This window comes from Camellia sinensis, chromosome 5, assembly GCF_055761805.1.
Source record: "Camellia sinensis isolate YWXY chromosome 5, ASM5576180v1, whole genome shotgun sequence".
Lineage (NCBI taxonomy): Eukaryota > Viridiplantae > Streptophyta > Magnoliopsida > Ericales > Theaceae > Camellia > Camellia sinensis.
In genome coordinates, this window is record NC_138965.1 from 135,792,880 (window position 1) to 135,864,968 (window position 72,089).

The 72,089-nt window shown below is 37.3% G+C and overlaps 4 protein-coding genes and 1 long non-coding RNA gene across 5 annotated transcripts; 1 reads left to right on the top strand and 4 right to left on the bottom strand.

The window, feature by feature from the left end:
• Nucleotides 1–5,722: 5,722 nt before the first annotated feature.
• On the top strand, nucleotides 5,723–6,346 carry LOC114323146 (uncharacterized). Its single transcript, XM_028270626.2, has one exon. The coding sequence runs from the start codon at nucleotides 5,723–5,725 to the stop codon at nucleotides 6,344–6,346; it is 624 nt and encodes a 207-aa protein (XP_028126427.2).
• A 1,906-nt stretch (nucleotides 6,347–8,252) lies between these two features.
• On the bottom strand, nucleotides 8,253–14,992 carry LOC114323111 (E3 ubiquitin-protein ligase SINAT5). Its single transcript, XM_028270594.2, has 3 exons — nucleotides 14,505–14,992; nucleotides 9,870–10,256; nucleotides 8,253–8,895 (listed from the first exon to the last, which is right to left on the bottom strand). Exons 1-3 carry the CDS (start codon nucleotides 14,706–14,708, stop codon nucleotides 8,533–8,535), a joined length of 954 nt encoding a protein of 317 aa, XP_028126395.1. The 5' UTR covers nucleotides 14,709–14,992; the 3' UTR covers nucleotides 8,253–8,532.
• A 2,238-nt stretch (nucleotides 14,993–17,230) lies between these two features.
• LOC145790878 (uncharacterized) lies at nucleotides 17,231–19,775 on the bottom strand. Its single transcript, XR_014330179.1, has 2 exons — nucleotides 19,519–19,775; nucleotides 17,231–18,250 (listed from the first exon to the last, which is right to left on the bottom strand). It is a non-coding gene; the product is annotated as an uncharacterized LOC145790878 (long non-coding RNA).
• Nucleotides 19,776–44,414: 24,639 nt separating this feature from the next.
• LOC114323109 (aspartyl protease family protein 2) lies at nucleotides 44,415–46,296 on the bottom strand. Its single transcript, XM_028270593.2, has one exon. It carries the CDS (start codon nucleotides 46,057–46,059, stop codon nucleotides 44,665–44,667), a length of 1,395 nt encoding a protein of 464 aa, XP_028126394.1. The 5' UTR covers nucleotides 46,060–46,296; the 3' UTR covers nucleotides 44,415–44,664.
• A 22,569-nt stretch (nucleotides 46,297–68,865) lies between these two features.
• CYP703A2 (cytochrome P450, family 703, subfamily A, polypeptide 2) lies at nucleotides 68,866–70,960 on the bottom strand. The gene is made up of 2 exons (XM_028270625.2): nucleotides 70,025–70,960; nucleotides 68,866–69,504 (listed from the first exon to the last, which is right to left on the bottom strand). The coding sequence occupies exons 1-2, from the start codon at nucleotides 70,958–70,960 to the stop codon at nucleotides 68,866–68,868; spliced, it is 1,575 nt and encodes a 524-aa protein (XP_028126426.2).
• Nucleotides 70,961–72,089: the final 1,129 nt, after the last annotated feature.

Sequence of the window (72,089 nt, forward strand, 5' to 3'; positions counted from 1 at the left end):
CTTTCAGAGGCTACCTTGGTTCTTTCTTCTTCCAACTCCTTCTGCAACCTCGCCTTCTCCTCCTTTGCTTTCGCCCGCTTATCTTCCAGCTCCTTCTACAGCCCAGCAATCTTTAGGTCTACTTCATCCTTCTCTTTGATCTGCTGGGCGCACAGATCTTCATTACTGGTCATAGCCTCCTCAAACCGCTCGATGGCGACTGCGTAGCTTTTTTCAACATTTTCCATCATTTTCTGCTCGCCATCCAGCTGGAACTTGAGCGACACTACATTACGATGCTCATCTTCTAACTCCAACTGGGCCGCGAGCAACTCAGCACCCACTCGAGTGGCAATATTACGCTGCACAATCGCCAACACTTCCATTTTCTTTGCCTTCTGAGCCTCCTCCACCCCCCTGGTGTAGGCGCTTCGCGCAGCTTTCTTCCAACCTGCACTCTCTTTCTTGAAACTTGCAAGTTGAACCTTCGTTTCCTCCAACTTGGCCTTTGCAGCCGCCGCATTTCTCAGCAGAGCCTCTGCTAGGGTGGTTGCCTCCATTTGGGCAGAGCACAACCCCTTTAGCAGCTCCGCCTCATTGAACCTGGCTGCAGAACGCACGGCTCCTTCGTCCACCACCCCCAAAAGAAGATCCGCCGCTGTCCTGGCTGGGCCTTCTTCTCCCTCCAGTTGCCCAGAAACTTCTGGAGCATGGTAGATGGCATACTTTGGCATACTTTGGCCTCACCCCCCCTCCTTTGGGCGCAGGACCCCCTTGGGGCTGTTCCTCTCCTCTTGCCTCAGGGCCAGTAGCCCCATCTTCTACTTGAATTTCGGGGGCGACCTCTGCGACCTCCGAGGCGATCTCCACCACCACTGGAACGACCTCCATGACCTCCGAGGCGACCACCACCATTTCTGGGGTAACCACCCTTCCTGGGGTCTGCCCCACTCCGTCCTCTTCTGCCTCTTTGGCCATGGGGGTCTCCTCTGCCGTCACATTCCTCCTCATCTTTAAGGCAGGCTCCTCCTCACCCCTCATCACCTTTCTCTTTTTCTTCTTCCCCACACCCTCCATCTCCATCTCCTTGTTGGCCCTCTGCTTCAAAGGATCAATTGGGGGCGGTCGTGGCTCAGATTCACCCAAGTCTTTTTCCCCCAGCGATTTGGGGCGCAGTCAGATCCTCTCCTGCGCGATCGGCTTCGGCGGCCGGTCTGCCTCCGACTCCTTGAATTTGCTGGCCTTGGCGAGAATGGACCTATCCTCCACCTCTTGTGCCTTTCTTCTCGCCTCTAATTCCGCTGGTTCCAAGTCCCCACCGGTCGGCTGAGGGCCGAACCCCGCAATAAACAAGGTCGAAGGTTGAACGAGTTCGCCCCAGCTGACTCCCTCCTTCTCCCTCCATGCCTTCACCTTCTTTACTCTTTCCTCTGCTGCTGCCCCTAGTTTTGGCTCCACAGATTTGGTGGGCACTCTCCACACCGTGCGCACCCCAACCCTTCCATTCACAGAAACGTAGAACCACTGCGGCCTCCACCCCTTAATTGATGACGGCAAACCAGTCACCAGACCCCTCCCTGCCGCCGTCTGCAACGTCACCCACATCTCTTGCTGTCCTGAGGCCTTATAATACGCGAAAAACTCATCCACCATCATAGCTGCCCCTTCGTTTCGCCTTCGGCCACGCGCTTGCACAGGCCAGTATAATCTTCTACGCATTGGGCATTAGTTGGCCCGGCGCCACCTCCAACCGATTCAGGACATCTACCACCACTTGCGGAAGCGATAGCCTTAGTCCTCCCTTCAATGCTTCCTCGTAAAGGGCAAACTCCCCCGGCCGGGCGTCGGATTGCCTCTCCGTTGACGTCGGCAATAGTAGCTCTATTTCGGCGGGAACCTGGTATTTTTCACGCATACCCTCCAATTCCACCACAGTCACCATCGATTTGTCAGCCTTCGTGTGCTAGTGATCTGGTTCTGCCTGACTGATTGGCTTCGGAGCCGCCATCATGGTGGAAGAATGAGATCGTACCGCCGGCTCCCCCACCCTCTCCACTTGCCTCTCCATCCTATACTGCTCTACCAACTCCACCGCGTCGTCATCCCCAAACCCTGGCGGTTTCAGTTTCTTCTTGGGCCATTTCTGTGATGTGTCTATGAATCGCTTCGGATGCAGGCGCAAGGAAATTCCAAAAATGTCGCAAGGGTGTATCACTTGCAATGAAGGAGCCTACACTTAGAATGTTTTGGTTTTTCGAAAAAAGGTAGGTACAATGTATAATACTAAAAGCCCAAGGTTTCTCTATATTCCAAAGGTCGTAATTAATTTTCGCCAGTTTGAAAAATTTTCAACCTTCAGCCAAAACTGTCTTTTCAACACCCATTATGACCTATCGTTTCACTTCTAGCCCAACGCCTAACCAACCCCCACCACGAGATGCTGCCACATGTACGGCCACGATTCACTGCCCCCTTCCCCTATCCTGTCTTTTCCACTTCAAGTCATTACGTGACCCGCCGCCTCTCGAGCCCCGCACCCCTCCACCTCACCCTTCGCGGTCGGCCCTCCTCATGGTTGGTCCCCCCACTCAGTTACCCTTCGCGGTCGGCCCTCCTCATGGTCGGTCCCTCCACTTGACTACCCTTCGCGGTCGACCCTCCTCATGGTTGGTCCCCCCACTCAGTTACCCTTCGCGGTCGGCCCTCCTCATGGTCGGTCCCCCCACTCGGTTACCCTTCGCGATTAGCTCTCCTCACGGCGGGTCCCTTCACTCGGCCACTTCTGATCGGTCGTTCCTTCTACTCCACCTTCAACCCCCATCTTCCTCATTATTCTCTTCGTTGGGCTAAAGCTGCCGTTGGGAATGGGGGACTACTGACATGGGTAGGCCCATAAAGGCCATAACCCACTATGAACAACCCAAGCCTACCACTTAGGGCCCAATACATAACCCAACTGATAAGGCCCAGCACAGTTGGAAGTCAACATGACATGAAGGACTAATGGTATTCAGACACGTGGCAGGTAAAGAGCAAGCCTTCTCAGCAGACAAAAATCTGCAAAGTTATTGCCACTGCACATCACTATTAATGCAACCCCTCACAGCATTTATTACGACAACACCTCTCCGTCGGGACAGCTCGCCCTCACCCTGAACAAGGTAAGCTACAACATAGACTTTTGGCCAAGGTGACAGGTTGGACGGGACAACGAAATGATTACTAAAGGATATAAGCAGACGTTGAATACGAGAAAAAGGTTAAGTTCTCTATTTCTAACTCATATCTCTACATTCCACTTCTCTCTCTAACTTGCTCGTTGAAGGGTTCGTTGGGGGACTCCCCGTTCCCCGTTAAACTCCTGTGCAGGTTCTCAGGTGGGCTTGGCCATTCAGATATCGGTTGGAGAAGTGTGGACCAGTCCAACCCATTCCCTCTGGAACTTGTTGTATCGTAACTGTATCATCATTTATTATTTTTTTAAATTGGAAAATTAATTTTATGCAATGATTTTAGGAGATGAGTTTGAAGAGATTTTATTTATTTAATTTAGAAATGATTATAGTGTAAATCTGATGAAAATGATTAAATTTTAATTGATTCTAAATTATTTTTTATATATATTTTAGACAAATTTTATATTATTATTTAATTTAAAATATTAAATTTTAATTATTTATCTGTACCTGTGCATGGAATGGAAATTATGCTAGTAAAATATATAGTAATACAATTATGCCAAACGTATCTTTTACCCAAAGCCGTTCCCAAAATATCTTAATCCTCCAAACACCCAAAATAAAAGCATCAATTCAACCATCCTTTGCACGCACTCCTGTGGCTGCCCATGTTTCTTTTGAAAAAATTACAGGCTTGACATTTCAAGGTGTGAATTAATAATTCAAATTTTCTATTATTCACTTCATTTGAAGCCACTTCAAATATTTATGCTCCATAATTATACAATATATACGAGATAGGTGATTACTTGGAATTGATTGAGGCGTGAGAACGAACTCGCTTGTGATTTAAAAAAAGTCATTTATACACTTCTTAAAGGGTTGACAAGATGCTCACCAATTTCAGTTGCAATATATTATGCACAAAATTATAATACAATGTTGGTGATGTTATAATTGAAAGACATCATATTGCAATTTCAAATAACTACATTACAAGAGTACATGCACACTTTTAATGATATGCAAATTAAATTTTGACTCTATGCGGGGTTAATTTCTGCACTATGGAGTAGGGTTGAGTTGCGTGGCAAACTGGGTGATCCGAAATGAAAGTTTGCACAGACAACAAACTGTAAGATTACCTGACTTGGGTTAGGTCGGAAAATCCCTCCAATGATAAAGTCAAAAAAAAGAAGGAGATGACTGTAGAGAGAAAGTAATTGCTCAAGAGTCTATAAATTGGGATCCTTATAAAGATTGATCAAGTTACCTTATGTATGGGAGCTAACTTGCTCCCCAAGTATGTCTTTCTCCGCTACCTGTCCCTCTTATTGTTTACTAGGTCACTCGTCATTGGAGAAGGACAACGAGTTTGCTTGTCACTCAAGTATGTAGGTCTAACGTATGTGCACCTTGTCCCCATGTCCATTTGCGGCTCCATGATTTGAGTAGATAGGGAGCGTAGGGACAGAACAACGATTGCAAATATGTTCCCTTTATCTTTGTGGCATTGGGTCATACTTTGTAGTAGGCGAAAGGCTAAAGTTGAATCCATAGCTCAGCCGCACTTCAGAGTGGGCAAAGGGGCTATGGCCGAACCCCTAACTCAGTCCACTTTAGAGTAGGCGAAGGGCCTAGGCCTATATGCTTCTAGCCTTGCTCACTTTAGAGTGGGCAAATGGGTTAGAACCGAACTTCCAGCTCAGTTCACTTTAGAGTAAATGAAGGAATGCGCATAGCCTTGCCCTCTTCAAAGTGGCAAAAGGGCTAGGGCCGAACCCCTAGCTCGTCTCATTTCGAAGTGAGCAAAAGTGCTAGGGCTGTACTCCTAGCCTTGTGCACTTCAGAGTGAGCCTTCTTTCGTTTGTGGTTTGAACTAACATAAATGGGCCATGAGTAATTGTGCCCTCTTCACTCTCTATTAAAAAAAAATAAAAATAAAAAATATAATGCAGTATTACTATAACTAATTATGGGTTAATGTTAAATAAGTTTCAAATAATGTCAAGAAATATTATACTTTCAACACACATTTCATGTCATATATTTCAATATATATTTTCTATATAGAGATAAAATCCCCTCCATACTTTCATCTCTTCATAGTCATTCATATTTTTTTTTATGGGTTCAAATTTAAATTCATATTGATAATCCGAATCTTTTACTTTGTATATTTCGTAATAAAAGTTATCTATATAAAAAATCAATTTCACCAGACAAAACTAAGAATAAATCACATTTTGTTTTATAAAATAATAAATAAAATTATAAACTTAAACCATTCATTTGGTAAAAGAAAACATAATTTGTTTATTTGTTTGTAATTGTTCAATAAATTTAATTTTTTGTATAAATTATTTTTACAATAAAACTTATAAAATAAATGATTTAAATGATTAAAGTGAATTCGAAATGAGATCTACCATAATAGTACGTCTTTATTTTATTTTTTTAAACGACTATGCTTATTTATTCTCTCATGATTTGTCTGTCTCCCCTTTCCCAAATCTTCTCACTCCTTTCACACCACCGTTCAGTGTTATCTTCTCTCTGTAGAAATGTACGAGCCCCAACCCCAACCTCAACCTCAACCTCAACCTCAACCTCATTACCTGAGATCTCGAAGAAGCAGAAGCCGTACAAACGTAGCATCATGTATAGTCGCCAGCGTCTTCCTCCTCTTCCTCGCCGCCGTGGCCGCCGTAGTCTTCTTCCTCCTCTTCAAACCCAAGGACCCCACCATCTCCGTCGACGCCCTCCAATTCCCCTCATTCTCCGTCTCCAACTCAACCTTCAACTTCACTCTCTTCCAGTTCGTCTCCGTCACTAACCCTAACCGCGACGATTTCACTCACTACGACAGCTCTCTCCAGCTCCTCTACTCCGGCTCCCAAGTCGGCGTCGTCTTCATCCCCGCCGGCCAGATCGGCGCCGGCCGCACTCAGCACATGTCCGCCAAATTCGACGTCAAGGAGTATCCTCTCGGGGCGAGGTCCGGCCAAGTGTCGGTGGCGGCGGCCAGTGGTGGAGTGGTGGCGCCGACGATGGAGATAGAGACGAGGATGAAGTTGGTGGGGAGGGTTAGGGTTTTGAAAGTGTTTACGCATAGGGTGGAGAGTAGAGTGAGGTGTGGGGTTGTTATCGAAGTCAGCGATGGATCTGTGTTGGGGTTTCATTGTTGAGCAAGGAAGTGTGTTGGCTTTGTTTTCTGGCTTCAATTCAACTCCTCCAATTATCCTCTTCTTCTGTGAACTTGTGTAATTGTAAGGTGGTGGTGATGATGGGTTTTTGATTTTTGGACATTTGAATCAGAGTCTTAATTGTGGTATTATTTTATTTATAATTTTTGTATTGGAAAATTTTCCATCTGGATCTCGAGAAAAACAGAGAGCCAGTTTCTAATTACATTCCATTTACAGCCAGCCAGTCTGGATTGTGGATTAGATTGAGGAATTTTAGTGGGAAATGAATGAGGGAACAAAAACACAAGCCCACAATTTGGATGGAGTGATTACACTTTTTAGATGGAATTTTACTATTTTTCACTCAATCATTAGTTGCATTTTGTTCGGGATTTTTTTAGTGCAATCACATAATTAGACATAAATTTTTATGTTTTAATTTTTTTTTCTAGTTCACTTTAAAAATTAGCTTATGTTTAAATTAGACAGAAAATGACATAAAAATATTTTATTATATTTAATTTATATTCTTTTTATACAAATTCTAATTCTAATAGAATAATATATATATATATATATTATATTATTTGGCAATTAACGTGGTATTTTCTATCTAATTGTGAATGAGTAAATTACAAATATATCTTCTGAAGTTTGCTTAAAATACGAATTGTCTCCTGTGATTTGGAAAATTACAAATACTTTCTTGTCAGAATTTTTTATTTAACAAAATTAATCGAAAAAGTGAAATTTCTAACTGTTCACCTATACGATAATAAAATTATTTAAATTATTAACTGAAATAAAATTTTTAACATTATTAAAAACTGTTACTTAACTTGATGATTTATTAATAAAATGATCTATTTGTTATGAAATTAAAAACATTAAGGGGGCATATTGTAATTTCTAGAATTACAGGGAGTAATTTATAATTTAAATAAATCTCAGAAGGCGTGTTTATAATTTATCTTAAATTTAGAAAAATAGCCAAACATAAAAAGGTAAAGTGCCGTTCGCTCTATTTTGATTTAGGGGTGTTTGGCATGTGCTATCTTAGCATATTATTTTATTTGAATCACAATTATTTTATTTGGATCACATCACTTTAAACCCAAACTTATATTTCACATTTTTCATAAAAAATAAAAAAAATATACTTATTTAGATCATCTCAATTACCTCTTTAATCTTAAGTTGTGTTTTGTTTGAAAATTTTCAACTGCATAAATCAGACACAACATTTCGTATGGGATGAGTCTTATTAAATGTATAGATGGCATTTTATGTGTGAGGATTGTTTAATTCTTGTGTACATGGAAGAACTAGTTTTGCTCACATATTTTGATAAAATGTGAGAATAATTCTCACTTGTTTGGATCATTCAAAAGGTGAAAAATTGTGAGAAAAAAAAATTAGAGGAATAGAGAAAAAGAAAAGTCTGTTAAAACCTATTATCAAAATTAATGTGATTTAGTGAGACATGAGCCATGTGGAGTATAAACTTTTATAGTACTTAAAAATTTCTTTTAAATACAAAATAAAAAAAAATAAAGAAAAGTCATTTATGTCATCTTTTATTCTTTGTTTATCTAAATTTTATGGAAAAAAATTACAAATTTTTTTGCCTATTATATCGACAGACTGTTACTGTAGAGTGAATTTCATTGAGAGGAAAAAAATTATTAAAAACAAATAAATAAATAAAGAAGACTTCCGACCTCAGTTGGCAAGGCAAGATAAATTTCTTTTAACTGGGCAAATTTCATGTTACGTAGAGATATGCCCATGTCATAAAATGCAAGAACAATGCATAAATTTCCCCTTCCCAATTTCTAATGGACTAACCGTACAATTTGATAAGAATCTCAAAATACAAGATATTCAAAGCGCAATGACATGTTGGTTTGTCATCAAATGCAAATTTCATGTCACATTGAGATGCATCTTTCATTTATCTGCTTCAAGTTGAATTGATAATTTGAGAAAAGCTAAACCCTTTCCGTTAACCTATCCGTGCCTTCTAAGAAATGGCATTCAACCATGAGAAAGAGAACATTCTTAAACAAAGCGTGAATGCCAAAACTTCCATCCAGTATTCATACATGTCTCAACATATCTCAAAAACCCCTAATCAACTTATAACATTGCCAGAAAATTCAGATCGATAGAGAGAGAACTGGTCGTTAACTACAGAGGTTAGGTATGCAAACCCCACCATCCAGGTTCTGTTGTTCCTTCCATATTCGCCCTGTAACACGCAGTTTCAGTTCATTCCTATCCCCACCGGAGAAAAAAAGGGCCATATTGCGTTGTATAATGAGACCGTCGTGGCTGTCCCTCACCTTCCTGTGACTATCCCTTATACTTCGTGGAGTGCCCTCCCAAATGATTTTCCGGCCATTTCCCCCAACCTCAAGGCTATAACTGTAGCTTCGGGCGTCTGTCTCATCTCCCATGAACCGCAGAAACGCCATATAAACAGGAGCCATCCCAAGCTGAAAAGCTTCAAAATGGAGACAGAAATACTGACCGAAACAATTGAAGACCTAAAAAAATAGGAACAAAATAGCAAATATTTTAGCTGATAGAGTAACTGAAAATGTGCAGCGCTTGAAGATTTAGGCTCTTGAACAGTAATTCAGCAAACAGCATGAATTGTGTTCTTTATTACTATTGTTGTCAAATTTTGAAACAATGAAGCATTGAAAGTGATCTACTTTGTGCATAACCCAAAATTTATGGTATGCTTATTAATCTCTCTCTCTCTCTCTCTCTCTCACACTCAGTGTGTGTGTGTGTGTGTGTGTGTGTGTGAGAGGAATAGGGGAAAGCGAAATTGCATAGTAGCCCTGTTTGGTGTAGCTGTTAAAACATATTATAAATTATGACTTTAATCAGAAACTGTTAATCTATTTGGTGTAACTGTTGGATTATAGATTTAAATTGCTGAGTAGTGTTTGTTAAATAAGCTGTGAAATAATTATTTCAATTATTTTTTATTATTCACTACTTGTATACATTTCTCATAAAAAATAACAACGATATTCTATAGTCCATTTGGGTCTTTTTCTATTTTAAAAAAAAAATAAAAAACAAAAAAAATCTAAGAATATAATCGTAAATTAACATGTTCACAACAAAAACTGATAATCAGAAGTAAAGGGTGAACAACTTCTCAGAATCAGTTTTTTTTTACTTAAAATAAGTTATTAGAATCAGAAACTATTTGAAATAAGTTTAACCAAACAGTCCAAAATAGCTTTTCAAAAGGCAAAGCCATAAGTTGGCTCAAAAAAGCCCAAACAAACACCCCCAGTGCAACAGTAAGACTCAAACCTAAATATCACACCTAATCAAGGGAGCACCTCAACGACCAGGCCAACCCTTGGTCTTCTAGTAAAACATTCATTGGCCATCAATCCATCACATATATAAAAAAACCACTTGAAAAGGAAACATATTGCATATAATGATATACAGATACATATAGGTTTAATTAAGATGAAAGAAACATACTTACAGTTAACATCCATGTGGCATTCTCTACCTCACGTGGATTAGACTTGACATAGCGATGGTTGAATGTGCATCCCAAGTGCATGTCTACTTTGTGATCATCCCGAAGATGGCTAACCAGGTATGGAATATCCCCTACAACTAAGCATTCCGATCCAGCATAAGGGCAGCTGTACGGTCTAAAGTTACATATGGCCTCGTGTTTGAGCTTGCTGTAGTAGGGGAAGATCTCGGGGCATCCAAGAGAGCAATACTTGCAAGGAAGTTCAAGCGATTCTGCTACCTTTTCTAATGCTAGACACCTTATATCACCAAGCTCTTGTCTACAAGTGGGACACCGGTTGTGTACCCGGACTTTACAGGTGGAACAGAGCGTGTGCCCATTGTGACACTGACAATCACAAGCTGTTAGACTAGAATACTAATCAATTCACTTTTTAAGAAAAAAAAGTGACCTGAATTTTTTTAATAAAATACTAATGGAAATACTCAAATATATACACACAAATAATGTATATCATGTTAGGCATATAAACATGTTGTGTACTGTGTAGTAGACATATCTTATTAGTGCTTTAAACTTTTAATGTCAGTATGAAGATGACTAATCGATATGAAAGAACATGCCGGATGGAAGTCCAAGGTAGTGTTTGGTTAATTGGAATGAAGGTAGCCTCCTTGTGGAATCATTCAAGAATCCATTTGCAATACATTTTTCCTCATGTTTTTACTGAACCAAACTTGAGAATGAAATTCTGATGGAATGATGATTCCATTCCATCTTCATTCCAATAAACCAAACACTACTTAAGTATTTCATGCTGAAAATCAATATGAAAAGAACATGCCGGATGGAAGCAAACTTGAGAATGAAATTCTAATGGAATGATGATTCCATTCCATCTTCATTCCAATGAACCAAACACTACTTAAGTATTTCATGCTGAACTATACTCATCTAACTTAAAAGACATCAATGTTGATGTCCTAAAGGTAGCATGTGAGTGACCTTCTCATACTAAAAGCATAGACATTAATGTTGATGTCCTAAAGGTCGCATGTGAGTGACCTTCTCATACTAAAAGCATTCTGTACTCAAATTAAAATAACTTTCTAATTATCTGACAAACCCAGGCAAATTAACTTTCTAAATAAAGTTACCCTGACAATGCTTCAAAAGAAGAAAACCCATGACTACCACTACCCTCTACATTCGAATATGCCACCAACCAACACATTTCATTTTCAAATCATTGCTCCCTGGGACCTTGCTTCTAAAGTTCCCATTACTGTCAGCTCCTATGAAACAACTTTTCTTATGGCTGAGCATCTGAGTCCCCCCTTATAGTCCATTCGTTCAGTATCTAAGAAAGCATGTCTCTCTTTCCTTCCTCCGGCACATTCTATATCTGTGCTTACACAATCATATGCATGTGTACATGAATCTCAATTGGATATTATTTAACTCTGATATTCGAAGTCCAGTCTACCTTGCATAACCTTTAAAAGTTATCGGTTTCTGTTTTCTCCTTCTAAACATTGAACAGTGGGTAACTGTACAGTATGTATGAACTCTAATTCCAATATTTTCAATTTAGGGAAATGTAAATTTACAAGTGATTGTCATTTTAGTTGTTTACAGTTCGGACAAACCCAATCAATGACAACTAAAAGGATTCTAAACACAAATATAGCATCCTAAATAATCAAAAGAGAATATTCTTTGAACATGGACCAGTCTTATAGGTGAAATCTGTGCCTTAGAACATTCTCTCACCAAAGTACCAAACCATCTATCCCATCCCATCAGTCGCAAGAAACAACACAAAATGATTGATTTGCCTAACTCTCATTTTCCGCCACAATACCAACTAATTCCAAATCAAATAAGAGGCTTAACTCTAGTTTCGTGAGAACCTATGAAGCATGGACACCTCTCCGGAAGTCACATACAAGTGTCCGACATGTGTCGGACACGGGCACGTGTCAGACACGCTGGGACACTTGGGACACACTGCGGATGCGCTGTGGACATGTTAGGACAGGCTGGGGACACGTTAAGAATATGCTGAGGGCTTTTTTTTTTACTAAAATAACATATCTAAGATTGATAAATTTGATAAAATTAAATACGACATAAAATACATATTAAATATTTAAAAAAGTAACATATAATAAACATAAAAAAATTATATGTTTTGCACGTGTCCTTATCTTGGTACATGTCCGTGCTTTTTAGGTGAGAACCTTTTACATGACAGATAAACTTTGCACATCTCAAAATCATCTTGATTAGTTCTCTCAGTTTTTGCATAAAGAAGACAGAGATAATAAATTAGGAGAAACCGTCCCCAGCCTATTATTCTAGGTCTAGTGTACACTATACAGACATGCCATGTTATCTCCCCAAGCACCACATATGATAGTATTCAACTGTTAAGTACCTTCTTGTTAACAAAATTAACAAAAATTAAAATTAAAAGAAATAGGGGAGAAAGATCCACTTCAAGGGGGAAGACCTCCTGTTGGTTCACATGGACAAGAACTTGGCGTCTTGTTTTTCACAAATGAAGACTGGTAATATTCTTCTTTTATTATTTCATTAATAGAGATGGTTTATATACAAGAAAACTACAACCCACTAAACCCATGATCCTCTAAGGTAGGAAAATTACCCACTAAACCACTATCCCATGACCACCACCACTAACTAATATCTAATAAATAATAAAATAAAATAAATAATATTTTTAATAAAATGACATACATAACATCAACATCTAGCATGATCACTATGCAAACCATGAATCTTAAGTTATTCATGGATACAACTGAGGGCACTTTCACAGTTGATTTTTCTAGGACCTCTGTGAGGAAAAGAATCAATATCCTCAACCAAATAAGAAAAGGGAAATTTGGTTAAAAGTCCTTGGTATAAAGCGTGTATTGCTTGAAGTCCAACATAAATTTCTTCATCCATAAAGTCCCTTAGTTCTATTTGATTGGGGCGTTAACGACATGCATTGATTTTTATGGGCATTTTTTACCTTTGTTTATATAAAAGGCCTAATTAGAGATAGATTATGTTTATTGAAACTCGCAAACATGACATTTGGCTCAAATTTGCTTTGCAATCGACAGATTATACATATATATATATATATATATGTATGTGTGTGTGAGTTTAACTATATATATATATGAATGTATCCGCCATGAACCTAATCGCAATGGAACAAAAAATAAAATTAAGCAAAACTAAAATCAATGAAAAACTCCATATTTTCTTTCTAAAATCCAACCGATGAAAAGTTAGAAGACGAGTTTGAGCTCTTCCGTGGACGCGTGGAAGGTTTTGTGTGTGTATATATATTGTTGTTTATTTATTAGTTTGTAAATATGAAAGTAAAATTTCATCTCTACTTGTTGTGGTTACTCTTTAATCTGTACGCTGTTGTCTAAAAAAAAAAAAAATGTACTATGCTGTTGTTGTTTTTTTTTTTGCTGATTTTCTGTTCAATAGTGACAGTAAAGTTTTACTCTGGTAGTGTTTTACTCTGGTAGTGTTTTTTTGAGTTATTTTTTCTTTTATACAAACTTTATTGTCAATCAAAGTAACATTTTACTATAAACCAGAGTAACATGTTACTTTGAGATAAAGTAACATATAATCAAACAAGAGTAACATGTTACTGTTTACATCAATTTCGACGGTAATATTATTATTTTTTACAAACAAATTTCATTATCAACATGGATCTTATTTGATAAATCCTGATAAAAGGATTCTAAAAATACTAATTTTATTAAAAATCGCCATCTAGATCAAAAGTTATATTATTTTAAAATTTAATATTTTGATAATGGTGGTATGCGTTGGACTTTTCTAGAAAAACTTTTTATGTTTGTCTGCATTAAAATTTTATAATGAGAGGGCTTTGACCAAATCCCTCATTAAGAAAAACTAGAATGCCATAGTTTCTCTCCAACAAACTTATCCTGCATTCACATAATTTTGAAGTGTTATCCAACTCACGCAAGATCTATTTATGAAAATACATAGTGCCATAATCATAATTTAGCAGAAACACTCAAAACCAAACTCCAAAATAGTAAAAAATCATAAAGAAAAAGATTAAAAGTTACTGCAAAAACGTAAAAATCGATCTTTTTGACCAAAAACCAATCTCCACCCATCCTATTATTTACAACATTCAAATTCCATAATTACACAATAATCAATCTATATGTCTAAATGTCCCCTTCTCCATAATCCAACCCAATTACATAAATCAATCAACCAAAAATACTGAAAAGCAAATTATGCTAAAATATGCAACCAATTCGCCCAACCTAAGCATTTCCCAGAAATTTGAAACCCTAAAGCCACCAAAGTTAGGTTTAACACAGAATGTCAAAACCCTAGAAATCAAAGAGCAAATTACATGCTAGCATCAAATATATAATCAAATTAGGTCCCCAAAACCCAATCTTCCACATCCAATTCAACAATCCAACCGCATCATCAAAGACATAAAACGACCACAAGGGAAAAATCGAAACAACAATTAGTGAATCAAGTCCAGAACAAAAAAAAAAAAAAAAGAACACAATAATTAAAATCAAAGAAAGAACAAACCTGGTGTATAGGAGGGTACATTGAATTGGTACAAACAGGGCATTCGAGAAGCTCCTGGACGCTCGTGGTGGGATGAATCGCAGAAGATACAACATTGTTGTGAGGCTTCGAAGAAGGAAACTGAGAGTGATGAAGATGATGATGGATCTCATCCTCATCCATAATATCGGAGCATGAAATGCATTCAATGCTATCCAATTCCATTCATACAATATATATATATATAATGAGAGTCTTTGGGTGTGTGAGTGTGCGCAGAGAAAGATTAACAATTAGGGTTTGACTGTGGTGGGTTTGGTGATTTTGGATGTAGTTGTCAAACCAAGTGTTCAAGGAAGAACAGGAATCAAAGAAAGAAAGAAAGCCAGAGAGAGAGAGAGAGAGAGAGCGCGTTCTCAGATTGGTGCTTTTCTTGAATTTTTTGTTTTTGTCCTTTTTTTTTTTTTTGGCGTTTATGTATAAGTTCAGTTAACTTTTGAATAACAAACGTACCGTTTGGTTCGCCTCATCGGGGAATATGCTATTTTAAGTAATTTTTTAATTTTTTATAAACAGATGTGTAAAAAAATAGAGAGATAATGTGATAATTTTTAGTAATTTTTTGACTAAAATAGCCGCTTCCTAAACGAGGCAAATTAATTTTTGGATAAAACAAAGCAAAAAAATATAGTATAAATTATATTTGAGATTTGAGTTTAATACATATCATCTTTTGATATTTTGAAAATTATACTAATTTTTTATCATTGTAATTATTTATATGAAATGAAAATATTGAACTTATGCACTCTCTTTTCTTACTTTGTTTTACTCTTTTTTTTTTTTCATTCTTTTGCTTTATTTTTTTTTAATGTAATTTACTCTATTTTCCTATTAAGAGTTGTTGTCTTTTATATAAATAGAGGCTTTTTGAAATAAAACTATTAACTACAAAGGTGAGCACGTAATTTCTAGAACGTCAAATGATAAAATGTAATTGAATCAAATCTTATGGGGTGTCTAATTTATCCAAAAATATATTTGGTTAACTAATTTTTTAAAAATTAAATTGTTGAAAAGTTTAACTTAAGGAGGGTATAAGGTATTAGATTTAGCAGATATTTTTTATTGGTGAGAGGCCTACTCTTTGTGAAATAGTTTGGTGATAAGTATTTTTTTTTTTTGAAGGACATTTTGTTCTTAATTTTACTCTTTAATTTATTTGTTAATTTTTTTTGTATATGTTGACTTCTTTTTTTACTATCTATTTAACTTTTTTTTATCTGTTAAATTTTTTTGTCTATCTGTTTAAATTTTTGTTTAGCTATTCAATTTTTTTTTTATCTGTTCACTTTTTGGTCTACTTATTCAATTTTTTTTTTTATCTGTTCAATTTTTTTTTTTTTTTTTTTTTTTGTATATATATATATATATGAGTTCATTCAAATTGTAGATGAAAGTTTCACTTGGGGAAGATCTATGATCTTTGGGGTACAGAATTGGGTCATAACCATAGGTTTCTAAGGATGTTCAATGACAATTATAAGTTGATGAATCATGAAAAAGACAATAAAGAAAGCGATGATACCAAACCCTAGAATAGCTTTGGGATCAACATTTAGGACACGAATGATGAATTAGATCGACCAAACTGAGAATTGCAGATCTAGAAGTTTAACTCGAGAATCTATTGTTTGTTTTTCGATACAGGGATCAGGAGGCGGAGGAGGAGTGGCGATAGTGGTGGAGGTTGTTAGCAGACAGTGGCGGATTGGGCGACGCGTGCCTAGGTGCGTTTGAGATGATCGTCGTTTGGCTGGTCAGAGATTGGAGGCACGATGACGTCGCGACGGCTGGAATGACACCATGGAAAGCTGCCGTTGTTGGGTGATAAGCTGGAGAGGTTTTCCGCAGTGGTGATAGAAAAGAAAGAAGCAAAGGAGGAGAGAGAGAATGTATTAGATTTGAGAAGAAAGGGAGAGTTGTGTACACACATACACACACATATATATGGGATAGCTTGGTCATTTTATACAAGCATGTGCTTATAGACATACTTGTTTAGCGGCTGAACTTTTGAACAAAAAGAATTTAAATTTGAATTTATGAATTGAGTGTTATTTTTAATTTTTTTTTTCTCTTCTCCATCCTTATCTTTTTTCATTATTAATAAATTAATCAATTATTTTTTCTTTTTCCTCTCTCACCTCTCGTTCTTTCACATTCTACACATTAATAAATCAATTTTTTTCTCACGCCTATCTATTCAACTACAAAATAAATAAATTATAAATCATTCCAAAACTATTTTCAAAACTCATAACCAAACAATTTTTCAATTTTCAAAACTCTTTTCAACAACTTATCTTTCAAAATATAACTCAAAACTCATTTAAAAAATAAACCAAATGGAGCCAATATTTCAATATAAATAAAAAAATAGAATTTTAATTATTAATATTTATAAAGTAATTATTTTCCAAATTTTATACTAAAGGTGAATTTGGTCAAAATCTCTCATAATAAAGCTTTAATACATTAAGAGTAAACCTAAAAAGTTTTCATTGGAAAGTCTAGCATCTTTAATGACTAATTTAATATTTTAAACTTTAAAATTATGTAACTTTTGATTTATATGTCTATTTTTAATAAGATTAATATTTTTATAATTCTCTCATCAAGATCTATCAAATAAGATCTAGATTGATTATGAAAATCTTTAAAAAAAATTATAGTGGAAATTGATGTTCACAATAAAATGTTACTTTTCAATTCTATGAACAGGACATAAAAAAAAAGAAAAAAAAAGAGTACATCTTAAAATAAACCACCACAACAAAAAAAGAGAAGACCAAACGGAAACTAACAAACAAAAAATTAAAAACGATGACCCATCATCTTCGACGAATTTTAATTCTTCTCATTGACTTTGTCATCAGGAACAACCATGAATAATAAGTAGCAGTGTACGAGTACGAGTACGAAATAATCTTCTCGTATAATCCTGTTGATCAAATTTGTACTCCTCCAAACGTCGTCATTTTACTACCTGAAAACACAAACGTGAGCTAACTGGCGGAGGTGTGTCGGAAACCTCTCCAATGCCTAAGTCAGCAAAATAGACAATAGGCACAAAAGCTCAGTGTATTCGAGAGTCAGAATTATCATACCTCTACATAGGTCCTGTCATGAGCTTTTGTAAATTCTGCATGGCACAATCCTAGTAGTACTCTAACTCTTCTTATAAGAGTCACACTCCCAAGGATTATGCCTATCCTGATAACTCCTTACTCACTGCTAACCAAGTGAGATGGTTTTCACCTCCACTAAGTTGGTGCAGTTTAACCGAGCTAGCTTGTTTCTGCGTGCTCTCAACAAAGTAATGATGTAGATAGCGCTCGGCCGAGCTACACTTAGCTCGACTCTCGCCCCTGATGAGTACCTCGGTCGGCTACAAGGCTTCCTTATGGAGAGTTAGGTCGAAGCCTTGGCAACACAGCCGACTGGATTGATGTCAACTTGCCCAAGACCGAGCTACCGAAACCCCTATTACGGCCCATAACCCGGTCCTTAGTGCGGCCCAATTTACCCATATGAATTACCCTCTCAAATAATACCCTCTCAAATAATAAGCAGCAGAATCTTTAAGCCTTCAAAGTGGTTTTCATAATAATTCATTTGTCCCATTCCAATTTCAACGAATATATCCAGAGAACATTTTTCAATAAAGCTCTGTCAATTTGCCCTCCCTCGAGTTCTTGATCAGTCTGGTCCAAAAGAATTGATAATTAATCGCAAATGCTTACAAGTAAAAGAACCATGCTCATGCTTCAGCAGTAAATTTTCCAGTGTGATCACTGTCTTTCTTTTTTGCTATTTAGGGTAAAATTACTTTAAAAACAGAGAGAAAAATATTAATCCGTCCTTTATAAAGAACATGCTTCATACTCAGGAATTTAAGAAGTAAGACATTTTAAACTCTTCTTTACACATTAACATATTGGACAGAAGGAGTTTTAGCTAAAATTTCCAATACTAAATACTCCTTGTACTTGGGCTGTAAGGGGTGACCTTGATTCATTTTTTATGGAAATTTTTTTATATCTTGTTTAAATTTATTTGCCCTATCCCATAGATTTTACTCCCATTTGTTTTTTGGGTGAATAATACTCCCATTTGTTACTACTAGCTTAAAAGTTAATTTTTTTTTTATTTATAAAAAAAATTATTTATTTTTATGTATTTTAATTTAAGAAAACTAGACCATCATTGCATTCAAGAAACAGGAAAAGAAAATAAAAATCATTTTATTTTCTGTACGTATATTTGATTGTTGTAGGAAAAGAAAATAATAATTTTTTTAAAAAACTAAATAACTACCAAACGAAAAAAAAAAAGGAATTTTTTTAGGGTTTCTGTTATTAAGATTTTATAGTATAAAAGACATTTAATATTTTCATAATGTTTAAAATCTCTCAACATCGATCCAGAGAAAATTCAATTTAGAGTCCTAGAGAATTTCTCTGTGTTTTGACTAATTTTCTTTGATTTGCTCATAATTTTCTCTGTATTTTTTATTAAACCAGAGAAAATTGAACAACCATTATTTTTATTTTGAATAATTTTCTCTGGACTGTAAGACATTTAGACAACAACAATTAGAGAAAATTGAATAATCACTATTTTTATTTTGACCAATTTTCTTTGGACTATAAGACATTATTTTCTCTCAACTATGTGCTGGGCAATTGGGATGTGACTCTTATCGGTGCTTAATTTGCTTCAATTTTCTTACGTTTTCTCACCAGCCTAGCAAACAAATCATTTTCTCCAAATAGACATACACAAACACACATCAGAATTACAACTTTTGATGAATCACAGGAAGATAACAAATCTATGCATATATGTACATGTGTACATATGACAGTAAAACCCTAGTTCAAAGTGAAATTGATAACTAAGAACCTAAATTCCAAACAAAACAATCTAAATTAAACTTCAAAACCATAAACAAGAACTAAGAAAAGCTTACTAAGGCTTTCAAACATGAAAGTGACGGTATCACTTCCATCATATCAGCCTTGATGGTGATGATATCGTCATTCACTTCCATCATTGGGTTGTCTTCCATTAGCCAGAACTCTGTTTAGGTTCCATGAAAGTGGGTGTGTATCAAGAATAACTCAGCAATAACCCCTCTATGACCTTGTCAAGTCTCCTTCAAGCAATGGTTTTGCATAAGCAAGGAAAGGTTGTTGCGGAACAGGGACGGTAGAGCGAGAGACAGTGGCCCCGTTTGGTGTAGCTGTTAAAACAGCTTATAGATTATAGCTTAACAGATTATAGATTATGACTTTAATCAGAAGTTGTTAATCTGTTTGGTGTAGCTGTTGGATTATAGATTTAAGTTGCTGAGTAGTGTTTGTTAAATAAGCTGTGAAATAGCTTTTTCAATTAATTTTTATTTTTTGTTTGTCTACATTTCTCATAAAAAATAATAATAATAATCTATAATCCATTTGAGTCTTTTTCTATTTTTAAAAAAATAAAAAATAAAAAAATTTAAGAGTATAACCATAAATTAACATGTCCACAGCAGAAGCTGATAATCAGAAGCAAGGGGTGAGCAGCTTCTCAGAATCAGCTTTTTTGAGTTAAAATAAGCTGTTAGAATCAGAAGCTGTTTGAAATAAGTTTAACCAAACAGTCCAAAATAACTTTTTCAAAGCTAAAAGCCATAAGTTGGCTCTGAAAAGCTTAAACAAACACCCCCAGTGAGGCGATAGAGAAATTGGTCTTGGCCTTGGCTCTACGGAGGCTCCGAGTGGCAGCGGCGTAATATAAGGGTGTCGAGAGAGAAGAGAGAGAAAATTGAGTTTGCAAAACGAGAGATTGATTCGGTGGAGGTGGAGGTGGAGGTGGAGGTGGAGAGAATAGCATACAGAGAGAAAGAGAGGGGGAGATTGGTTTGATTTGAAAAAATCAAATTTGTTTGTGATATACGGCGTTGGGGTTAGGATTGAGGGATTTTAGACATCATAAAATAATATTATGGATCTTATTCATTACTAAAAATAGGGTAGGGACTTTAGACTAATTTTCTCTAAAATTAAACAATTAATGGGAAAATAAATTATTCAATTTTATCTTTTTTACTTTTCTATAAAAAAAAAAAATCAATAAATATTTTTATATAGTATGAGTGCCCTTTATCCTTATGTTTTCTTCGTTGGTTTTTATTTTTTGAAATATTCAATAATAATAATAATTGTCAAACTATTTTTGAGAAAAAAGTTATAGAAATAGTTACTTTAAAAAAAATCAAAATTTTATTTTTGAATATTTTTGCCTTTTATTTAGAAGGTACTCTCAATCCTAAGGCCATGGTTTCAAAGAGTTTCGCTCAAACTCTGTTATCCAGCATGATGTCTTTGAAAAGTGCTATTATGTACCTAAAAGAATTACAGTGGGTTTGATTTATTTTAAGTTTAAATTTAAATTTAAAATAATTTGAAGGACTTATGGGGTTCATGACAGATCTCTTTTCGATAGTTCGAATCGTTCATATTGTAAGGCGATCTGTGTATAGTCATAAAAAAAAAACTCAATCCGATAATCATAACATTTTTATTTTATTATATTTGTCTCGTAAAAAATAAATAGTCTGTTTTAAAAAATATATATTTGTCATGCATTTCTTTGACAAATTTTGTCAATTGTACTGGTTTTTGTCAAATTGATCATTTTGTCATAAAATTCTATCAAATTTCTTAATAGATTTTATTAATGGCATTAAATTTTGAAAGTTCGATTCATTCAGGTTCTAATCTAACAACTAATTACTAACTTTCGCAAATGAAAAAGAAAATTGCACTAATCCAATTTGAGAAATTAAAGGATTACAAGAACTGTGAGTATAATTTGGCCTTGTATAATTGTATTGAAAGAAGAAAGTAGAAATGTTGGAATAATAAAATGACTTGGGTTGAAAGCTACTCAAGGTTTTAAAGGGCCACTCAAAGCATTATTATTCATTACTTTAGTTGCCTTAAAAAAAAGGATGTCGCGATGTTTTATCTATATTTGTGTGTTGTAATTCTTCAAGAGAAACCTGAAACTTTTTTATGGTCATGGCCACAGAGATGGAGAAAAATAAATTAAAATCAAATATTTTTCTTCCCTATCTTATATAGCTAGAGGAGACGAAGAAAAGAAAGAAAAAAAAAAAATTTCTTCTCCATGTTACGGGACAAAAGTGGCAGCTCTTTATTATTATTATTATTATTATTTTTTTTTTGGGGGGGGGGGGGGGGGGGGGGGGGGGGCGGCGGCGGCTAGACTTTGATCATAAAAGCTCAAAATAGTTTTAGGACCTAAGTGAAATGCTTAGAAGTTTAGGAGGCAAGGAAGATTTTCTTTGACTTTAACGGGGGAAAATACTATTTTGTGTATCTAAGAAAGTATGGGACCTAAGTGAAATTCTTATATATTTGAAGGAATCATGTAAAATTTCTTGAATTTTGAGAGGACCAAAACACTATCTTATAATAGGGGCTGGATTCCCTTCGATCCGTGATCGGATTAGAGGGTATTGTTAGACTCTTGAGGCCCATCACGAGTCCTGTTTCGATAACTTAAACCATTCAATGTGAAGAACTCATCGAGCACTATATGCTTGTAAAAAATTATGTTGATCAGATATCGATAGTTAAGTGATCAAATCAGTTTTATATAAAAAAAAATGGACGGTAAAATAATAAACGGTTGACAAAAATCTAATCCGATGAGATAGCTATTGATATTCGATCAACGTGATGTTTTGTAGACATATAATTACTCGACGAGTTTTACACATTGAACGGTTTGGATTATCGAGACGGGACCCTTAATGGACGCCCACGGGTATGGACGGAATTAGGATTTCATCACTTGAGGGGCCAAAAAATAAATTTTCACTATATGTATAACACTACGACAAAATTGGGCTTTAGCGACGATTTTTTACCACCGTTAAAGGATGTAAAACCGTCGTTAAAGCCTTTAACGGCGGTTTCGTTACCGCCATTTATACTCGTGTTGGAAAAGGTACAACCGTCGTAAAAAGGTAAATTACCGTTGTTAAAAGTCGACCAAAAACGGCAGTTCTTTACCGCCGTAAATAGGTTCAAATTTTTTAAAAAATAATTCTCTTTTCTTGCATCCCCCATGTTTTGAACCCTTGACCTTTAATCCATACACACCAACCACTCCACCACAGCCACTCTATGTGATATATATTCTCTAAATAAATATTTAAACATTACTTTTGCTTTATTGTAAATGGTCATGTTCAACCTTTGGCCGCGCGTAGTCACCACTCGCCGGAGCTCCGCCGGCAAAGACCGCCATAAGAGGGCTTTAGCGGCGGTTTCGTTACCGCCGTTAAAAGAGGGCTTTAGTGGCAGTTTTTTTAACGGCGGTTTCATTACCGCCGTTAAAGATACTTTAGCGACAGTTTTTTTTTTACGGCGGTAACGAAACCGCCGTTAATGTATCTTTAACGGCGGTTTCGTTACCGCTGTTAATAGTATCATTAACGGCGGTAATGAAAACCGCCGTTAATGCCCTGTTTTGGCGTAGTGTAAGCACATATGTATGTACAACATGATACATGAATTATAGGATAAATAACATTGACACCCCTCTGAGATTTGGTCAAATTACGTTCCATCCCTTGACATTCTAGAAATTACATCTCACCCCTGTGGTTAATAGTCTCATTTCATAAACCTCTTTATTTATATAAAAGACAACAACTCCCAATAGAAAAATATAAGAAATTACATTGAAAAAAAAAGTGAAACAAAGCAAAGGGAAAAAAAGAAAAGAAAAAAAGATGGAAGTAAAGCAAAACAAGAAAAGAGAGAGTGCATGAGTTAAATATCTTTATTCCATCTAAATAATTATAATGACAAGGGGGTTAGTGTAATTTCTTAAATGTCAGGGGTGATATGTATTAAACCCAAACCTTAAGAGTGTAAGTGTAATTTACTCTAAATTATATATATACACATAAAAAAAAATAATCAAATACTATAGAAGCAATTTCTAATATAATGAAAAAAAAAAATTGGTGCAAAATAAAAAAATAATACAAGATGAGATAAGAATGAGATATGTATTTTTTAAATTACGAGGCCATTTTATGCATAAAATGAGATATATAAACATATATATATATATATATATATATATATTTTTAAAATATCATAACAAATCATATTTTTTACAAAAATATAAAGATTATAGCTCTTCATAAGCTTCTTCTAATTTTATCTCTGTCCACAAATCTAATAGTACCCTTCAGTCGACTGAAGGGAAGCCCAGCCCCTTATACTATAAGTATAGAAAAAATTACAATATCTAAGAGAAATTTCCAAAAGTTGAGGTGATGGCCCTTTGCCGACCTTTTTGTTAGCCAATGAGGCTCTGTTTGGCAAGACAATTAAGATTAATTGAACTTATTAAAAGATAAGACAAGTTAAAAAATAAATAAGATAAAATTTTATATCGAAATTATAATAATTTTACTTTTTTTATTACAAAATTATAAAAAAAAACTCTAAAGTTAATGTCAATAGAAATTTTTTAGTCAAATTAAAATAATCAAAAAAAAAATCAAACGAAAAAATTTCTTTTCAAGCAAAAGCTTAGTCATTTTTTTTTTTCCACTCCACAAATCTTAGATTCAATGGCCTAAATAAAATACTATTTCTTGTTCTTGAGAAAGTCTGCGACATCACTGCCCCCATCATCATGTTTCAATATGTCGTACCGATTAGTGGAAGGACATGTTGAGCAACTGACAAGGCTTATTGGAGGCCGAACAAACTTTTTAGCTCGGTAGAGTGGGGGCGTTCTTAGCTCGGCTGGAGGAAAAATAATCTCAATCATGCTACGTAGATGGAATTAAGGGGCAATTAAGAGAGTAATTTGTAAACAAATTGGGCCGAGCTAAGAAGAGTCTTCTTTGGAAGCTGGGCCGCGTAATGGGCCGAGATAAGGACTGAAGTATGGACGACGGGTAGCTCGGTCCCTTTTTATCTGAGTACCAAACTGGGCAAGGGCATTGACCGAGCTACCTAAATACTAGGCCCAAGGGATGGCCGAGGTGTTTGGTAAGACAGATGACCGAGCTAGGTATAGCTCGGTTGATGCTTCTATTCCATTACTTAGTTGAGCACAGAGCCGAGGTAAAGATGACAGCCGAAGTAAAGAAAGTTCTGTAGCAAACCGAGGTAACATCAATGGCGAGGGTCGAGCTGTGTATAGCTCGATAGGGTGGCATTCGATAGATCGGCTTTCGATCACACGGTCCGAATGGCAGAGGACCGAGATAAGGCAGTTCGGTCAGGAATGTATAACCGAGGTAAAATGGTTCAGCCATCTCACTTGGCTTGCAGTGATGAGACTCCTAGTAGGACTCTGCTAAGGAGAGTTAGAGTCCTACTGTGATTGTGCAAACCATCTCACTTGGTTGGTAGTGAGTAGGAGTATGACTCCTAGGAGGACTCTGCTAAGGAGACTAGAGTCCTACTAGGATTGTGCAAAACCATCTCACTTGGTTGGTAGTGAGTAGGGTGTGTGATTCCTAGGAGGACTCTCATAGGGAGAGTTGGAATCCTACTAAGATGTGCCAAGCAGAGTCTTTAAAAGCTCATAACCAGACCTATGGACAGGTATCCTAATTCTTACTCTAGAATACATAGAGCTTATTGTCTATTGTCTAGTTGCTGACTTAGGCATCGGAGGGGTTTCCGGCACACACCCGCCAGTTAGCTCACGTTTGTGTTTTCAGGTGGCAAAGCAATGTTGTTTAGAGGAGTGCAAACTTGATCAACAGGATCATACGAGAAGAATTATTTCGTGCTCATACAATCATGTTTCAATATGTTGGACCATTTTAGTATCTTATATTTATTTATTGATTTATCTTTTTCATGAATGGAGTTTCATTACTTTGGTAACCTCTTGGTCATAAATGGAGGTTAAATAGAATTCATGAACTTGGTTAATGATCATTATTTTGGTGTAACCATTTTCTCTTTATTATTTGGAGTCTCTCAATTTTCTCATATTTAATGGTTTTTATTTTTGGTGTAATTGTAAGGTCTTAGTGACCTATAAATAGTTCATCTCATCTACTATTTTCTATACCAACACACACCAATTATTTTCTATACAAGAGAGATTACTACCAAAGAAGGGTGTTTTTCTTGGTGGAGCTTTGGATTCACCATCTTGTGCAGAATTGGCCTGAACCATACGACAAGTGGTCGGGCCGTTGTATCCTGGAGGGGACAAGTCATAGTTTCGTGACTGCTGCATTGGTATTGGGGTTCTTCCTATCGCAGTGGGCTTGATCTCCTTAAAGAAAACGAGATATCTGTGCCTCAGCCTGATCTATTTGTATCTCATTTTCTTTGCATTATTTATCAATAAAATATAATTTTTTCTGATATTTTCACCAACAATTTTAAGGAGATCAACCGTGGAACAAGTACCAGAAAAAACCAATGATCGAATTGGTGATCTCAACAAGCCTTTCAAGTTCAAAGGAGTTCATTTTAAGAGGTGGAAAGAAAAAGTTCTTTTTTACCTTAGCCTTTTGAAAGTTGCATATGTTCTTATCGAGAAAAACCCCAACAACATCCCAATCGAGGAGATGAATGATGAAGACTACGAGTCACATGACGCAAAAGTGACTTCCTACAATACAGATAAGTATAAATGTCAATTTTATCTCTTAAATTTCCTTACTGATTAATTTGATGATTATTACTATAACGCCACTTACACGTTGTCTTCTATTAATTTTTGGCATGCTGGCTTGTGTCATATTAATAGTAAATATGTAGGAATCATGAGTAGTTTAGGATTAATTCCTAAATTGACAAAAACTGTTGAGAAATATGAAGTTTGCAGTAAAGCAAAAATTACCAAGAGGCCTCATAAAAATGTTGAAAAAAAATACCGAATTACTAGAATTATTTCATACTGATTTGTGTGAGTTTGAATGAATTTTAACTCGGGGTGGTAATCGATATTTTATCACTTTTATTGATGATTTTTCAAAATACACAAACGTATATTTATTAAAAAAATAAAAGTGATGCTTTTGAGAAATTTAAAGAATTCATTCTTGAAGTGGAAAATCAATTCGGTAAAAAGATTAAAAAAATTAGAAGTGATAGAGGCCGCGAGTATGAATCTCTTAGATTCAACTGTTCTGTTCAGTCTTTAGGAATTATTCATGAGACTACTCCACCATATTCACCTTCATCAAATGGCGTAGCTGAAAGAAAAAATAGAACGTTAATTGACTTGACAAATGCTATGCTTATTGATTCAGGTGCTCCCTCAAATCTTTGGGGCGATGCTATTTTGACAGCTTGCCATGTGATAATTAGAGTGCCATACAAAAAGACTAAAATTGTACCTTATGAGTTGTGGCGGGGGCATAAACCAAATTTAGGTTATTTGAGGGTTTGGGGTTGTTTAGCTTTTGTGAGGCTTGCAGATCCTAAACAACCTAAATTGGGTGAACGAGCTACCACCTGTGCTTTTCTTGGGTATGCGTTGCATAGTATAGCTTATAGATTTTTTGATGTGGAAAATAATATTATTTTTGAATCAGGTGATGCTATTTTTCATAAAAATAAATTTCCTTTCAAATCTAGAAATAGTGGGGGTTAAATAATTTCTGAAAATATTTTATCTATACCTAGCTCTTCTACTCCTTCTAGAGTTTTTCAAGAAAAGGAAAATTTTCAAATCCAACCAAGAAGAAGTAAATGAGCTAGAATTGAAAAATATTTTGGCCCTGACTATTATCTTTACAATATGGAAGAAATTCCTCTTACGGTGCAAGAAGCTTTATCATCACCTGATGCTATTTTCTGGAGAGAGGTTGTAAATAATGAGATAGACTCACTACTTTCAAATAAAACATGGAAGCTAGTGGATTTACCTCCAGGTTGTAAAACTATTTGGTGTAAATGGGTCCTTCGTAAAAAACTTAAACCGGATGGAACTATAGATAAATATAAAGCGAGACTTGTCGCTAAAGGTTTTAAGCAACAAGTTGATCTTGATTTCTTTCTTACTTTTTCTCCTGTTACTAGAGTACATCCATTAAACTGTTGATTGCAGTGGCTGCAATTCATGGTTTAAAAATTCATCAATTGAATGTAAACACAGCATTTTTAAATGGAGATCTAGATGAGGAGATTTACATGGACCAACCCGAAGACTTTGTGGAGCCTGGCCAAGAAAGCAAGATGTGTAAGCTAACTAAATCCCTTTATGGTTTAAAACAAGCTCCTAAACAGTGCCATGAGAAATTTGATTCATGCATGCTTGAGAATGGCTATAAGACTAATGAATGTGATAAGTGCATATATTATAAAACTTGTGAGAATGCACATGTGATTATTAGCTTATATGTAGATGATCTACTTATCTATGGCTCTAATTTGCATATTATAAATGAGACTAAAAATATGCTCAATAGCTACTTTGATATGAAAGATCTTGGTGAAGCCAATTTTATTTTGAGAATTAAAATTACTAAGACTAATGATGGTATTTTTCTTGATTAGTCGCATTATGTTGAGAAAATGTTAAAAAAATATAATTTTCTAGACTGTAAACATGTTGCTACTCCTTTTGATGCAAGCATACATTTATCGGTTGTAACAAATGAAAAGCAAGTGATTAATCAAAAGGAATATGCTAGCATGATTGGTAGTTTGAGATATGCTACTGACTGTACTAGACCTGTCACGACCCAAACCCGCCCGTATGGATTTAGCACCGTAACTGGCCAGTAATCCGAGATTACCGAAAGCTTGCTTAACAGTAAAACAGTAATACAGAGTACAGGGGCTGGCGGAAGCCAAAACAGTAATTAAAATATGTCCAACGAGCTGTGACAGTCTGTATGCAAAAAGACTTTTTAAAACATATTCACATTCAGAACAAAATAGTACTATACATACATATACAAGCATTCGGGTTAGGGACCAAGTCCCTACCATAACAGTACCGTACAGGTCTATACAGTCTATACAAAACAGATACAAAAAGGGGAAAATCTAAAACACCCCGAAGCAGCCTTAGCTTGGCAGCACTTGGAACCTCAAGGTGAGGCACGATGGTTGGCTTGACAAAACAAGAGCTAATCCGACGCTCCTAACTCCGGTCCAGTGCCTGAACACCTATATATATATATATATATAAATAGTAAGCTAAAGCCCAGTGAATAACATATGCGTAAAGAGGTTAAGAATGAATGTCCTTTCAGTATTGAAAACAGTCGTTTATCAGTATATCAGTCATTCAGTTTGTGGCTCATAATTCACGCCATAACAGTCATTCAGAAACTATAATAGTCATATGTGGTACATCCAATAGCAAAACAGTACAGTAGGTCTTAACAGACCGAGCAGCCAATGATGGCCAACATATCAGTAAACAGTAGTGGTCCCAAACATGGGAACTGATAGAGATCTCTGTAACAATAGCAGTAACAGTTCAGTAACAGTAAATTGCTATGGATGCCATGAATACAGTTCACAAATAGGACAAACATTCATTCAGTAAACAGTGTCATTTTATAAAGCAGTACAGTCATTTGTTCAGAAAATAATCTCAATTGAACGTATCTTTACAACATTATTACTCACAGAGTTCTGGGCTACAGATAAGCTAGTATGCGTCCTCGGATGCCAACCTTACAGTTACAGAACGAACACACACTAAGCTACACAGTTGGAAAAATAATAACTTAATCCCTAATTTGCCTCGGTGTGGTTCTACATCAATATCCTCATTAAGATGCCTTAAACTAGGCCTAAGAATGCATAGGATGGAATGAGGATGCAAAGATGCACTTTTAAACACTTTTCAAAATTTTCAGAAAACAGGGGTCTCGCTCGAGCGTGGCTTTCTATGCTCGAGCAGACATGCAGACAAAGGAGCTCCGCTCGAGCTTGACTTCTATCGCTCGAGTGGACTATAAGCTACAGTAAAAGTACTGGATGCACAAAAATCACGCTCGACGGGCGCTCGATCTACGCTCGAGCGTGAGACACAAGTCCTCGCTCGAGCGTGAACTCTCTCGCTCGAGCGGACTGTAAACACATGCAAAGTACTGGATACACACATTTCACGCTCGAGCGCCACTTTCCTCGCTCGAGTGGACTGTATGAACATAAGGAGTACGCTCGAGCGTGGAGTTCCTCGCTCGAGCGTGAGTCCAAAATCTGGAATTTCCAGATTTGAACCTCAAGCTCAAAACTCAACTTTAATGCATCAAATTCGATCCTCTTGGGCTAATTTTCTAGAAAACACTTGCAAACTCATAATATGACATGTTTCAAAGATCAATTTGAGAAATCAAAGCCCAAAGGTAGTTCAATTAAACATAATTTTCAAATAAACTTCAAGAACATGAAGAACAATGCAAATTCAACACATGCATGGGTTCCTTGAAACTCCGATGTTCTAAAACAAGATCAAATGCAAGATTTAACTTCAAAACATGGTGAGTTCATGGACTGTAACAAAAATGTGGGCATGCATGCAAGAATTTCTTTGAAAACAACCTCAAACTTCTAGATATACACATGCATGCATGATATAAGCTTGAATTCAAGAATCTTAAACCAATTTATGACCTTAGGCTCCTATCTATCACGAATCATGCAAGAACCAACTTGATTTCACAATTAAAAGGATGAAATCCTTACCTAGGTTCCTTAATTACAAGAATGGAAGCTCAAATATGCAATTAACCTTCAATTCCTTTAATTTCCAAGCAAAACCTTTAAGTTAAGCTCAATTTCTCTCACTCTCTCTCTCTCTCTTAGTCGGCTCAAGCTCTCAAAATGGCTAAAGAAGTGTTGTATCAAAAGTGTATGAAGTGTGATTAAACAAGTCCTAGAATTGTCCACTAAGTGGCAAAAGGGTAAATAAGTCTAACTTATGTGATTTAACACTATTTAATCCAATTTAATCATACCAAATCACATCTCAATTAAATATACCATAAAATCACATAAATTCTAATTAGCATAAATCACTAATCAATTTCAGATTCGGCCGCCGATAAGGCCTTCAATTTGCAGTTTAAAACATAACATATGAACATATCATTTAACAGTCAAACAGATAGACATATATTTAAACTAATACACTCAATCAATTAACTCAGAATTTCAATCAATTCAATTACTTATCATGATCAGTCTCAGTTTAGCAATAATCAGTGGTGTTATCAGTAAATAGTAGTGAGGGTTGTCACAGTCTCCCCTCCTTACAAAGAGTTTGATCCTCCAATCTCGAATTACCTTCATTTTGGAAGAAAACAGGATTCAGTGGGAACAATTCAGGATATCTCTTCATCATATCATCTTCCCTTTCCCAAGTGGCATACACGCCACCATGGTTTTGTCAATCAACTTTCACTAACGGTGTCTCTTTATTCCTCAACTTCTTGATCCGTCTGTTTACAATCTGAATAGGCCGTTCTTCGTAAGTGTAGTCATCACTTAGCACTACATGGGTAGGCTCAATCACATGGAAGGGATCCCGAAAGTATTCCCTCAACATTGAAATGTGGAACAGGTTATGCATATGCTCCATTTCAGGAGAAAGCGCTACTTGATACGCCACCGGATTGATTTTCTCAATAATCTCATACGGCCCAACATATCTCGGTGCTAACTTGCCTTTGACTCCAAAACGAGTCTGGCCCTTCATCGGTGTCACTTTACAAAAACATGATCACTTACTTCATATTCTCTGTCCCGCCTTCGGACATCCGCATAACTTTTCTATCAGCTTTGTGCGGTTTTCAGTCTCTGTTGAATCAGTTTTACTTTTTCTGTAGTTTCTTGAACAATTTCGGGCCCAAGCAAAGGCCCATCTCCAACTTCTGCCCAGCAGATAGGAGATCGACATTTCCTGCCATATAAAGCCTCGAAAGGCGCCATACCAATGCTTGAATGAAAACTCTTGTTATGGGCGAATTCAGCCAGCGGTAGATGACTTTCCCAATTTCCCTAGAAATCAAGAACACACATTCTTAGTAAATCCTCTAGAGTCTGGATGGTTCTTTCTGACTGACCATCTGTCTGAGGATGGTATGCACTACTCAGTCTCAGTTCAGTACCCAATGCTGTCTGCAAGCTTTGCCAGAATCTCGATGTAAACTTCAAGTTCCTATCAGAAACAATGGACACAGGCACTCCATGTAATCTAACAATCTCATCAATATAGATTACAGCCAATTTTTCCGCATTATAAATTGTTTTGACAGGTAAGAAATGAGCAGATTTAGTCAATCTATCAACAATAACCCAAATTGAATCCATACCTTTACTGGAGCGAGGTAAACCAACAATGAAATCCATAGTGATATGTTCTCATTTCCACTCCGGTATCGGTAAGGGTTGCAGTAAACCTGCGGGTCGTTGATGTTTGGCTTTAACTTGTTGGCAATAAAGGCATTTCGATACAAATCCAGTAATCTCTTTCTTCATTCCCGGCCACCAGAAATTCAGTTTCAAGTCTTGGTACATTTTTGTATTTCCTGGATGGATAGACAGTTTTGAATTGTGGCCCTCTTGCAGAATTCTTCTTTTCAGTTCAGAATCACTTGGTACATACTATCTTCCCTAAAATTTCAACACATTATTCTCAAATTTGAAATCCGGCCTTGGTTTAGACTCTCGTTCTTCGATGATCTTCCTCAAGAAGTCATCCTGTTACTGTTTCTCTTTAATCTCTTCAATCAGTGCCGGTTGAGCAGAAATAGCGGCTATGGTTCCACCTTGTTCACGCAAAACAATCTCAACTTCAAAATTTTCAAGGTCACATAGCAATTCTTTATGCCCAGTGAGTAAACAGGCTAAGTTTCCAATCGATTTCCGACTCAGTGCATCAGCAACGTTGTTAGCTTTCCTTGGATGGTACAAAATTTGCAAATCATAGTCCTTTATCATTTCTAACCATCTCCGCTGCCTCATGTTCAGTTCTTTCTGTGTGAAGAAATACTTTAAACTCTTATGGTCTGTGTATACCTCACATGTAGCCCCATAAAGCTAGTGACGCCAAATTTTCAGTGCAAACACCACTACAGCAAGTTCCAAATCATGGGTCAGGTAGTTCTTTTCATGCGGTCTCAGTTGTCGGGAAGCATACGCAATAACTTTCCCATTCTGCATTAAAACACACCCCAAACCCTTATGAGAAGCATCACTAAATATAGTATAATCATCCGTACCTGAGGGTAAGGTAAGAATTGGTGCAGTCACTAGTCGAGTTTTCGACTCTTGAAAAGCTGATTCCTTCTGGTCGGTCCAGTCAAATGATATCCCCTTCTAAGTCAGCTGTGTCAGTGGTAGGGCAACTTTGGAGAAATCTTTGACAAACCTTCTGTAATACCCGGCTAAGCCTAGAAAACTTCGGACTTTGGTGACATTTGTCGGTCTAGGCCAGCTCACTACTGCTTTAATTTTCTGCGGATCAACTGAAATTCCATCCTTACTGATCACATGTCCCAAAAACATCACACTGTCTAGCCAAAATTCATATTTAGTTAGTTTAGCATACAGTTTCTGTTCTCTTAGGGTCTGTAGGGAAATTCTCAAATGATGTTCATGTTCCTCCGTGCTTTTGGAATAAATTAAAATGTCATCTATGAATACAATAATAAAGTCATCGAGGAAAGGTTTAAAAATTCGGTTCATAAGGTCCATAAATGCAGCTGGTGCATTAGTAACTCCGAAAGGCATAACAAGAAATTCGTAGTGTCCATACCTCGTTCGAAAGGCAGTCTTTTCAATGTCCCCTATCTTGACTTTCAACTGGTAGTATCTAGATCTAAGGTCAATTTTGGAGAAAACTTGGGCACCCTGTAACTAGTCAAACAAATCATCAATACGAGGTAATAGATATTTATTTTTCACTGTTATCTTATTCAGTTCACGGTAGTCAATGCAAAGTCTCAGTGAGCCGTCTTTTTTTTTCACAAATAAGACTGGCGCGCCCCACGGTGAAGTACTGGGCCTGATGAACTTCTTATCTAGCAGTTCTTGTAGCTGAACTTTTAACTCTTTCAATTCAATCGGTGCCATTCTGTAAGGAGCTTTAGATACAGGCTGTGTACCCGGAATCACATCAATGGTGAACTCAATCTCCCTATCAATCAAATCCCCTGGCAGATCATCTGAAAAAATATCTGGGAATTCTCTGACTACAGGAATATTCTCCACATTAGTTTTTCTCAGCAGTAGGTACAGTCAATACGGAACATAAATACCCTTTACACCTCTTTCTAATCAATTTAAAAGCTTTCATGGATGAAATCAGGTATGGGGGAGGTACTACTCCAACTCCGTTAAACACAAATTCAGGCAGTCTAGGTGGACGGAAAACAACTTGTTTTGTTACATACTCTATGGTAGCATGGTATTTTGTTAACCAATCCATTCCCAATATCACATCAAAATGATCTATATTCAATGCAGTAAATCACTATAGAGATGAACATCCCCAACAATAATTTCACATGCAGGGTACATATAAGCACAAGTCATGGATCCCCCAACAGGTGAAGATACAGCTAACAGATAGTTCATGAGTTCCAATGGTCTATTCAATTTTCGCAAAAAAACATGCGATACATATGAATGTGTAGACCCCGAATCAATCAAAACATATGCATTTTGAGCACAAATTGAGAGTATACTTGACACAATGGTCTCGGTATTCTATACATCTCTCGGTACGAGTGCGAACACTCGACCTTGCCTCATAGGCTATTTTCCAGTAGCTTTGGGGTTGGGTTTCGGTGGAGCAGTTGATGCTATGGCACTTGGTGCAGCGTTACTATTGCCCTGAGGAGTGGAAGGGCAATCTTTGACCATATGGCCCACATTGCCACACCTATAACAAGCACTTGAATGTTTATAACAAATCCCCTTATGATTCTTACCGCATTCGGAGCAGGGCGATATAGAACGGTTTCCTTGACTAGAACTGTTAGTTGACCCTATATTCTACTTTTTATTCAATGGACTGTTCCGGCCGTTCTTGAACTTGAAGCCTCGTCTCTTATCACGCCATTCAGTTTCCGGTGTTTCAGTTTGTTTCAATGCTTCGATGTTCGACTCAGCTATTATTGCTCGGTCAAGAACATCCACATACTTCAGTAATTTCAAAACATTAATTCTGTCAAGAATTTCCACATTAAGGCCGCCTTCAAACTTCTTGGCCTTTTTGTAATCGGTATCAACCATGTGCGGTGCATAACGGGCAAGTTCGGTAAACTTTGATTCATAATCTGTTACCGACATGGTGCCTTGTTTCAGTTGTTCAAATTCAGTCACTTTGCGGTCCCTGACACACTGTGGGAAGTATTTCTCAAAGAAGGCTTCCTTAAACTGAGCCCAAGTCATAACAGTGTCGGTGTCACAGACAAGCATCCACCACCGTCTAGCTTCATCTTGCAAAGTAAAGGTAGCCAATAGGACTTTGTGTGTTTCAGAACACGGAAACACTTCAAATAACTTTTCTGTTTCAAGCACCCACGCTTCGGCCTTCAATGGTTCAAGGCCTCCCTGAAAGGATGGCGGTTTCATCTTGCTAAACTTCTGTGTTTGAGCTATTATGTCATCATTTACATTCTATTCCGGTTGTACCGGAGGAGGTGGGGGCTGTTGGTTCTGTTGTTGTAGACTTAGGACCTCAGCCAACATTTCAACTGTTCTCTCTAGCCTTGCCATTCTGGCCTTAGATGATTCAGTTTCATCAGTAGTTTTTGCGTTATCCATTTCACTATAGGCAATTATGACAATCATAAACATAGGCAGTTGTATACTTAAACACATTAGCACATTAGCACAGATATTCATGTTATAGCCACACACTCTTTTAATGCTCATGCAATGCCCTATTTACTTTTCTAGGACATCTTATAGCTCATTTGGACACGTGTGTGCGGTATAACTCGTGGTTTAGTATCGCTCTGATACCACTCTGTCATGACCCAAACCCGTCCCTATGGGTTTAGCACCGTAACCGGCCAGTAATCCGAGATTACCGATGGCCTGCTTAACAGTAAAATAGTAATACAAAGTACAGGGGCTGGCGGAAGCCAAAACAGTAATTAAAAGATGTCCAACGAGCTGTGACAGTCTGTATGCAAAAAGACTTTTTAAAACATATTCACATTCAGAACAAAACAGCACTATACATACATATACAAGCATTCGGGTTAGGGACCAAGTCTCTACCATAACAGTACCGTACGGGTCTATATAGTCTATACAAAACAGATACAGAAAGGGGGAAATCTAAAACACCCCGAAGCAGCCTTAGCTTGGCAGCACTTGGAACTTCAAGGTGAGGCACGATGGTTGGCTTGACAAAACAAGAACTAATCCGACGCTCCTAACTCCGGTCCAGTGCTTGAACACCTATATATATATATATATAAACAGTAAGCTAAAGCCCAGTGAATAACATATGCGTAAAGAGGTTAAGAATGAATGTACTTTCAGTTTTGAAAACAGTCGTTTATCAGTATATCAGTCATTCAGTTTGTGACTCATAATTCATGCCATAACAGTCATTCGGAAACTATAATAGTCATATGTGGTACATCCAATAGCAAAACAGTACAGTAGGTCTTAACAGACCGAGCAGTCAATGATGGCCATCACATCAGTAAACAGTAGTGGTCCCAAACATGGGAACTGACAGAGATCTCTGTAACAGTAGCAGTAACAGTTCAGTAACAGTAAATTGCTATGGATGCCATGAATACAGTTCACAAATAGGACAAACATTCATTCAGTAAACAGTGTCATTTCATAAAGCAGTACAGTCATTTGTTCAGAAAATAATCTCAATTGAACGTATCTTTACAACATTATTACTCACAGAGTTCTGGGCTACAGATAAGCTAGTATGCGTCCTCGGATGCCAACCTTACAGTTACAGAACGAACATACACTAAGCTACACAGTTGGAAAAATAATAACTTAATCCCTAATTTGCCTCGGTGTGGTTCTACATCAATATCCTCATTAAGATGCCTTAAACTAGGCCTAAGAATGCATAGGATGGAATGAGGATGCAAAGATGCACTTTTAAACACTTTTAAACACTTTTCAAAATTTTCAGAAAACAGGGGTCCCGCTCGAGCGTGGCTTTCTACGCTCGAGTAGACATGCAGACAAAGGAGCTCCGCTCGAGTGTGACTTCCATCGTTCGAGTGGACTGTAAGCTACAGTAAAAGTACTGGATGCAAAAAAAAAAAAACGCTCGACGGGCGCTCGATCTACGCTCGAGCGTGAGACACAAGTCCTCGCTCGAGCGTGAACTCTCTCGCTCGAGCGGACTGTAAACACATGCAAAGTACTGGATACACGCATTTCACACTCGAGCGCCACTTTCCTCGCTCGAGTGAACTATATGAACACAAGGAGTACGCTCGAGCGTAGAGTTCCTCGCTCGAGCGTGAGTCCAAAATCTGGAATTTCCAGATTTGAACCTCAAGCTCAAAACTCAACTTTAATGCATCAAATTCGATCCTCTTGGGCTAATTTTCTGGAAAACACTTGCAAACTCATAATATGACATGTTTCAAAGATCAATTTGAGAAATCAAAGCCCAAATGTAGTTCAATTAAACACAATTTTCAAATAAACTTCAAGAACATGAAGAACAATGCAAATTCAACACATGCATGGGTTCCTTGAAACTCCAATGTTCTAAAACAAGATCAAATGCAAGATTTAACTTCAAAACATGGTGAGTTCATGGACTATAAAAAAATGTGGACATACATGCAAGAATTTCTTTGAAAACAACCTCAAACTTCTAGATATACACATGCATGCATGATATAAGCTTTAATTCAACAATCTTAAACCAATTTATGACCTTAGGCTCCTATCTATCATGAATCATGCAAGAAGCAACTTGATTTCACAATTAAAAGGATGAAATCCTTACCTAGGTTCCTCAATTACAAGAATGGAAGCTCAAATATGCAATTAACCTTCAATTCCTTTAATTTCCTAGCAAAACCTTCAAGTTGAACTCAATTTCTCTCACTCTCTCTCTCTTAGTTGGCTCAAGCTCTCAAAATGGCTGAAGAAATGTTGTATCAAAAGTGTATGAAGTGTGATTAAACAAGTCCTAGAATTGTCCACTAAGTGGCAAAAGGGTAAATAAGTCTAACTTATGTGATTTAACACTATTTAATCTAATTTAATCATACCAAATCACATCTCAATTAAATATACCATAAAATCACATAAATTCTAATGAGTATAAATCACTAATTAATTTCAGATTCGGCCGCCGATAAGGCCTTCAATTTGCAGTTTAAAACATAACATATGAACAGATCATTTAACAGTCAAACAGATAGACATGCATTTAAACTAATACACTCAATCAATTAACTCAAAATTTCAATCAATTCAATTACTTATCATGATCAGTCTCAATTTAGCAATAATCAGTGGTGTTATCAGTAAATAGTAGTGAGGGTTGTCACAAGACCTGACATTGCATATGTTGTTGGAGTACTTCACAGGTTTACTAGCAAGCCAAGTCGAGATCATTGGCTAGCAATGGAAAGAATTATGAGATATTTATCTGGAGCCAAAAGTTATGGTTTGCTTTATAACAAGTATCCTGCTGTACTTGAGGGATATAGTGATGTCGATTGGAACACTTTGTCAGCTGATTCTCTCTCTACCTCGGGTTTTATTTTTACCTTGGATGGTGGTTCTATATGTTGGAAGTTGAAAAAACAGACGATAATTGCTATTTCTACAATGGAAGCTGAGCTTATAGCGTTAGCTTCAGTATGTGAGGAAGCGAATTGGTTGAGAGATTTGTTACATGAAATTCCTTTTTGGGAAAAACGAATTCCTCCCGTGTTAATTCGTTGTGATAGCACTGCTGCTATTGGTAGAGTGAACAATCATTTTTATGATGGTAAATCCAGACCTATTCAAAGGAAACACAGTAATGTGAGATCCTACTTGAGTAATGGCATCATAACTGTAAATTTTGTAAGATCTTGTGATAATCTTGCGGATCCGTTAACCAAGGCCTTGGCGAAAAATATGGTCTGGAATACATCGAGGGGGATGGGTTTAAAGCCTATAAAATCATAAACCATGTATGAAGATACCCAACCTAGGGACCAGAGATCCTGTAACTAGTTTCAATGGGAAGAACGAATCATATGGTGGTTGTAAAAAATGCACTCTTTAATATTTTGTTATCCATCCCTATGATGTAAGTGCATTTGTCCTGTAATGTTAGAGGGTTGAGTTTTTATACTCTTAATGAAATTCTGTAGCTCTTGTTGAGTAGGGTGTGTAAATTATAAGAACATCCTTGACAGATTTCACCTATGTGAGCATGAAAGTGGGGCCGCTTTCTATGAGAACAAGGCTTATTCTCAAATATGCTCATGAAAACTGGGATAAACACAAGGCCGTAATGTGCTAGTTATTAAAGCTCATGTCAACACCTGGATTATTATGTGTGAGCAGTAATTCTTTATTTTCCCTAAGCAGTCATAGTTCAAGTCTGAGACCACTACTGACTCTGGAGTAGAGGTTGCTGTTTCACTAATGAAGGTTCAATGCAGAGCACACCTTCATGATACATACTAGTCTACCTTTGTTTGGTAATCTCTCTTATCCTTATTGATATTAAAATGAGTAGGGGATTGTTGGACCATTTTAATATCTTATATTTATTTATTGATTTATCTTTTTCATGAATGAAGTTTCATTACTTTGGTAACCTCTTAGTCATAAATGAAGGTTAAATAGAATTCATAAACTTGGTTAATGGTCATTATTTTGGTATAACCATTTTCTCTTTATTATTTGGAGTCTCTCCATTTTCTCATTTTTAATGATCTTTATTTTTGGTGTAACTGTAAGGTCCTAGTGGCCTATAAGAGCATCTCCAACGGTAGTAGGCATTTTACCTATCTGAATATTACTATAAAGTATATATTTTATTTTGCCTATCAACTGTTTTATGTTTTTACTCCAACCATGCTCTTTATTTTAGCTATTTATCCAAATACTATTAATTTTATAGAATGTCACGTCAACAATAAAGATGGAGGGAAATGATCCTAATGATTGAATACATTTTGCCTAGCGTTGAAGGCTAGCTACATGTAGCTAGTGAATATGAGTTGAGGCAAAATGCCTAATCATATGCCTAGTGCATTGGAATTGAAAAAAGTGAATCACATTAGGCATTTTAACTAACAAGTATTATATGCCTAGTGCATTGGATCTCATCTACTATTTTTTATACCAACACACACCAATTATTTTCTATACAAGAGAGATTACTACTAAAGAAGGGTGTTTTTCTTGGTGGAGCTTTGGATTTACCATCTTGTGCAGAGTTGGCCTGAACCATACGACAAGTGGTCGGGCTGTTGTATCCTGGAGAGGACAAGTCATAGTTTTGTGATTGCTGTATCGGTATTGGGGTTCTTCCTACCGCAGTGGGTTTGATCTCCTTAAAGAAAACGAGATATCCGTGCCTCAGCTTGATCTATTTGTATCTCATTTTCTTTGCATTATTTATCAATAAAATATAATTTTTTCTGGTATTTTCACCAACACAATAAATACAATTGTTATAGGTAGTGGTGTGTGCAATTCGGATGATTTAAGAATAAAATTATAAATTGAATGATGGATTAATGATTTGATAAATTATAGTTTGAATAATTTTTTAATGGATTGACAAATTGAAAAATATTTTAACGCATTAAAAAATATTTTGACCAATTATCAAATCTTTGTATAATATGTAACACTAATTTGTATAATATTTTATATATATATATATATATATATATATATAACATAAATTAATTTTACATAATATTTTTCATATATATAATTACTAATTTATAAAAAATTTCACATTACAAATATTTTTCATACACATTTTTTTTTGATATTTTATTATAGGTTAAAAAATATATATGTATTACAACACAACGAAACGGTTTCAAAAACAGATTATAAATTTTAAAATTTAAATTACGATTAACAAATAAAACGATACGAATTAATACAAATACGATTTTAATAAATTTAACAATATTTTACACCGTCCTAATTATAAGTACAGTATGAAGCCCTCGTATGTATGGGTACGTCTGGAGGCAAAAATAAAACAACTGATGTGAAATAGCATAGTCACTTTCGGTGGGCGAAAATAATATTAGATTTTGTAAAAAAAGTGAATTTGGTCACCAAATAAAGATTAAACTATGCTTAATAGATTACTCAATTATGGTCAATAGATAACCTAATTATGGCTTTGAAAACCTTCCATTATAAATAGAGATGATACCTGAAAAAAGAAGTATTCCTAAACTCAATGAAGGCTTGTTTGAAAATTGATTTTTTTAAAAATAATTTTATAACTTTTTATAAAAAAAAATATATAAAAAATAATATAATAATTTACAATTTAATTTTTTTTTTTAAATTAAAATTCTTACTTTCCAAATCATTTGATTTTCATTATATATAGAATAACATCTAACTTAATCATGAGAGTATCGGCCTGATCACTACTCAAAAGGCATTAACCATTTATTATTTTATAAATCTAAAAGAATGTGGCTTATCTCTCCATTGATTACACCATCAACACACACACACACATGTAAATGCAGGAAAATGCTAATATACACATTCTTAAAAGGGGTGGATGTTACTTGTGTTATTTTTTTTAGTTATGATATTATTTTAATTATAATTAATGAGATTTTTAATTATATTTCATGTTGGATTTAGTTATGAGAATTTTTTTTTAAATTATAACTCAAAAAATTTAAAATTATACTATTTTTTTAATTATAAAATATATATGATAGACATTATTTAAGCAGTGGGTACATAATATTCTCCCCCTTAGCAATATGGATTGCCTCAATTCTCACTGTACGGCCCTATAAAAGAAGGAAATGTAGGGTGTGTTTGGTTTGCTTTGCTTTTGAGAGAGTAATTTTCAAAAAAAAATTTAAGAAGAGAGTCTAGAAATTTTTTTAGTTTGTTTGGTTGTATATTTTGAAAATAGTTTTGAAATATGAGAGTTTGGGATGATTTGATATTTTGTTATAATTGAATAGATGTGCGTGAGAGAGAAAGTGATTGAGAATGAGAGGAGAAAAAAAAAATTGATTAATATATAAGAGAAAAAATAATTTTAAATTTTTTTAAAAAAAAACCTCAAAGCAAACAATTTTTTTAAATTTTTTTTCCGAAACTTCTCTCTCAAAACTAAACCAAACACACCCCTCGTATCTTAGTGGGAAGAATGTCTTAGTGACACCTTGTTTGTTTAAAAGGGATTCCATTCAATGTTTTGGTGGGACAATTGTATATATGCGAAAAATTGTATTGGGTCATAGTGATGCACATTTTATGGGAACATGGTCTTTGCACATGGACCACCATGGCACATGGATAGAGATGGTGTTGTCTCTTGTTCTTCTCATTATTCTTTCATTGACTATACTATTAATTGAATATAAATTAAATGAGTATTCAAGATTACTAGATAACTAGACTAATAATCGAGCTTCAGTCCAACTAAAGTTACAAAACAAATAGAGTTGTTCATAAATAATTTAAATTTGATTGTTAGACAAACAAACTTAATTTTTAAACTTGATTAATAATTGAATTGAATCTAAGTAAACTCAAGCTCAATTCGATTGGACTCATAAATACAAAAAAATATAATTTATTTTTCATTTTGAATAATATATTAAATATAGTTTCATTATTTTATTTTATTTCTCTATTTATGTTTGATATATATTTAAATTTAAATTTAACGAGATTTTGAGTAACTATTTAAACTAATATTACTGGAAATGCCCTTTAACTTAAGACTCAGGACAATAATTTTAATGACCTTATACACTTGAATTGATCTTGACTCAAATCATTTTTAAAATTCAACTAGTTTACAATCGTAAGCCTAACTTTTAGCATGCATATTACGTAGGTACATGCACATCCTTGGAAATTGTGACATACATGCACATTATCAAAACAAAATCTAATAGAGACAATGGGTGACAAGTTTCAACAAATTATTTACCAAACAGCATTGTCTGTTATAGCGTGATTAGAGGAGCTTCGGTGCCCACTATTTTTGACTCTGTTGCCGCCATGTCAATGTGACTCATCTTTATTCACAATTGGATTTTAGAAAAATGCTTGGGAGTACTAATTAATGCTCCCACTAATTAGGTGGCAGTGGATCTCGTCATTAATGATGTGATGTTTTGGTCTTGGAGTTGTATTTTTTTTTTTTTTTTTTTAATGTATTAGTGCTATTAATGATGATATTTTTAGTGAAATGAATCATTGTTATTGGTTTTTGGCTAAGGCAGTGCTATTATTCACAAGGCATTGACCACCATTTTCAAATTTGGTTTTAATTTTTTTTTGGTTTTCATTTGTCATGGTGTTGCAAGTCCTAGATGTAAGTATTTTTTGTGCACTTAAAAAATTCTGCCTCCGTTTGGGGAGTGGATTGACTTTTTAGCTTTTTAATTTTTTTGACTATTTTAGCCTGGGCTTAAAAGCTTGATTTGGGAAGGACTTTTTGACTTTTTGACTTTTTTGAATTTTTTTGTGAGAGAAGAATGTAATGATTATGGGTTGGATGTGATGTTTTGTTTGTTATGACTAAAATAAACTATTTTATTTTTTGTGACTAAAATAGACAAAAAAACCTGCAAACCCACTTGCCAAACACAGGCTCTCATATATATGTAGTTATCTTAGGATTGTTACATCGAAATGTTCCTTTTTTCAATGTATATTTTAATAGTGCTTTTTATTTTAATAAATTTAAAAAAAGAATAAAATAAAAAATTCATATTATTTTAATTTTTAATTTTTTTAAAAAATTAATATTTTAAAATAATAAAAAATAAAATAAAGAATTAATATTTGGTTATGGAAGGAAGGAGTAATAAAATTATCACTTATGCCCCGTTTGTTTTCAGAGATAGAATAAAGAGAATTGATAGTGAGGGAATTAAGTAAAATTGTATTTATTTTGATGATAATTGTTAGTGTAGAGATTGTCAAATTATTTTTATATAAAATAAATAAAAAATACAAAAAAAATTAAACATTAATGTTTTAATAAAAATACCCAATATGTAAAAAAAATTAAAAAATAAAAAATTCCTAGAAAAAAATAAATAAAAAATACAAAAAATTAAATATTAATGTTTAAAAAAAATGCTCGACATGTAAAAAATAAAATAAAAAATAAATAAAAATAAAAAATTTCTAATCCACCGGGCTATTTTTCTAATACCAAGTTCTTGAAACCCATCTGAATCCCCTTAGGAAGGCCGATCCTAATTCGAAACTCACTATCAATCCCCTCCCTATCTCTCAAAACAAACACAATATTAATGAATCTCACCTCACTATCAATCACAATTCTCCCTCTAACTCTCTAAACAACCGGGCCATAACGATTTGAATCCCTGTGAATTGTCCATGATAGTACTGTTAAGAACGTGTTTGATTAGTAGATAAAATTAAACAAAAATAACTTATTTTAGAAAAGAGATTTTAATCATTTTGTATGAAAAAAGTTAACCCACCTCCCCCAGGACACTTTTTAGATAACATAAGAACAACAATAATTAGACATTACTCTTTAGGAAAAGAGATTTTAATCATTTTGTATGAAAAAAGTTAACCCACCTCGCCCATGACACTTTTTAGATAACATAAGAATAACAATAATTAGACATTACTCTTTACCTAAATCAAATCAAAAAGTAATATATAAAAAACTAAACAACATAACTTTATAAGGGTTATCTTGCCTTGTATCAAAGCAATAATTTAAGCAGCAATAATTTAAGCAGGACACTACAAACAAAAAAAACATCATCTCTTCCTCCTTTATCAGTATCTTCCCCTCAAAGATTAGGAAAAAGAAAAGAAAGAAAGATAACTTAGCAGGGGAAAAAGTTTTCCCATCTCCCAAACAACCCATATCCAAATCAAGCACACCCACGTGGAGCAAACCCGATCCGCGAACCCGCAAGATCATACACGACCCGGAACCCCTGTTGTTGGATATTCCCAATTATGGACAACCCGTTCATTGTACCCGCAAACGCAAAGCAAAAACTACCACTACTGTCCACTGGAATCAGATAATTCGACGCCGGCAACGACACGTCAGTACCGACGAAGTGCATCACCACCGTCGGCACCTTCACCTCCGTCTTGCCAGAGAGATCGAAACACGTGTCGAAGAGCGAGAACTCGGGCCCCCGTTTCAATCCGGATGCTCCGGCCCGGAAAGCGTCGCGAAGGGCGATGTAAGCGGGTCGGGTCAGGCGGGTGACGGAGGTGCCCGAGTCGATAATGACGCCGCCGTTTCCGGTGTTGTCGAGCTTGAAAAGCGACGGCGTAATGCCTCGGACTCGGACTCCTCCGACGCTGATTCCGGTGAGTCCGACGTAGTAAAAAGTGTCGAGCTTTGGGTTTGTGAGTAAGGGAGTGAACAAGGCGGTTCTCGAGACCGCCGAGTCACCGAAAACCACCGAAGACGGTTTAGAAGAAGCCGACCGGTCCACCAAACAGTACGAGAACTTGCCGCCGAACCGGCGACCGGTTTGAGTCGGAAACGATAACTTCCCCCGGCCCAAACCCAACAACCCGGCGGCGCCGACGAATAACCCTTCATTGTCGTGACCGCATCCGAGAGCAACGTTGGGGACTCGGGTGCTCCGAAACGTCAGCGTTTCGGTTGAGAAATCGCCGAACGTGAACGAACCGTCGCCGTACGATACTTGGTAGAGACACATCCGACGGTTGCTACAGCCCGGCGAGTCGAGCCGCCGGCACAGGAGGGACCCACATGATACCCCCAAAAACGACTTCGATTTGGTGGGATCGAAGACCGGGTCGGTCTGAGAGTAGCATTTCCGGCACGGGGAGCACTGGATCCAAACGACGTCGCTTCCGGTGTCGAGCACCATGTAGGAGTACTTGGGAGGAGTGCCGATGCCCAATCGGGTGAAGTACTCGCCGCTGCCCTGAGCAAGGCCGGAGATGATGGAGCTGCTGAAGTCGCGGCCGGCGGTGGTGTTGCCGTAGACGGCGGAGGATAAGGTTTTGGCCCTAGCGGCGTCGCGTTGGAGGCGGAGGTGGAAGAGGCGTTCTGGGGTGGCATTGAAGGAGAGAGAATCGCGGTGGTGTAACTGTACGGAGAGGGTGGTTTCGGAGTCGGATTCGGCGGTGAGGGTTTCTGAATCTGTCCATGAGAGGGACTGTGGTTTTGGGAGAGATTGCAGGAAGAGGGTTTGGAATTGGAGGGGTTGAGAGAGAGAGGTAGAGAGAGAAAAGAAGAGGAGTGAGAAGAAAATGGCAATGGATTTGGTACCCATTGTAGAGAGAGAGAGAGAGAGAGAGGGGAGTGAAAGTGAGAGCACAGATAGCCTTGGGAGTAATAATAATGGAGAGAAAAATGTAAAGGCGGTTCTGGTTTGGAGTTATGTCGGCTTCGAATATTTACCATTACGCCACAATGTGAATTTAACGTTAATTTTTCTTTAAAAATTGAGTAATGTTAGGTATATCAAATTTTTTACTAAATAAATTATGAAATATTTTATATGGGAGATATTTGATCATTTATTTGATAGAAATTTTGTAACCCCTAACATTTTTCTTAAAAATTTGGCTCCATTGGTTTAGTTTTAAAATTATAATTTACATATGAAATTATATTTTGTATTTTAAATTTTTGAATCATAATTTAAAAAAAATATATTTTCTTATGAATTTTAAAAATAGTTTTGGGATGATTTATAATTTTTTTTATTAATTAATGTATAGAATATGAAAGAACATGAGAGGAGAAAGAAGAAACAAGAGAGAAAAAATGATTAATTGAATGAATAATAAAAAAAAAAAAAGAAGAGAAGAGAAGAGTTTTAAATGTAAGTTTGAATAGGGGCGGGCGCGAGTCGGTTGCGGCCACGAAACCTTCAATCCGCCATCCGTCTGCCAGATTGGCGGATTGAAGAAAATCAATCCGCATCCGTCCGCCAATCCGGCGGATGTGGATTGAGCGGATTGACGGTTTGGCGGATGGATGCGAATCGGTTTTGGCGGTTTGAAATTTTATAAATTTTCAACATAATTCAACTTGCGCACTTCCTCAAAAAAAAAAAAAAAGAAGAAGAAGAAGAAGAAGAAAGTATTACAGTTAATGACTTAAAAAAGTATTACAATTACTACATGTCTCATTCAAAGAAAGAAAGTTTGAAACTTTAAAATATCACAATCACTGCATGCCTCATCTACATATTACAATCACAACATGCTTTATCCACATAAAATATTACAATCTGTGGTTCTTAAAATATAAAAACAATGTAAACCACCAAAACCATGAACAAAGCAATAGTAGAGATTGTATGTCTCTGTATTGTTACATTTATATATGTTTTTGAAAACAAAAACCAATCAGCATATATTATATTTTTTATTTATTACTTTTAGAGTTAGATTTAAAAACCAAAAAATATAAATAAATAATATGTTTATTTTTTTCAATTCAAAAAATATATTCAAGTTAAAAACTTTTTTTCAACAGAACATTTGAACTCTTTTCAATTGAAAACACAAACAAAATATTCAAACAAATTGAAAACACAAAGTCTTATAAATTACTAAGGGTACTCGCGGTTTGGCGGTTCGATTGCGGCCAAAGGAATCTCAAATTCGCCATCCGTCTGCCAAATTGGCGGATTGGAGAAAATCAATCCGCAACCGTCCATTTGACATCAGGCATTCGTCCAAAATGCAGTGGATCAGTTCGGTTCAGTTCGGTTTTGGCGGATCGGTATATCCACTGCTCACCCTTAATTTTGAATTGTATTTTAAATTCATCCAAATCATGATTTAAAAATAGAGTTGAATTTTAAGAAGTAAACCACAAGTTGCCTTTGATTTTCAAGATCAAAAATTTCTCAAAAATTAGATTTAATTTTCAAGTCTAATGATGCGATAATCAATTAAGATATTAAAAGTAATATTTTGGGGTGCTTTGGTAACCCAGTAAAAAGTCAGCTTTTAATTTTTTTACCCATTTTAGGTCATATCACCTCTCACATTTTTTACTCATAAAAAAGCCAAATAAATTAAAAAAGCCAAAAAATAAACTTTTTACCAACTTTCCAAAACACCATTGTCTCTCATATTTTTTTTCCTAATTTATTAATCAATCAAATCACTTATATATTATTAAATCCATAAAATAAATATAAAAAAATAATTATACATATATATATATATATATATATATTTTTTTTGGTACATCGAAAACTACTTGTATATCATCTTCCTTTCTTCGAATAAATGTTTTTAAGTAAGTGTAAAACAACTAAGTCTTCGTTTGGTAATGATTTTTTTAGTTGATTTTTTTGACTTTTTTAACCTGAGACTTTTTTGTTCGTTTGGTATTCTTGATTGACTTTTTTAGCTTTTTTTGGCTTTCTTAACTTTGGGATGGTGGATTTTTTTTGATCTTTTTTGATTTTTTGACCTTTTTTTTGTGTCATTTTGTGATTATTTAGCCCAACACAAAAACCAAACATTCCCTAAATGAAAAATGATATCCAAGCTTATTTTTTAAATTTTAATAATATGTAAGTGATATGATTGATTGATAAGCAGAAAAGATATGAGAGAGAGTGCTATCTTAAATATTCTAATTGATTATTACGTCATTGAACTTGAAAAGTGAGTCTAATTTTTTGACTTGAATAACAATTCCTTAAATAAATTGCATTTCATTAGAATGAAGTGGAATAGAGTGATCATTTTATCAAAATATTTATTCTTATGTTTGATTAAATTAAAAAAATAATGACCAATATATATTACAAATCAAATTACTTTTTACTATTTTAAGAGAATAGTCCTTCCATAAAAAAATCGAATATTATTTCATTCCAAATGCTATTTGCTAGGAGTCAAGGAAGTAGCTTAAAAATTTATGGAGAAATTGCATATAAGTGGAATAGTACAAAAATAATTGAAATAAATTTTTTTTTTTTTGGATGTAATTATGATACACATGAAAGACTTGTACAAAAAATATGAAAGGCTTGCATCATACAAGTGGAAAATTTGCATCATCATAAAAATGCAAATATTGTATTATTGTCCCACTTATTTTTAGTTTTTCCAAAATTTATTAAAGTTTACTGTTTAAAAATTATATATATTGCTAAAATAGATTTATATAATTTGGCATACCTATGTGTAATAAGAATATGTATCATTTCAAGTTGAGTAATTATTTTTAAAAAATTGATAAATACTTTTTTAGAATTTGAACTATCTTAACAACAAAAACAGTTTATTCACTCTATTTATGTTCATTTCTTTTTAAAGAACCATTTTGTTTTTATATTGGATGATATTAATTTGATTAAATTAATATAATATAAAAAATTAATATATATGTATTTTTTTTTACAAAAATCACAAAAGCATGAAATTTTCATGTTAACAGGCTGGGGAAAAATGCAGCGTAAAAAAAGTAAACAAAAGAAGACATGGAGGTGCGGAGTCCTATGAAATTGTACCGCCCCCGTGACTCTTCTCTGCTCTTTTCTTTCATCATATTCATCTTTAACCACTTTGGGCTTATTTAGTTTGTTTTTGAGAAAAAATTTTGAGAAAAAATTTTTACAAATAAATTTTTAAGAGTAATTAAATCAAATAAATTTTTAAAAAAAAATTTAAAATTTTGTTTGGTTTGCTTCTTTCCAAAATCATTCTCTCTCTCATACACATCAAATCAAGCACTTTCTTTAAAACTCTCTCCCTAAAATAATATTTCAAAACCATTTTTGAAAAAAGAAAAACAAACAAGTTTTCATACTTTTTATCTCAAAAACTACTCTACAAATACAAACCAAACATGCCATTTGGCTTCTTTCAATCTTTATTCTTTGTTTTATTTCTTTCTTTACAAAAAAAAAAAGTGGATAGAAAAAAAATAAAAAGATAAATAGATAGATTATTTTTGAATCGCCAAATTTAACGTAAATTGCAACAACAAACACATGGCCGAGGTACATAGTACATTTCTCTCCATGTTATACATAAAAATTGATTATTATTATTTATTTTAGATAAATTATATTAATTTTTTGATATTTGAGTAAAATATAGTAAACTTAATAAATTTTCAATAATTATATTAAGCTTCTTAACAATCTAATCATATTTATAATACTTGATCAATTTTTCATCAATAATTCGTTAGTTAACTAAATAAAAAAAATGATATTGATGATACAGTTCGTGATGGTAGAACGGGTCGGACTGATCCACGCTCTTTAAACCTATGTCCGAATGACCAAGCTTACTTGAAAACCTGCACGAGAGTTCAACGGGGAACGGGGAGTCCCCCAGCGAACCCTCCAACGAGCAAGTTAGAGAGAGAGAAGTGGAGTGTAGAGATGGAGTAGAGATAGAAAAGCTTAACCTTCTTCCTGTCTTCGGTGTCTGCTTATATCCTCTGGTAATTATTTCGTTGTCCCTTCCGACCTGTCACCTTGGCCGAAAGTCTATACTGTAGCTTACCTTGTTCAGGGTGAGGGCGTGCTGTCCCAATGGAGAGGGGTTATCGCAATAAATGCTGTAAGGGGCCTCATTAATGGCGATATGTCGTGGCAATAATTTGCAGATCTTTGTCTGCTAATGTGGCTTGCCCTTCTCTTGCCATATGTCTTGATGCCATTGGCTCTTATTGCTGTGTGGGGCTTCAGTAGTGCTGGGCTTCATTAATTGAATTATGTATTGGGCCCCAAGTGGTAGGCTTGGGTTGTTCATAGTGGGCTATAGCCTTTGTGGGTCTACCCATGTCAGTAGTCCCCCATTCCCAAGTACAGCTTTAGTCCAACGAAGGGAATAATTAAGAAAATGAGGGTTGTGAGAGGGTTGACCAACCATGAGGAGGGCCAACTACGCAAGGCGATCGAGTGGAAGGACCGACTATGAGGAGGGCCGACCGCGAAGGGTGGCCGAGTGAAGGGACCGACCATGAGGAGGACCGACCGTGAAGGGTAGCCGAGTGAAGGGACCGACCATGAGGAGGACCGACCGTGAAGGGTAGCCGAGTGGAGGGACTAACCATGAGGAGGGCCGACCGCGAAGGGTGGCTGAGTGGAGGGGACTAACCGTGAGGAGGGCCGACCGCGAGGGTGGTGAAGCGGCGTGGTACGTGTTGAAGTGAAGTGGAATAGACAGGGAAGGGGAAGGGGGCAGTGTATCGTGGTCGTACACGTGGCAGAATCTCGTAGTGGGGGGGTTAGGCATTGGGTAATAAGTGAAATGATAGGGCATTTTATGGTGTTGAAAAGACAGTTTCGGCGGACTGTTGAAAATTTTTCAAACTGGCGGAAATTAATTGTGACCCTTGGAATACAGGCAAGCCTTAAGCTTTTGGTATTATCCGTTTTACCTACCTTTTTGCAAAAAATCAAAACGTTCCAAGTGTTAACTCTTTCGTTGCTAGTGATACACCCTTGCCACATTTTGTAGACTATCTCACACTAGCATCTGAAGCTATTCGCCGACATACAAAAAGGATGGCCCAAGAAGAATGAACAGCCGCGAGGGTTAATCCATTGGGACACGACGATGCTGTGGATTTGGCAGAACAATACCGGACGAAGAGGCGAGTGGGAAGTGAGGGGGAGCCGGTGGGGCAACCTCGTTCGTCCACGGTGATAGCAACTGTGCAGTCAATCAGCCAAGTTGAGCTAGATCACTAGCATACGAAAGTTGACAAGTCGACCGTCACCGTGAAGGAGTTGGTGAGTATACGCGAGAGGTACCAGATTCCCGTAGAAATAGAGTTGAAGCTGCCGTCCACGAAGAAGAGGCCATCCGACGCCCGACCGGGGGAGTTTGCCCTCTACGAGGAGGCGTTGAAGGGAGGGTTGAGGTTGCTGATTCCGGAGGTAGTAGTGGGTGTCCTAAACCGGTTGGAAGTGACGCCGGGTCAACTAATGCCCAACGCGTGGAAGATGGTACTGGCTTGTGCAAGCGTGTGGCCAAGGGTGAACAAGGGGGCGACCATGATAGTAGACAAGTTTTTTGCGTGCTACAAGGCGTCGGGGCAGCAAGAGACTTGGGTCACCTTGTAGGCGGTGGCAGGGAAGGGGCTGGTGGCGGGGTTGCCGTCATCGATAAAGGGGTGGAGGCCGCGGTGGTTCTATGTGTCCGCCAACGGAGGGGTTGGAGTGCGCACAGTTTGGAAAGTGCTCACAAAGTCTGTGGAGCCAAAACTGGGGACAACAGCTGAGGAGAGAGTGAAGAAAGTGAAGGAATGAAGGGAGAAGGAGGGCACCAGATGGGACGAGCTCGTTCAGCCGTCGGCCTTGTTTGTCGCAGGGTTGGGTCCTCAGTTGATCGGTGGAGACCTCGAACCAGCGGAATTAGAGGCGAGAAGGGAGGCGCAAGAAGCGGAGGATAGGACCATTCTCGCCAAGGCCAGTAAATTCAAAGAGTCACAGGCAGACTGGCCGCTGAAATCGAGTGCGAGAGAGAGGATCCGACCACGCCCCAAACCTCTGGGAGAGAAGAACTTGGGTGGATTTGAGCCACGACCGCCCCCAATTGATCCTTTGAAGGAGAAGGCCTACAAGGAGATGGAGGGTGTGGTGAAGAAAAAGAGAGTGAGGAGGAGTGAGGAAGAGCCTGCCTTGAAGAGGAGGAAGGAGGTGACGGCGGAGGAGACCCCCATAGGGAAGGAGGTAGAGGAGAAGGGAGTGGAGGCGACTCCAGAAGGGGTGGTTGTCCCAGAGGTGTAAGGGGACAAAGGTGAATGAGCCCAAGAGGGAGAAGAGCACATAACTGCCATGGGCCCTAAAATGCAAGTAGAGAGTGGGGTCAGCTAGCCCTGAGGTGTCCCAAGGAAAGGAAGAGTAGGCCAGGTTGAAGACCGTTTTTTACCATGTCCCAGCTGTGTCTGGGGTGCTGGGAGGAGTAGGAGTAGAGGCCAGGGCCGCTGCAGATCGCCTCTTGCGAGTAGTGAAGGAGGCAACCGTGAGCTCCTTGGCAAATTTTACTGAGGCTGAGCTACTGAGGGGGTTGTGTTCTGTCCAAATGGAGGCAACCTCCTTAGCCAAGGCCCTTCTGAGGAAGGCAGCGGCTGCAAAAGGTGAAGTGGGGCCGTTGAAGGCAAAGTTGGAGGGGGTAGTGGCCCAACTTAAGAACTTAAGGAGGGAGACTGTAGGTTGGCGAAAGGTCGCGCGAAGTGCGTGTGCCAGAGGGTTAGAAGAGGCTCAGAAGGCAAAGACAATGGAAGTGTTGGCAATCGTGCAGCGCAATGTTGCCACTCGAGCCCATGCTGAGCTGCTCGCGACCAAGTTGGAGCTAGAGAACAAACGCCGCAAGGTAGTGTCGCTCGAGTTCCTGCTGGCTGGCGAGTAGAAGAAGCTGGAAGATGCTAAAAATGCCTGCACGATCGCCAACGAGTGGTTTGAAGAGGCTATGACCAACAATGAAGATCTGCGCGCCCAGTGGATCAAAGAAAATGAGGAAACATGCCTGAAGATCACTGGGCTGGAGAAGAAGTGGGAAGATGAGCGTGCGAAGGCAATAGAAGAGAAGGCGAGGTTGGAGAAGGAGTTGGAGGAAGAAAAAACCAAGGCAGCCTCTGAAAGGGCAGCAGACCCCGACCTGTACGTCACAGCAGTGGAGCAGTTCAAGGGGTCTGCTGACTTCTAGATGGCGATCGATGCCGCGGTTGCCAGCAACTTGGCGAGAGAGGGGGCTGGGGGGCTGGCCTCTTGAGAGCGACTGCTGGGGGCAAGAGTGAAGATGAAGTGATCCAGAGCTTCCAGCGGTCAGACTTCTACAAGCACGAGATGGCTGAGTACTAGGACAGCGGCTGGAAGATGTTTAAACGCAAAGTAGAAGAGCTATTCCCAGACTTGGACCTTAGCAGTGTAAAGATTGATGAAGACGACGTAGACCGGACCCCCCTAGACGAGTGCATTGAAGAAGAAGACCTCGTGTTAAGTGAGGAGGAATGACGGAAGTGGACAAAATTGTACTTAGAATTTTGGTTGTTTTGTTTTTTTGTTTTTTGTTTTTTTTTGAATTGCTGTAATAAACTTGTGTATAAGTTTGTGAATGAATAAAATTATAAGGTTGTGTTTGTGACATTGCTGTCTTTATGTTTGTGAATCCGAAATGAATGAGAATGGTTTATTCAAATTAGGCTTGACTTGAAAGGAAAAAGGTTGACTTGTAAAAGTTGATAAGTAAAGAAACAATCTGACTTATAAAGAAAGCATGTAAGAATGTCAAAAAATGTGAAGTTTCAAATCAAGCCTAAAAATGAAGTTGTAAATCGTGTTGTGAGGGTGTTGATAAATGAAAAATTAAGTTGGGAAATGAAAGCCAAAAAATATAAAGAGTGTTAAGAGGTGTAAAAGCATGGACCTAGAATTTGACTAAGTATGGCCACTATGCCACAACCTTGAAGTTGGCACGAATGGCCTTAACCGAGCTCTTTATTCATGCTCAGTTTAGGTTAAGCTACGATTAACTGGCTCTTCAAGTAACTCAGTGGCTTTAAGTAACTCAGTCTAGCTGAGCTCTTTATGCTCAATTTGGCTGAGGCTTTTCATGCTCAGTCGGGCTAGGTTCTTCATGCTCAGTCTAGCTGAGGCGCTTTTCATGTTCAGTCTAGCTGAGGCTTTTTATGCTCAGTCTAGCTGAGGCTTTAAGTAACTCGGTCTGGCCGAGGTCTTCGTTCTCAGTCTGGCTGAGGCTTTTCATGCTCAGTCGATCTGGGTTCTTCATGCTCAGTCTAGCTGAGGCGCTTTTCATACTCAGTCTGGCTGAGGCTTTAAGTAACTCGGTCTGGCCGGGGTCTTCGTGTTCAGTCTGGCTGAGGCTTTTTATGCTCAGTCTGGCTGAGACTTTTCATACTCAGTCTGGCTAAGGCTTTAAGTAACTCGGTTTGGCCGAGGTCTTCGTGCTCAGTCTGGCTGAGGCTTTAAGTAACTCGGTTTGGCTGGGGTCATCGTGCTCAGTCTGGCTAAGGCTTTTTATGCTCAGTCTGGCTGAGGCTTTAAGTAACTCGGTCTGGTCGAGGTCTTCGTGCTCAGTCTAGCTGAGGCTTTAAGTAACTCGGTCTGGCCGGGGTCTTCGTGCTCAGTCTGGCTGAAGCTTTTTATGCTCAGTCTGGCTGAGGCTGCAATCAAAGCGTTATTGGAATACCACACTAATAACTGAGATATAAGCTTGCTGTCATTAAAGTGTAGCCCATTTGATCAGAAATTTACATCATGTGAGAGAATAATAAGAACATTCAAGTGTGTAGATTGCCCAAAAGAAAATACAATAATTGATTAGTACAAGAATGAAAAATTATTGAAAATAACGCTTCAAGCGTTCGGCATTCCACGGATGAGGAAGGTCTCGACCTTCCATGTCCTGAAGTCGGTATGTACCTGGACGAGGTCTGACTTTAACAACGTAAAGTCCTTCCCACTTGGCTGCCAGTTTCCCTTCAGTCGGATTTTTGGTGGCAAGGGTTGCTTCTCGTAAAACAAGGTCCCCCATGGCGAACTCCCTCGGTCGGACTTTGTGGTTGTAGTGAGTTCTCATTTTTTGTTGGTATGAGGCTCGTCTAACTGCAGTGGTTTCTCGGAGCTCTTCAATTAGGTCTAAGTCTGCCCGACACAGCTCTTCAGTCAGTTCTGGATTCGGATGTAGAACCCTTGGGGTAAGAAGACCGACTTTCACTGGGATGACCGCCTCAACGCTGTATGTTAAGCGAAAGGGGGTCTCCCCAGTGGGAGTTCGAGCGGTAGTGCGGTAGGCCCAGAGTACATTCGGTAGTTCCTCAGCCCAGAGTCCCTTAGTAGCTTCCAACTTGGTTTTGATGATTTTCAGAAGAGAATGGTTGGTGACCTCAACTTGACCATTGGCTTGGGGATGACTTGGGGAAGAGAAACATGGCTGGATTTGAAGCTCTACATAGAATTTCCTGAACTTGGCATTGTCAAATTGTTTGCCGTTGTCGGAGACGATGGCTTGAAAGATGCCAAATCTGCATACGATCGACTGCCAAATGAATCTGGTTGTGTTCCACTCGGTAATTGTGGCAAGGGGTTCTATCTCGACCCATTTAGTGAAGTAATCAATGGCGACAATGGCAAATTTGGTTTGGCCTCAGCCAGTGGGTAATGGACCGACTAGGTCGATCCCCCATTTGGCGAATGGGGTAGGGACTGTAAAGCGTGTTTAATTCTGTAGGAGGAGCACGGGGGATGTTGGCAAAACGCTGGCACTTATCACATTTGAGCACGGAGTCTGTTGCATCCTGATTAAGAGTAGCCCAGAAACAACCAGTGCGAAGTATTTTGTGGGCTAGAGACCGGGCGCCCGAATGATTACCACAGATACCCTCATGGATTTCGCTCATCATGTAGGTTGCTTGAGCAGGATTGAGGCATCTGAGGTATGGGCGTGAAAAACCACATTTGTATAAGAGGTCGCCGACAAGAATGTAGTTGGATGACCGGGCCCTGACTTTGGTGGCCTGCTGTTTGTCGGCTGGCAGTTCCCTAGTTGTCAAGAAAAGTCGGCCGCCCAGGGGATAGATTCGTTTTGAAGAAAGTAGACTTGCTGTTGGTTTGGGGAAATGGCAGGGTGAGTCAGGTACTCGAGGCGAACACCGTGGCTGAGGTCTAACTGGTTTGCCGAAGCCAACTGAGCCATTTCAACTGCCTTGGAGTTTGCTGTCCGAGGGATGTGCTTGATGTGGAAATTACTGAAGAGGCGAACGAGAGGGAGTGCAATGTCCCTGTAAGCCCGCATTGTGTCGTCCTTGGCATCGAATTCCCCCGTGATTTGGCCGACAATGAGCTAGGAATCGCTGAACACTTGGATATGGCTGACACCAATGTCTCTGGTTAGATGAAGACCTGCTATCAATGCCTCATACTCGGCCTCATTATTGCTTGCATCGAACAAGAAGCGGAGAGCACATTTGAAATAACCACCCTCAGGGGCGGTGAGGATAAGACCAGCCCCGCTGCCTTCTTTGCGGGATGATTCGTCGACGTTGAGGGTCCAAGAGTGGGGGTCTTCTGGCTCGATTGGGGGTGGTGGAGGCGAAGGAGCTGTGGTTGGAGTAGGATTAGTGAATTCCAGGATGAAATCGGCAACAGCCTGCCCCTTAATTGCTGTCCGAGGCCGATAGGAGATGTCAAACTGGCTGAGTTCGACCGACCACTGCATAAGCCTACCAGAAAGCTCTGGTTGTTGCATTATCTTTTTCAATGGTTGGTCAGTGAGGACCACAATGGTATGGGCTTTAAAGTAGGGACGGAGCCGCTTGGAGGCGGTGACCAAGGCCAAGGACATTTTTTCTAACAATGGGTAATTCTGTTCCGCTCTCCTAAGAGCTTGACTAATGTAGTAGACTGGCCGTTGGACCGAGCTGTCTTCCTTGATAAGAGTTGCACTGACTACGGTGTTCGATACGGCTAAATAGAGGAAGAGGGGTTTGCTCGTGATTGCCTGAGAAAAGAGGGAGGGTTGGCCATGAACTGCTTTAACTGCTGAAAAGCCTCTTCGGACTCGGCCGTCCACTCAAAAGTTTGCCGAAGCACTTTGAAGAAGAGGAGGCACTTATCCGTTGCGTATGAAATGAAGCGATTGAGGGCGGCAACTCGGCCAGTAAGTCTCTGAACCTCCTTAACCGTTTTGGGAGACTGCATTTCAATCAAGGCCTTGATCTTTTCAGGGTTAGCTTCAATGCCCAGCTGACTGACCATGAAAACCAAGAACTTCCCAGATCCTACGCCGAAAGGGCATTTCTTCGGATTGAGCTTCATTTGGTGCTTTCGTAGGATGGCGAAAGTCTCTCGCAGGTCGGCCAGATAATCTGTGGAGAGCTTACTTTTGACTAGCATATCGTCGACATATACTTCTATGTTCCGTCCTATCTGGTGATGGAAGACAGCATTGACTAACCGTTGGTAGGTGGCCCCAATATTTTTCAACCCAAATGGCATCACACGGTAATGGTAGGTACCTCGGTCGGTGATGAAGGAGGTGTGTTCCCGATCAGACGGGTGCATCAGAATTTGGTTGTACCTAGAGAAGGCATCCATGAAGCTGAGCATTTGATGACCGGCCGTGGCGTCAACCAGCAGATCTATGCGAGGAAGAGGGTAGCTGTCTTTGGGGCAAGTTCAGTTGAGGTCGGGGTAGTCGACACAGAGTCGCGATTTGCCATTGTTCTTACGGACCAGGACCACGCTTGACAACTATTTAGGGTAGTCCACGTTCTTGATGAATTGTGCCTCAAGGAACTTATCTATATCTGCAGCTATGAGAGTATTGCGCTCCGGATGAAAGATGCGCTGCTTTTGGCGGAAGGGTCGGAAGTGGGGCTTAATGCTGAGGCGATGAGTTATGAAGGAGGGGTCAATACCCGGTATGTCTGAGTGGGTCCAGGCAAATACATCGTTATGTTCGATCATGAGGGCAGTAAAGTCGGCCTTAGCCTGGGTGGAAAGTTGGCTGCCGATCTTGACAGTTTTTGCTGGATTGATGGGATCAATGAGGACCTCGACAAGTTCTTCCACTGGTTCCCCCTAACCAGCTCATCCTCGTCTCTGACGTCAAATCCTTCAATGATCATAGCCTCCTTCAGCTTGACTTCTTTAAATGAGGCGACATAACATTCTCTGGCCACAGTCTGCTCTCCCCTCACTGTGTCAACCCCAAGATCGGTGGGGAACTTGATGGCAAGGTGGAAGGTGGATGTAATAGCTTGAAAAGCATTGAGGGCAGTGCGACCAAGGATGATGTTGTAGGTAGAGGGGCAGTCGACAACAAGGAAGGTGAACAACTTTGTGGTCTGTCGCGGGTACTCGCCGATTGTGATGGGAAGGTCGATGGAACCGATGGAGGTCACTCGGTCGCCAGTGAAACCGACCAAAGGGGTTTGAAGGGGAGACAAACTTTCTTCCCGGATCTTGAGCTGGCGGAAGCAGTTGAGGACGATGATGTCTAAAGAACTGCCATTGTCGACGAGAACCCATTTGACCTTGTAGTTGGAGAGGAGGGCCGAGATGACGAGAGGGTCGTCATGAGGGTAACGGACGCCTGTGCAGTCGGCGTCCATAAAGGTAATGGGCTCGGTCCACTGCCTGGGCTGTTTGGAGGGTCGGTCCAGAGTGGCAACTTCTTTGTCTGAGCCCTGCCTTATCTTTTTGAGTTTTGCCCGCTGAGCCAAGCGGGATGGTCTTCCACAATCAAGCCCGCCAGAAATAACTCTGATTTCTCCAACAGGTGGAACGGGGTGACCTTGTGCCCGAGGTTGCTGTGGAAGGCGATCATGACCTTGGTTAGGTTATGTTGGTTGTCGGGGAGGGGTGCACCGGCGGTTGTTTCTGATGAGTTCAGTCCGTTCTCTCTGCTAAGGGCGAGTTTCCGTGAATCGACTGAGACGACCTTGATGAATCAAGCCTTTGACTTGATCTTTGAGGTTAACACACTCCTCGGTATTATGGCCGTAGTCTTGGTGGAAATGGTAGTATTTGGACTGGTCTTTCCAATTGGAAGGAGTTCGTGATAGTTGGAGCCAATTTAGGGGGTAGTCACGCTGGATCTAATTGAGGACTTGTTCCATGGGTGAATTGAGGGATGTGTACCGCTCGAATCGGCCGAGCGGTCGGCTCAGGGGGGTCAGTCGGTATAATAGGACATTTGGTTATTGTACTAAGTGTTTCTGGTTTCTGAATCCTTTCTCTTCTCCCTGGTGGTGGGGTTTTTGGCAGTAGGGTCTTGGCGAGTGGCTAGGGAATCTTCTGCGTTCATGTATTTTTGAGCTTTAGAGAGTAGGATTGTCATGGAGGTCGGGGGGTTTTTTGAGAGGGAGGAAAGGAAGTCAGATGACCGTAGACCGGCCATGAAAGCTGTAAGGATGACCTTGTCGTCGTTTTCCACTACTTGCAAGGCTTCGGTGTTGAAGCGGGTAACGAAACTGCGTAGTGATTCCCCCTCGATCTGACGGGTGTTGAGGAGTTGGGTCGCCGGACGTCGCTGGCGCTGAGCTCTAATGAAGTGGCTGAGGAAGGGGTCACTGAGGTGCTGAAAAGTGGAGATAGAGTCCGCTGGCAATTGACTAAACCAAAGTCGAGCTGACTCCTTGAGTGTCACGGCGAAAGCCAGACACATGATTTTGTCAGGGAATGCATGGAGGATCATGAGGGTTCTGTAGGTCTCCAGGTGGTCGACTGGGTCCGTTGTACCGTTAAAAGAGTCGATGGTGGGCATTTTAAACTTGGGGGGTAGAGGTTTGTCTCGGATGGAAGCAACAAATGGTGAGTTGGCTGTGGTGGATGGTTTGTGCTGTATGTTCTGCATGACTCCTTGGAGCTGGAGCTTCATGGCTCGGAGTTCTGCATCTCAGTAAAGGACGTTGTCACCACCAAAAGGGAACGGGGGCTGGACGCTGCTGGCCTCTCCCTCAGGGGTGGGTGCTTAGACCGATTAATGTGGGACCCAGAGAGGTAGGTTTATATCTGGGGAAGATGGTCGCAAACCCTCCAAGTTGGGCGGATGGGGCTGCTAGATAGTGTGGGTCGGGGCTCGTTCCTGGTTTGACGGAATATCTGGAGGTGGTGGAGGAGGCATAGGAGGGTTTCTTTGGAGTAGGGCATTAATCAAAGCTTGGTTCTGCTCGGCCAAGCAGTTAATGCTGTTGGTGTAATAACCCGACCCTCGTATGTGATTGTGTGCTATATTTTAGTCTGTTATTCTGAGCCTTCAAATACTTAATGTGAAATTTCAGGAGGAATTAAATTTAAGTACATAGATGTCATGAATTTATCATGTATCTGTTGGGCAATGAGAGTATCTGTCACACCTAGAATGGGTAAATCAGAAATTGAGAGTTTTAGAGACTTGGTAATCTGAAACCGACTGCATATTTGGAAACAACATAATTTTTAGGTAATAATAAGCATATTTGCAGAAATTTGATTCAAGAATGATTAAACGATTGGATTTCGTCTTATTCACTCTTCATGTAAGATATATATACATGTGTGTGTGTTCTTGAGCTTATGGATAAAAAAACCCTTCTAACTCAACATAGCTCTTGAGGGTAAAAGACTAAGGGAGAGAAGAATTGAGAGAGTGGAGCATCAAGAAGGTTAGAGATTTGTAAATTGAAGTGTAAGGTATGTAGATGTCTATTTTGTTCTCATAATCATGTTACTTAAGGGTTGAGATTGTGGTGCTATGTGTGTGTAAGGGGGAAATTGGCAAGATAACCATATGTGTGAATGTTTTGATTAAATTTGAAGTAGCTACAAGAAGCTACACTCCTTCCTCCAATTCTTTTGCTTGAATTCAATTATATGACATGGTTTTGTGCATATATGTTTATGTTAGAACCTCATGAGAGTGCATGTATTTATGCGTTTATGTTTGTGAGTTATGAACTTAAGAGTAATAATCTAACTTATACTCACTTGAAGCATGTATTTTGATCTTTAATCACATGATTTTGGGACTTTAGACTATCAATTTATAGTTGAATTTTGAAGCTCTAAACATACCTACAAAAGGATGGAATTTTGAGGAAATTTTTGGACTTTTGTGCAGAGTCGCCGCACGTGCGGGGGTCAAGGTTGCACGTGCAGGAACCCCAGATGCACGTGCGGGAGTCATGGCCGCACGTGCGGGAAAATGGCAAATTTTGGTGTTCAACATTGCTAAAAAGGCACGTGCGGGGCATCACTGCCGCACGTGTGGGAGACTTTGCCGCACGTGCGGCCCAAGCCAGGAAACACGGGTTGCTCTGTTTTGCGTGTTGGCCCCTCTAACGTTGTCGAAACCTGCAACTGATGTTGTTATGATGTTCGTTAATTTAGTCGAAGTAAAATGAATTAAGAAGTGATTTAACAAGAAAGAGAAGAACTAATTTATGTGTTGTGCATGTGTAGGACACGCTTCAAGAGGATCAAGTGCCCTGCCGCAACACAGTGAGTAATAGTACTAGATGTACCTAAATCATGCTAAGTGTTATTGTTATTAACGTTATCTTTAACATATATGCTACTTGGAAAGAGATGTAAAGTTATGAAGTTGAGAAACATTGTGAAGTTGTGAAAATTCCAAAAGAACTTGTGAAGTTATAAAATTCAGACAATGTGAAACTATGGAAACACCGAAAGAACCTGTGAAAATGAATTTATGTGGCCGAGAGCCAACTTGTGAAATGTGAACCTATGAGGCCGAGAGCCAACTTGTGAAATACGAAATTAAGGGGCCAAGGGCCAAATTGTGAAACTATGATTCTAAGTTATGAAATTATGAAGCCAAGGGCTAATTGTGAACATGTGAACCCCTCGGGCCAAGGGCCAATCGATGAGATTGTGAACCGATAAAGTTGTTCGGTAAATGTGTATAGATTCAGACTCACTACATGATTTCCGCATTACTTACGCTTTTATATGTGTTACAATGTTAATGATGTATCGAAGCATTTTAATACTATTATTCACTGAGCCTGGCTCACTCTATGTTATGTCTGTTTCTGTAGGTAACCAAACTGGAGGTCGGTCTTAGCCCTGTCACTGTCACGCTTTTGTCAGTCTAAGCATAGCTAGACCTTTAATTGAAGCCGTTCATTTTTGTGGTGTTCCGTTGAACTACGGCGTATACTCTTGTTTTTGGCTTAGGAGGAAATGTATATAATGTTTTGTTCTACGCCCAATCTTGGGGCTGGTTTTGTATATGTATATATATATGTATATATATATATCTAGTCCTCATGTGTATCCCTTATATCTACTGATTTTATGCGGTATCTGTGATCCTGGCATGAAAGTAATCGCTCAATAAGTGTCATACTTTTTTTTTTTTTATGTTATCTTTTGATGATAATGCTTCCGTTCAGGCCCCTATGTTATATATATATCAGGTTTAGTGTCTATTTCTACATAGGTCATGCCCGACCTTTTAGGGGCAGGGTTGGGGCGTGACAGTTGGTGAGCTCGGTAAAGTACTGTGGCGAGTGGTTTGGGTTGGGAGGGTCGGTTTGGTGATCGGGAACATTGGGGTGGGAAGCCATGGATCTAGTTGTGACCATCCACCTTCGCAGGTGGTAAGAAAGGGTTATCGGGAAAGGGCCTCCGGCGACAATGAGCACAACTGGCGCGCGGAGTAAGAAATTTACCACAGACGGCGCCAACTGCTGATACAATTCGTGATGGTAGAACGGGTCGGACTGATCCACGCTCCTTAAGCCTATGTCCGAATGACCAAGCCCACCTGAAGACCTGCACAAGAGTTCAACGGGGAATGGGAAGTCCCCTAGCGAACCCTCCGACGAGCAAGTTAGAGAGAGAGAAGTGGAGTGTAGAGATGGAGTAGAGATGAAAAAGCTTAACTTTCTTCCTGTCTTCGACGTTTGCTTATATCCTCTGATAATCATTTCGTTGTCCCTTCCGACCTGTCACCTTGGCCGAATGTCTATGCTGTAGCTTACCTTGTTCAGGGTGAGGGCGTGCCGTCCCAACGGTGAGGGGTTATCGCAATAAATGCTGTAAGGGGCCTCATTAATGGCGATGTGCCGTGGCAATAACTTTGCAGATCTTTGTCTGCTGATGTGGCTTGCCCTTCTCTTGCCATGTGTCTTGATGCCATTGGCTCTTATTGCTGTGTGGGGCTTCAGCAGTGCTGGGCTTCATTAATTGAATTATGTATTGGGCCCTAAGTGGTAAGTTTGGGTTGTTCATAGTGGGTTATAGCCTTTGTGAGCCTACCCATGTCAGATATTATCACTTTTATACTAAAATGTATAATTTATTTTGTTTATTTGTGTGGTTTCATACAATGTTTCTTAGTTCTAATTCGTTTAATCTTTTTAAAAAGAAACTATGTGTAATTGTACCAAAATTGAGTTACTTGTATTTTTTTCAAATTTTAAGAGAAGTCTGTATAATTTATAATATTTTTTTATCATTACATATAAAAGTCACAATATCAAATACATATCAAATTTATAACATTTGTATTTAAGTAATAAGAAAATGTGACAAAATTGAGCTTGTTGAAAAAGTTTAGAATGTCGATTTTCGTACGAGACAAAGTAATGTTTTGAAAAATTAGTAAAAAGTTGATTTTTTGATTTTTTTTTTGTGACTTTTTTGACAAAAAAACTAGTTTCTTTGACTAAAAAAACTAAAAAACCAAAAAATTGACTTTTTTAGCTTCTTTCCAAAGTGCCCAAGACTCCATTATTATTATTTTTTATTTAAAAAATTAAACATTCTATGTAGAAATACATATAATATTTTTAATAATATAAGATTTTCATTCTTTTCCTTGCATCCGTATAATCTAAGCATAACCTTAAATCTTATGAGTTCAAAAGAGTGTTTCTATTAATAAAAATTGATTTGGCATATCAACAATATTACTTGGCACCATAAATCTACATTTTATTATTATTTATTATTTATATAATTATAAGACATGTGACATTTTCCTACTCATTTAGAGGTTATAAAAAGTTATGAAATGCGAAAAGATGATGGAGACTGAAGTGAAAAACATGGAGCATGAAGTGGAGGTTAAAGGAAGCTATGGAAGATTATGGAATATGAAATAGAGGAGATAGAAGAGTGGGTAGTTTTATGTAGTTTTTTTCCTATAAATATTTGCCTATAAATAGCCATTCATGGCTACATTGTTACAAGATCCACCAACTCAAATCAAAGACAATTGATTTATTTATTTTCTTGTCATTTATATTTTTTGTATTTTATTTTACACACTTTCTTTTCGAAGCATTTATTTTCAACACTTCAATTTTGAAGAATTTTATGCACTTCATTTTCAAAGCATAGGAGTAGAGGTAAGTAATTGTTACTTTGATTGTTCACTTCATCGTCTTTCTCTGTCTCCCTCATTCTTCTTTTAATTTTTTTTTTCTTTACACTTAGTAATTTTGAAGTCCTCTTTGTTGAGGCAAAAGAACCGTTAACGCAATCGCTTGATAATTGACTTGAAATTAATCTGTAAGGATTTTTCAATCCTTACTGGCATGCTAGCACTTATGATATTTTCCTTTGTAGGAAAAAATAAGCCAACAATTACGTGTTAAAAATATATTAAAAATTTATAAATCAAATTTATTTTAAATATAATTCACACAACATTAAATTTAAATTTAAATAGTAAGTTCAAATCTTAAGCACTTGTTAAATATTATTTACAAATACATAGCATTACCAATAATTAAAAAAAAAAGGACCAATAATCTTATAACCATAATCTTATAACCAGAATCTATTTTTATCATCTTATCATATCATTTGATGATGTGTTAATCTAGTAGTAAAATCTTCGTATTAATATCGTATAAATAGATAGGATAATAAGTATAACATGATGTAAAAATAAAGTCCGGCTAACCTATACTTTAAGGCATGTTTGATTCCAGGATATAAAGGATGTGATTGAATATTATATGTTGTGGGATTCACATATTTCATATTTGTAATTTTTTTTTGAAGAGGATATAATACACTATAGGATTGTATATCATCCAAAATTAGAGGATATACAATACTACCATCCCCCATTATATCATATCCCCTAGGTTGGGATATGATTTAAAATGTCCAATTTACCCTCTAGTCTATCTAATATAATATAATATAATATTTGAATTTAGTATAATATTGTACGGGGAAGAAATAATTTTTCTCGTATAATCCTGTTGACTAAGTCCACGCTTCTCCGTACAATGTCGCTTTGTCACCTGAAAACACAAACGTGAGCTAGCCGGCGGGTGTGTGCCGGAAACCTCTCCAATACCTAAGTCAGAAAACTTGACAAATAGACAAAGCTCAATGTATTCGAGAAGCAAAATTGTATGTTGTGTTATGTTACCTCTTCCAAGGTGATGCTTGTGAGCTTTTATAGGTTTCGAGTGGCACAATCCTAGTAGAACTGTTATTTCTCCATGCAGAGTCCTCCTAGAATTCATACTCCTAAAGGATAATGCTTATCCTTTTACACCCCCCACTGCGTAACCAAGTGGGATGGTTTTAACTACGGCCGAACTACTATTTAACCGAAGTAAACTGGCTAAGCTGAGCCACGAGGTAGGCCGAACTATCCTTAGTTCGGCCCTTCCTTTCACTCCTCATCTCGGTTCTCCCATGCATGAACCATGATATGTTGGGACCAAGCTACCGAGTAGCAAGGTCTTGACCAATCTATTCAGAATACGTCATGACCGGACTAACTCGGAGACCGGACTAACTCAAGTTGTCCAAACCGAAGTAGCTTTACAATTCCTGAGTCGAAGTAACTTTATTTCTCATGGGCCAGAGTAACTTCTCGGCCCATTTTACCTGGTCCTTCGTACTTTGGGGCCATAAAGTCCATTTCATAATTCGACTCAATTTTCACAAAAACTTACCCTCTCAAATATAATATAATATAATTTAATATAAATTTTGAGTTTAATATAACATAATATTATTGAATTTAATATAATATAATTTAATATAAATTTTGAGTTTAATATAATATAATATTATTGAATTTAATATAATATAATATAATATAATATAAAATTTGAATTTAATATAATATAATATTATTGAATTGAATTTAATATAATATTATTGAATTTAATTTAATATAATTTTTGAATTTAATATAATTTTTTGAATTTAATATAATATAATTTTTTTTATCATTATCAGGTTAACATTAATATAATATAATTTCTTTTTTGTTTGGAAAAATTATTGAATTTAATATGAATATTTAATTATAAAAAATAATATGAATTTTTAATTTATTTATTTGCATTAGTTTTGAATTTTGAATTTGTTTATTTGCATTAATTCCAATACGGGTATTTAAAATATATTATGAGGGCAATCTTGAAAATTATTTGTTTATATCCCACAATATATTTTATAAAATAAATATGGATAATATATATCTAGTCTTATATATCAAGTTAACAAATATAAATTGGGGGATATATTATCTAATATATATATCCTATTCATTATATATCCTGACTAAATCTCACATCATATTACATTATCTATTTTATATCCAGTAAAATAAACAGGTCCTAAAAGTAAAAAAAAGGAAGATAATATATATATATATATATATATATATATATATTTTTCGAATTCGGTATATTTTTCACTCATTTTAATTTTTCTTTTTACATTTTTATTATTTTTTATACAAAAAAATATTTGTTAACATTTGTTATAAAAATATTGGAAGAGTAACATTATTGGTTGAGGGTAAAATTGATTTATAAATGGTGGAGACAGGCTGCAAAATCGGCAGGCAGCTTTTATAGACCAAAGCAGCTAGAAAGTGAATTTATTGGGGGCCTCGGCATCTCCAACTCAATTCTTTCACCAAGTGGATGGGAATAATTTTTTTTATTCAAAATATAAATATAGATTATGTTATTATTTATTTAGGGATTGTTTGGGATGACTTAAATAAGTGTATTTTTTATCTTTTTATGAAAAAATATACAGAAAAGTAGAGAGGTGATGTGATGAAAAAAAGATAAAAAGATGAATTATTTTGTGTATGCCAAACTTGGCCTTAAATCTCAATCACAAACCTTCACAATCCTTCATTTTCTTCTGGATTGGATGTCACCAGACGTCTGGCCGATCAACAACAATTTTTTTTTTTTTTAAAACTTGTTGGGCATTTCTTTTAAAATATTAATCATGATTTTATTCTCTAAAAATTTATCTTGAAAATATTTTCATCAAAAAGTAATTTTTGTTCATTAATAAATATTTAATTTTAAATTTTTTGTAAAATATATTTAATATTATACTCATTTTTAAGGTATGATTTCATACATTTTAATGATGTCAATTTTATAAAAATTAAATTTACATATTAAAAGTTATTTGTAATATAATAAAAAATATGGAATGAATAGTATTTTGAAGGGAGTCCTCTATTTTTCATCTTCTCTTCAAATATGGAGGATCAACTCATCTTTCTCCCAAATAAAAATGGATTTAGAAAATGAGTTGGAAGAACAAATCCTTCGTATTTGAAATTATGAAGGTTGTATTAGAGATGCTGTTAGAATCAACTCAAGTTTTAACCCACCCAACCCACCCATTCCTCCTTTGTTTTTAAAGGTTTGTTTGGTAGAACATTAATATGGAAATATCACAACTATGAATCCTCTAATTAGCTTTAGGCATGGTCCCCTATGGTAAGTAGATAAGGTAGATGTTATTCAAGCTGCATTGCATTGATCAGTTAATTATATGTGTAGCCTCTCTGCAATAGATATTACCCAGAGAGAGAGAATGCTGCCATTTGTTATGATTAAAAGTAGCAGGAAGAGGCTGGATTCTCTGTTAGAATTTTTATTTATTTATTTCCTATACTGGTTTCAAATTGTTAGTTAATCATTCCAAAGATTTCTCTAACTTGATCCTAGAGGCTTGAGAGAGTTTTGCAATTGAAGACAAAAGAGATTTGGACAAAACAACCATGCCTAGCTTCGTTTTAAAGTAAAAAAATCTTGAATAAAAAAGCCATTGGTAAGAGTCGAGTGGCGAGACTAGGAAAGTTGGAAATCATATAATTGCAAGTGTTTATTTCATGATGAATGATTGTTTGAAAGAGTTACATTAAAATATTTTTATTTCAAATTTTAAAATAATTAAGGGACATTTTAAAATTTCAAATAAACATAATAAGGCCTTATTGGAAAGCTGAAATTTAGCCAAAAATTCACTATAAAAAGTTAATATTATCTCTACTTTTTTGTACGTATTTTCGTAAAAAATAAAAACACTATCTAAAAAAGTTAATTCCCATACCAATCCTAAGTATAAATAGTTGATTTTGAAATTTAATGATTTATTACAGTATTACATATTCCGTGTTTATAGTGTTATTACAAATTAAATTTCATACAACATATTAGTAACTTGTAATTTTTTTGTCACTATTATTATTATTATTATTATTTATTTATATATATATATGTTTTTGGACTTTGAATACAAAATCATTTGTATGTCAAGCATTTGCATTAATTTCCAATGTGAAAATCATGATCTTCATCAAGAAATTGCTCAATGGTACATATGGGTTGCCAAACGTGGCCTAGCAGTAGCCATCAAGGGCTTGGCCTTGGGCATAGTCATACCATAAACCTCTTTTGTGTCTATGTCCTCAGGCCTTAACCCTTCAGGAGGAGCCCAGTCAAAGCAATGGAAGAGTCGAGCCAAAGCCATCAGCACTAGCATCACCCCAAGAGGAGCGCCAGGGCACTTCCTCTTACCGGCACTAAATGGTAGTATCTTGAAGTCGGCTCCGTGACTTATCTCAACTCGGCTCCCATTGGCTAGTAAGTGCCGCTCCGGCCGGAATTCGTTGATGTCATTCCACACCGACGTGTTTCGGCCGAGACCGTGGGTGTTGATGAAAACACGTGTCTTGGCGGGAATATGATAGCCGTTGATCTCGGTGGCACTTGTGGCTTCGTGTGGGATGAGGAAGGGTCCGGCTGGATGCATGCGGAAAGTTTCACGTACAACACAGCGTAGGTAAGTAAGGTGAGGTAAGTCATATTCGCAGACCATTCGATTAGGGCCCACAGTAGAATCAAGCTCCTTTTGGATCTTATGAAGGACACATGGATGTTTGATGACTTCGGCCATTGCCCATTCATTAGTCACAGCTGAAGTATCGGTGGCTGCAGCTATCATATCCTAAAATGAAAATGTCAAATTAAGGTCAAGTTTGATTATCCTAAATAAGTATGTATTTTTTATCTTTTTATTTTTTTTATCACATAATCTCTCTATTTTTCTGCACATCATTTCGTAAAAAGACAAAAAGTACATTTATTTAGATCATCCCAAACAATCCCTAAAACATAAAATTACAAAAAAAAAAAAAAAATGATTTGTTACAATTCACAAAGCCTATGCTATAAAAATAAATAAAACTTACCAGCCTAATTTTACAATAAATTAATATATATCATTTTTTTTTTTTAAGGTAGCTGACACTTTTACAAATATTTTTCTGAAATGATAATAAATAATGATATTTAGAACTAAATTTTTTTTGATCATATATCATATATTATTTTCAAGATTGTTTCGAATGGTAACCAAATAAGGAATATCAAATTCCTTTTTTCTCACCACATTCATGAATCCAAGTAAATAAAAATAAAAAGTAAAAAAAGAGAAAAGGGAAATTAGTTTTGAACAAGAAAATGACCTGAATTAGAGCTTTAATCTCCACATCATCCATGTGCTCTTTTCCATTTTCACCTGGCAAAGACAATAAAACATCGACAAAGTCCATGTCTCCACTATCCTCTTCTTCTCCTCCAATTTCCTTCTTTTTCTTTCCCTTATTTACCCTCCTATGTTCTTCAATGATCTTTATGTGAAAATCATCTACTCTCTTCTCTACTTCTCTCATTTTCTTTTCACACCCATATGGGTCCACCCACCTCCAAAATGGCAAATAATCACCCAAATAGATCAAGCCCAAAAGCCGAAACAACTCATGGGTTATGTGCATGAACTCCATGGCTTCTTGTGGGCCAGCCGATTCGGCCCCAAAATATTGCTTCCCTAGCAACATTCTAGTCACATTGTTCATTGAAAATGCACCCAACACCTCTCTCAAGTTCACCGCCTTGCCGGTTTGAGCCCGGGCCCAAACATCTTGGACTAGGTGTTGGGCTTCTTCAGCCCGGTGTTTTGCGAATGAGTCCAGCCTCTTTGTTGTCAATAGGTGCTCCATGCAAATCCTCCTCATTCGTTTCCAGTGTGGACCTAGTGGAGCCAATGCCACATCGCCACACCCGTAGGCTAGATGGACAGCGGCAAGAGTTCGGGGCCGGGAGGCGAAGCTGTCATCCTGACGGAGAAGAATTTCACGAATGGTGTCTGGATCGTTGGTGGTGATGGCATCCACGCTACCGAGACGGAGGTAGACTAAAGGCCCATATTTCTCACAGAAGAAAGCTAGGTCTCGGTGAGGGAGAGGGCCCAATTGGAGAAGGTTGCCCACAATTGGCCATCTCGGCGGCCCTGGAGGCAGCCTCTTAGCCTCTAATTGGGCTTTTTTGGTGAACCATAGAGAAACCATTTTGGAAATGAGCATTACAAAAAGGATTGAAACCAACGTGATTTCTAAATCCATGACAAACCACAGTTTAGACTTGGCTTAAAAAAACTATTTGCTTAAACTTTGATGAAGATTGGCAAAGATCATCAGGGAGTGGAATTTTTTTTTTGAATATACCACAATTCATAGACGAAATAAAATCATCAATGCGGGTTAAGTAGAGGTTATAGGATGATTAGCTATACCACAATCTTGATATGCTTGTGATTATGAATGATTTGAAAGCGTATTTTCGCATTTAGTCCAACATGGCAATCGTTAACTGCATGATTTTTTGCATCCACATAGGTAAATCAGGAATTTAAGAAAGAAGTTTAACTAGTAATTTGGAGGGTTGGTGTGACACACTTAGTATGATTGTTCTACATATACTCCTACTACAAAGAAATGGTATTTGCATGTTTTGTTTTGCTTGGTAGTAGATGGAAGTTTCAGAGTCTGTTTAGTGAATTAACCTAGCTAACTCATTCCCTGCCACCTTAAGGTTTGTTTGGATTTTAGATTGTTAATGGAAAGAAAATTCAAAGGAAATGAAATTAGTTACACATTGTAATTTTTTTAACAAATAATTTTTCATTATTTTCAAATGCTACTATTTTTCCCCCTTACACTTCATTTTCTTTTCTTTTCTTTTCTTTTCTTTTCATTTTATTTTTCTTGATGGCTTGACCTAATAATAAGACTTGCTGTTAGTATTTTTGCTGGTGTAGGTTTGGGTAGTTGAAACAATCTCTCCAAAAATTGGATAAGGTTGTATATGTCTTGCCATTTTCAAAAACCTGCTTTATTGGGAGTCTCGTGCACTGAATCTTCTTCTTATTTTATTTATTTATTTATAATCTTTTAGTCTTTTAACAAAAATTCAAGATTGAAACATTCACTTAAGTAGGATTTAGAAGAGTGTGGACTAATTAAGACTTCAATAGACATTTTAGAAATAAATCTTTCTGTATAACTATGTTTCATCATCAGATAATGATTTAGAGGATGTGAAACACACACACACAGCATTTGATTTTTTTTTTTTTAAATAAAATTTTTGCAAAAAACTCCAACAAAAGCCTTAAAACTTTAGAGCCAATTACATATAGATTTATCACTTTAATTATTTTTAGTTTGTGAAAAGAATACAATGTTTAAAAAT

Excerpts from the sequence above, each read along its gene's own strand:
- LOC114323146 (XM_028270626.2), top strand. The coding sequence starts at position 5,723 with ATGTACGAGCCCCAACCCCAACCTCAACCTCAACCTCAACCTCAACCT.
- LOC114323111 (XM_028270594.2), bottom strand. The coding sequence starts at position 14,708 with ATGGAATTGGATAGCATTGAATGCATTTCATGCTCCGATATTATGGAT. Across the intron at positions 10,257-14,504 it reads TGTACCCTCCTATACACCAG|TGTCACAATGGGCACACGCT; the intron begins GTTTGTTCTTTC and ends TGTGATTGTCAG. Across the intron at positions 8,896-9,869 it reads ATGCCACATGGATGTTAACT|GTCTTCAATTGTTTCGGTCA; the intron begins GTAAGTATGTTT and ends CTATTTTTTTAG.
- LOC114323109 (XM_028270593.2), bottom strand. The coding sequence starts at position 46,059 with ATGGGTACCAAATCCATTGCCATTTTCTTCTCACTCCTCTTCTTTTCT.
- CYP703A2 (XM_028270625.2), bottom strand. The coding sequence starts at position 70,960 with ATGGATTTAGAAATCACGTTGGTTTCAATCCTTTTTGTAATGCTCATT. Across the intron at positions 69,505-70,024 it reads AGATTAAAGCTCTAATTCAG|GATATGATAGCTGCAGCCAC; the intron begins GTCATTTTCTTG and ends TTTTCATTTTAG.